The following is a 51,294-nucleotide window of genomic DNA, read 5'->3' on the forward strand; positions in this document are numbered from 1 at the left end:
ATTTGTGCCATAGACCTGTTTGGTGATCTGGTGAAGCCTTATGGACCTTTCCTCAGAAAATAATATCTTTTAAATATATAAAATGAAATACCTAGAGTTACAAAAGAAACTGATTATATTGAAATATAATTATTAAAATATGGAAAAATCAGATATGTGCTTATGGTAATATATTTTCTCCTCACTAATCCCTTACATCATAAGACATAGTGGAGGGTCTAATGACTATCATGATATTAAAATAAGGATGAGATTCCATGATATTTCAACAGATTCATAACATCTATAATGTGATATGAAAATCTTTGTGATTTTTATTGGTGACAGAATCACAGGTACTACTACTATGTTACATTCTTTACTGGAAAAAAAAAGTTAAATTTCAATTAGAGTGAATAAAGATGTATATTTTTTCCCATCCAAATTCATTGGCCCCTCCAAACCCTGTCCATGGACTGGACTGGATGTCCATCAACCCAAATTTAGAACCCCTGATTATAGAAATGTCCTTCCTGTCTCTCCTTCCTTCTTAAATAGCTTTCCTTTGGAGCACGGAACTTGGGTTTTATTCAGGGTTTTATTGTTGTGTAACCTCAAGCCAGTTTGCCTCTCTGGGCCACGGTTTCCTCAGTCTGAAACAATGGGAAAGGTAAGAATCAAAAGGGCAGACCTTAACTATATATGCTCCAGGCAATTAATTTGTGTACTCTTAATCCTCACAACAGCACTGTTAGGAAAGATTTTAAAATTATCTTCCCATTTCAAAGATGGTTGAACTGAGGCTCCTAGCGAAGCTAGCACTTGACCAATGTCTTAGCGGCAGGGGCTGGTGGGTGACTGGCCAGACCCCAATAACCACATACTCCATGGATGAAATTAGGAACTACACTCTTTTGGATCAAGAGAAACCTGGCTCAGAAATCCCTGCAGGTGGGGGGTAGAGTCGTGTCTCTGAGAGCGTTGGCTTCCACAAAGTGGCTTACGGAGAGTAAGACGTCAAGAAGCCGGGGATCTATGATTGTGCGGTGACTGGCATCCAGCCTACTTTGGGCTTCGCGCCTGCGTGTTCCCAACTAATTCCCGAAGTCCTGTCAAACAGCCTGGCAAAAGGGAACGACAAGTCCTCCTCTCCTGGCCAATCCTGTGAAAGGGTGGGCTTGGCTCAGAAGCCAATCAAAGACCCCCCAGGGGGCGGAGTTTTCTTCGGCCTGGATCCGGGCCTGGGGGGTAAAACTAAAGTGTTTCCATCTCCAGCCAATCCCAGGGAAGGCAGGAGGGCACTCCTCCAATGGGAGCCGAAGAGCGGTCAGTAGCTGTGGAGGCCTGCTAACCCGCTAGCTCTCAAGCCGGCTGGAGGGACGCGTCCAGTGCGTTCACTAGATCCAGCCGCCGGCCCCTCGAATCTGCTAGCGCTCGGCATCGGCGGCGCGGAGGGCAGGAGGTGTCTGGTGAGACGCTGTAAAGACGGGGGTGTGGGGTGTGAGGGAAAGAGGCCGGGCTGGAGCGCCTGAGAGGTGGGGCCTGGGCGAGCTTTTACCTGGGCGGCCTCTTAACCCTAGGTCAGCGGGTTGCGGAGGATCGTGCGGGTAGCAAAGGGAGGGCGAGTGCCCCTGCAGCCCCAGACAACAACCAGGTGAGTACCCTGCGGAGCCCATCACCCGTGCCCATCCCCGTCTCTTGGGAAACGGTTCCGTGCAGGTCTGCAGCTCACGTGATCGTCTGCGTGCCTGTAAATCTCCATCTCTCTGCTGCTCTTCTCCCTTCTTTCTCCATCTTTCTGTCTGTGTGTCTCTGTATTTCTGCCTGTCTCCTTCTCTGAGACATACTAGACGTCCCAGACCTAGAAGGATGAACCCTGACGCTACCAAACTAGCTATGAGACCTTGAGCCATCTACATCACCCATATAGACCTCAGTTTCTTGATCTGTCAAATGGGAGTCTAATAATCTCCATCTGAGACAATACGTGTGCATCACTTTGCCCGGTGCCTGGCCCCTAGAAAATTTTCAATAAATGATGACTGTCGTGACTGAAGAAAATATATGATCTCTCTTGGTCTTTGGCTTTGTTTTCTCCCTGCCTCTCTCTGACCCTACCCCTATTGATTCTTCTTTCTCAATGGTTCTTTTTTTTTTTTTTTCTCAATGGTTCTTTTAATGTTACTGTTTTTCATCTTTCTCTCTGTCTCTTTCCCATCTCTAAGCAGGTTAGAGGTGCATTGTTTATAGCAATGAGTCTGGCCTGAGAGCATCTATGAGCTTAGCCTGGGGCTCTGGACTGTTCTATGGGTTAAAAAAAAAAAAAAATGGAGTTTGGCCTTGGTCTGGTTCTGGCCTCACTGAGGAGAGAGCCCTCCTTGTTCCCCACCCTACTATCTTAAACACGGAGAGACCTCCAGAGTGGGGGGCAACTCAGATGAAAAAGTGAACCAGGCCCTTTATCCTTTATTATGTTGGTCACCACAAGAAGACCAGGATTCTCCGAGTTACATCACCAGACAGCCCCCTTTTCTGTCCCCATCCTGAAATCCTTTAACCTGACCTTCTGGAACTCACTGTCAATCAGCAGCAGAATCTCCATTCTCACCTTGGCTTCTGAATAGTTCCTTCATTTTCTTGCCATGCCTTAGTGGTTCTTATACCTATCGGACCCAACACTCTATTTTTATAATTTCTATTTTGAAATGTCCCTTTCACTATCCTGAAATGAAGTGCATAGATAACAGAATCTGTTTACACACATAATTCCTCCCAACCAATGTAATGTCCTAATTGTAATATAAGGGAGAAGTAAACAAAGAGTAATTTCTAATAAAACAATATGTATTTCAATATGTAAAGGCTGGGATATAATTTCACTAGAAGACATAATGAATGGTCTTGCATGTAATGATCCTCGTGTCTGGGAATATGACACTTACATCTGTATTGATTGCTGACTCAGAAACCATGGGTAGGGTGATGTGATTTTCTGAGTCATGAATAATTCTTCATAAAGTTTTATACAAAACCAAGGGTAGTCCTCCCTCAATTTATATGGTTCATTTGAATTTCTAGAATAGTCAGTATATACTAAAATCCATGATCTGGCCCCCATAACCCCTCTGAACTTCTCTCCTACCATTCTCCCCACTTGTTCCCTCTATTCCACCCACACTGGCCTCCTTTATGCTACTTGAACATATTAGGCACACTCCCACCTCAGGGGTTTGTACTAGGCCATCCCCTGGACCTGGAAGGCTTTTCCCCCAAATATATACTAGGCTCATGCCCTCACTTCCTTCAGGCCTCTACCTAGATGTCACTGACCATCCTGTTTAAAATTGCAGCTCTCCCCTAACATAGACCCCAATCTATTTTTTCCATAGTGCTCCTCACCCTCTTCTATAATATATAATCTACACCTTTATTGTGTTTGTTATTTATTGTTTGACTCTTCTACTGGATTGTAAGCTCCATAAGGGCAGAGGTTTTTCTTTTTTGTGCCTTGGTATATGCCTATTACCTAAAACAGTGCTTAGCATAGAATAGGCTCTCTCAATAAATGTTTGTTGAATGAATAAATGAATGAAATGAACAGGATTTTCACTTACATTGTTGTTTGGAGGGATGTTCTAAAGTTGTATGGTATGCAGTATAATTATTTGCGGTGTGGAGCTGTCTTGTGCACTGTAGGATGCTGAGCGCCCCTGGTCCATGGCCACCAAATGTCACTAGTGATCTCCAGTTATTGCGAAAATTAAAAATGCCCCAAAACATCCCTTGACTGTCTACCCCCCTGCTGAGAACCACTGCTTGAATAGAAATTGGCTTTCTCCAGAGCTCCCTCACACCCCTCTTCCCAGCAGGCCAAGAGGTGAAGGTAGGTGTTATTACTCTAATTGGCCTACCCAGACACTTTCTCTCTCTCCTCCTCAAACCACCTTTTTTTTAAGAATTTAAAAATGTTTTATTTTTAAATAATTTCAGATATAAAAACCTATAAAAATAGTATGAAGAATTCTCATATATCCTTCACTCAGATTCCTTAAGTATTAATAAATTATGCAACTATTGTTCAATTATCAAAATTAGGGAGTTAACATTGGTAAAATACTATTAATGAAAGTATAGAACTTATTCAGATTTCATCATTTTTTCCACTAATATAAATTTTCTCTTCTGGGATCTAATTCAGGATCCCATATTGCCTTCAGTTGTCATATCTCCTTAGACTCTTCCAATCTAGGACAGTTCTTTAGTCTTTCTTCGTCTTTCATGACTTTGATACTTTTGAAGAGTCCTGGCCTGCTATTTTATAGAATTTGGGTTTGTCTGATGTTTCCTTGTGATTATAGTTAAGTTATGTAATTTTGGCAAGAAGACCGCAGAAGAGATACGTCTTCGGTGCTTTATATCAGAAGGCACATGATGTCAGTTTGTCCCAATACTGGTTTTGTTCCCTTTGACTATTTGTTTAAGGTGATGTCAGCCAGGTTTCTCCAGTATAGTTCCTCTTTTTTCCTTTGTAACTAGTAAGTAATTTGTGGGAAGATACTCTAAGATTATGTACATATCAACCGCCTTGGGTTTTTTGTTTTGTTCTGTTTGTTTTGGTGGTTTGTTTGTTTGTTTGTTTTTTTAGAGAGGTTGTTGGGAAGGGGCAGAGAGAGGGAGAGAGAGAACTCTAAGCTGGTTCCATGCCCAGTGTGGAGCCCAACACGGGGCTTGGTCTCACAACCCTAAATGCATGACCTGAGCCAAAATCAAGAGTCAGGCACTCAGCCACCTGAGCCACCCAGGGGCCCCACAACCACCTTGCTTAAACTTCAGACCATCAGACTAGACCATTACCCACCCATCTGTGTTATAGTCAGGTACAGACATACACACATACCTGTCCCCATCGTACTTCATTCCTAGAATTTAGCTACTAGCTCACCGTCACTGTTTAGCACTACCCCAGTCTCACTTCTTGGTGATTTTAATATCCTCATAGATGATCCTTCCAATGTTCCTGTCACTTAGTTCTGTGATCCGCTTTCCTGTAATGCTCTGGCCTTTCAGCCCCACCTCAGCCACACTCTCCAACAGTCTTACCCTTCTTGTCAGCATGTATGACTGCACCACTTTTATACTCTGTTTCAGGCATCCTGCCGCCCAGCCAGTGCTTCTCATCCTTCTAGTTTACTCCCTCCAGCTCCCCAACTCCCAACAATCCCTCAGCACCACCAAGACTGAACATTTTCACTACGCTTTACTTCCTCCATGTTCCCATGTCCTTCCTTTAATCAGCTTAGATTCCATGGTCCATCATGATAATCATCCCTTTGCATACATCCTCGCTCCTTGGCGCTGTGTACTTCAGCATGTTGATAGGACAAAACCCCAGCCCTGCTTAAACCCAACGCTCTGCCTGCCCCACTGCACTTTCCTAGGCCGTTCACTCCCCGGTCTTCCTAGCTTACGGTTTTGTGTCTTTTCTCTCCTCAAATCTCCTGATACCACTTCTTCCATCTTATGTTCAAGCTTCTGGCTTAACTGAAAGATCAAAACCATCAGAAGAAAATCTGTACGGATTCCCATCACCACACCTAACCACCAAACAGCATCTGTATTCACACACTCTGCCTTCTTCTCTGTTATTATGAATAAACTAGCCCTGCTGTCATCAAAATCCAGTCCCTCTACTGGCACTAGAACCCATCCTCTTTTACCTACTTGAAGACAATGCTTCAGCAATTTCCCCCTCTCTACAAGATCATTTCCATTAGCACACAGAGATTCTGTTATTGCTCTCATCTTTTTGTTACGGCTTTATTGAGGTATATTTAATATCATAAAATTTCAGTGTTTTTTGTATATTCACACAGTTGGCAACCATCACTGCAATCAATTTTAGAACATTTTTATCGCCCCCCCCAAAGAAGCTTCATACTCATTAGCAGTCCCTCCCCAGACCTCCCCTCCTCTCAGTCATAGATAACCACTAATCTGCTTTCTGTCTCTATTTATTGATTTCTCTAGTCTAGACATTTTATGTAAATGAGATCATATAATATATTTTTTTTATGACTGACTTCTTTCATTTAGCATAATGGTTTTGAGGTTCATCCATGTTGTTGATGTAGCATTCCTTTTTACTGTCAAATAATATTCCATTATATGGATATTTCATATATCCTATCTATTTGTTAGTTGATGGACATTTCAGTTGTTTTCACGTTTGGTATTATGAATAATACTGCTCTGAACATTTGTGCACAAGTTTTTGCACAGATGTGTGTTTTCTTTTCCCTTTGGTAGATACCTGGGAAGTGGAATTGCTTGGTCATATGGCAAATATATGTTTAACTTTTTGAGGAACTGTTCACAGAAGTGGCTGTACCATTTTGAATTCCCAACAGCAATGTATGAGGGTTTCAATTTCTCCATATCCTCACTGACACTTTTTACTGCCTGTCTTTTTTATTATAGCCATCCTAGTGAGTATGAAGGGGTACCTCATTGTGGTTTTGATTTACATTTCCCTAATCACTAATAATGTTGAGCATCTTTTAATGTGTTCATTGCCTATTTGTGCTGCTTCTTTGGAGAAATGTCTCTTCAAATCCTTAGTCATTTTAAAAATTAGATTGTCTTACTGTTGAGTTGTAAATGTTCTTTTTATGTTTGGGACAGAAGTCTCTTGTCAGATATGTGAGTTGCATATATTTTCTCCCACTCTGTGGGTTATCTTTTTACTTACTTGATGGTGTCCTTTGATGCACCAAAGTTTTTAATTTGGGGAAAATCCAATTAATCAATTTTTTCTCACTTGAGCATTTTGTGTCAGATCCAAGAAAACATTCCCCAACCCAAAGTCTCAAAGGTTTCTTCCTGCTTTTTCTTCTAGGAATTGTATGGTTTTAGCTATTACATTTAGGTTGATGATCCATTTTGAGTTCATTTTTGTGTATGGTGTGAGGCAAAGGTCCAAATTTCATTCTTCTGCATGTGGATGGCTAGTTGTCCCAGTACCTTTCGTTGAAAAGAGTATTTTTACCCCTTTGAATTGTCTTGGCAACCCTTGTCAGAGGTCAAATGACCATAAATCCTAAATGTAGAAGTTAATTTTCTGGATTCTCAATTCTACCTCATTGATCTGTAGGTCTGTCACTATGCCAGACCACACTGTCCTGATTACTATAGCTATGTTGTAAGTTTTGACATCAGGAAATGGGAGTCCTCCAACTTTGTTCTTCTTTTGCAAGACTGTTCGGACTATTCTAAGTCCCTTGCATTTCCATATGAATTTTAGGATCAGCTTGTCAATTTCTGCAGAAAAACAGCTGGGATTTTTATAAGGATTATATTGAATCTATATATCAATTTAGGAAGTATTGTTTTTAACAATATTAAGATTCCCGATCCATGAACATGAGATGTCTTTCCATTTAGATCTTCTTTATCTTCTTTCAGAAGTATTTTGTAGTTTTCAACATATAAATCTTACACTTCTTTTGTTAAATTTATTCCTAGGTATTTTATTCTTTTTGTTACTATTATAAATGGAATTATTTTTCCTAATTTCACTTCCAGAGTATTCATTGCTAGTGCATAGAAATACAATTGATTTTTGTTTCTTGATCTTCTGTCCTGGCACACATTGTTGAACTGATTAGTTCAAATAGTTTTTTATTGGATTCCTTAGAGTTTTCTATATACAAGAACATGTCATCTGCAAATATAGTTTTACTCATCCTTTTTAATCTGGATCCCTTTTCTTTCTTTTTTTGACTAATTGCCCGGACTGATCTTCTAGTACAGTGTTGCCTAGAAGTGATGAGAACAGACATTCTTGTCTTATTCCTGATTTTAGGGGGAAGGTGTTGAGTCTATTCATACAGTATATTGGTCTTGAGTTTTCTTGTGATGTCTTTGGTTTTGGTATCAGAGTAATACTGGCTGCATAGAATGAGCTGGAAAGTGTTTCTTCCTCTATTTTTGGCAGAGTTTGTGAAGGATTGATATATGCTTTTTTAAATGTCATTTGTCTTTTCTGTTCCTTTGTTCTTCAGTTCCTCTCTTGTGTTCAGTAGATATTTTCTATTTTAACTTTTTAATTTCCTTGTTAACTGTATATATTTTTAGTTAGATTTTTAATGGTTGCTCTGGGGATTACAATTAACATCTTAACTGGAAAAAATCTACTTCAAATTAATTCGAATTTCAATAGTAACTTTGTTCCAATATGCCTCTGTTCCCTCTTTCCTTCTTTGTAGTGTTATCATATGAATTACTTCTTACATTATAAGCCCATCAACACAGTTCTATTATTATTACTTTATACAGTTGTCTTTTAAACCAGGAGAATAAGAGTTACAAATAAAAATACTTTCTTTCAGGGGCACCTGGGTGGCTCAGTGGATTAAGCCTCTGCCATCAGCTCAGGTCATGATCCCAGGGTCCTGGGATCGAGCCCCGAATCTGGCTCTCTGATCAGCAGGGAGTCTGCTTCCCCTGCCCTCCCCTCTGCGGCCCCCCCCCCCGCCTCTCTGCCTACTTGTGATCTCTGTCAAATAAATAAATAAAATCTTAAAAAAAAATACTTTCTTTCATAATACCTCTTTCAAGTTACCATTTACTGTCCTTTAATTTAAGCCTGAAAGTAGTGTTTCTTGTAGGATAAGTCTTCCGGTAACAAATTTTTTTCAGTTTTTGTTTATCTTAACTTCTCTTTCATGTTTGAAGAACCAGTTTATCTAGATACAGAATTCTGAGTTGACAGTCTTTTTCTGTAAATATTTTGAAGATGGCATCACATTATCTTCCGGCCTCCATGGTTTCTGATGAGAAGTCAGCTGTTAACTTCATTGAGGGTCCCATATATGTGATAAGTCGGTTTTCTCTTGCTTCAGTCAAGATTTTCTTCTCATCTTTGCTTTCATCGGTTGCATTATCATGTGTCTAGGTGTGGATTTCTTTGAGCTTACTCTGCTTGCATTTACTTCTTAAGTGTACAGGTTAATATTTTTCAGCAAGTTTGCAGTGTTTTGGCCCCTTCTCTTCCCCTTGCCCTTTTGGTACTCCTGTTATGCATATGTTGGCACTTCTGGTGGTGTCCTATAGATTTGTGAAGCTCCGTTTTCTTTTTCTTGGTTCTTTTTTCTTTCTGTTCTTCAGAATGTGTAATTTCTATTGCCCTATCATCAACATTACCCTTTCTCCTTTCTGCCAGCTCAAATCTCTTATTGAGCTCCACTAGGTGAATTTTTCATTTCAGCTATTATACTTCTCAACTCCAGATTTTCTATTTGATTCTTTTTATGATTTCTATGTCCTCACTGATATTTTCCATTTAGAGAGACATTGTTCTCAAACTTTTCCTTAATTCTAAAGATATACTTTCTCTTATTTCTTTGAAAATATTTGTAATAATAGTTTAAAGTCTTTGTTAAGTTCCAAACATGGACTCCCTTAGGGACATGTTCTTTTGGCTCCTTTTTTTTTTTTTTGTACATGTAACATACTTTGTTATTTCTTTTCATATCTCATAACTTTTTGTCAAAAACAGCATTTTTTAATGTTCTTATTTATTTAAGTAATCTCCATACCCAACATGGGGCCTGAACTCACAGCCCCAAGATCAAGAGTCCCATGCTCTTCTGACTGAGCCAGCTAGGCACCCCCAAACCTGGGCATTTTAGATACTCTAGTCTAACTCTGGTATTAATCTCTTCTACCTTAAGGTTTTTCTGGGATATGTGTGTGTATGTGTGGTATTTGTGTGTATGGTTGTTTTTATTTTTCTCATTGCTGTTTATTTGCTCAGTTACTTTTCTCAACTAATTCTGTGGATTCTGTATTCCTTGCACTATGTGGCCCCCAAGTTCTCTGCTAACATTTTTTTTAAACTTCTTGTTTCTGTTTTTAAGCCTGGATTCCTAAGAGGTCACACCTGTGTAAGTATATGTTGGTGGTCAGCCAGTGATTGGCTGGATTTCCTTAAATGCCTTGTCCCTATGTCTCCCACCCTTTGCCAAGAGGATCTGTGTGAGAAGGCATGTCTTCAAACTTTAGCCAGTTTACAAGGCAGCCTTAGCTTTCACATTCTGCTTATAGTCAGCCAGAGGTGAGTGACTTGGGGCCTCTCCTTTTCCACCTCTTTTTTGGGCACGTGCATAGCCTTGAAGCCCTTTAAATACCTGGGAATATATCAGGGATTTTCAAAGTTTCCTATGATTGTCTCATTCTCTAGGATTTCCTTTTAAATTCCTGGTCAAAGGAGTCAGTCCTCTCTGTTGTCTTCAATTTAGTCAGCCTTTGCCTACTATACTACTGAGCTAGAGAAGGAAAGAGGATGGGAATTAGCTACAAGTTCAAATGTCACAGAACCCGTTGTCTTACCAAGATTCAGTTGTTTCTCTTAGATGATTTTTCACTTCATTCTGTGTCTTTGGTTAACTGCAAGTTTTGAAATGGTTGTTTTTAGTTGGTTTGCCCTTATTTTAATTGTTTTAAAGAGAAAGCCAGTTCACCAAAGTCCTTATTCTGTCATTCCATTTATCTCCTCTGGCTCCCATCTTTAAAAAACTTTTAAAACCCGATTCATCACACATCCCCGTGCAACTATGACTTTCTCTATTCCCCTAACAGCAAAACTCTCCAAAAGCACTGTCATTTCTCACTTTCTCCTACTCTTCTATTCTGTTTGTTCATACAAAATATATTAGATATGTAATAAAAATTATATACATGAGTTATCAAGAACTAATGCAATGAAAACTGAAGAAGTCACAGTTCCACCCAAGAGTAACATTAATGATAGCATCTATGCCTATGTCCTTTACTGTCCTATTCCCCATATTCTCCGCTGCCAGAAATTACCATTCTCTTGAGTTTTATGTTTAACATTTCTCTTGCCTTTTTTGATATTTTTTTTCATATTTGTGGAAATGTTTAACCAATACATTATTTATTTGGCTTGGTCTTGAGCTTTGTAAAAAATAGCATCATACTCTATGTGGCCTTCTGTGACTTACTTTTTTTCACTCATTATTATGTTTCAAAGATTCACCTGGGTTCTTGTATGTAACTGCAGCTTGTTCATTCTCAGTGCTGTCTATTTCATTGGGTGACCATAAAACAAATTGTTCATCCACTTATCTGTTGGTAGACATTTGGATTGTTTCCAGCTTTTTGCTCTTAAGAACAGTGCTACTATGAATATTCTTTTTTTAAATATTTTTTTAAGATTCTATTTATTTACTTGACAGACAGAGATCACAAGTAGGCAGAGAGGCAGGCAGAGACAGAGGAAGGGAAGCAGGCTCCCTGCCGAACAGAGAGCCAAATCCGGGCCTCGATCCCAGGACCCCGGAATCACGACCCAAGCCTAAGGCAGAGGCTCTAACCCACTGAGCCACCCAGGCGGCCCCTACTATGAATATTCTTTTATTTTTTTTTCTAAAGATTTTATTTATTTATTTGACAGACAGAGATCACAAGTAGGCAGAGAGGCAGACAGAGAGAGAGGAAAGGAAGCAGGCCTCTGCTGGGCAGAGAGCCCGATGCAGGGCTCGATCCCAGGACCCTGGGATCATGACCTGAGCTGAAGGCAGAGGCTTTAACCCACTGAGCCACCCAGGTGCCCCCCTACTATGAATATTCTTGTGCGTGTCCCCTAGTACACATACATACACATCTTTTAAAGGTATATACTGAGAAATAGACTTGCTAGTTAATAGGATGTATAAACATTCAGCTTGACAGTATCATGCCAAAATGTATTCCTATTTGAAGGTTACCAGTTTATATACCTTTCAGCAATTTGTAAGAGAGCCCATTGATACACACCCTAATCAGTACTTGATACTGTCCCACTTTATTATAATGGGTATGAATGATATCTCATTGTGAACCTAATTAGCATTTTTCCTATCACTAATATGGTTGAGCATTTTTTTCATGTTTATTGGCCATTCATGTTTCTTCTTCAGTGAAATGACTGTTAATGTCTTTTGCCTATTTTTAAAATTGGGATTTTTCTCATTTTTATTGATTTATAGGAGTTATTTAATTATTTGTATACTCATCAGTTGCCATTTATACATGTTGAATATCTTTTCTCAGTCTGTGGCTTTTTTTTCTTTAAGATATCTTTGCATGAGCAGGAATTCCTAATTTTTGTTGAGTTGAACAATTCAATCTTTTCTGTATAGTCAACACACTTTTCTTTATCATAAAGACATTCTTTATTTTCTTCGAATATGAGTTTAAAATTTCTATTTTTCCTATTTATGTCCTTAATCCAAATGGAATTGATTTTTGTGTGATATAAAGGTATGAGGGAGGGAACCAGTTTCTTTATTTTCCACACAGATAGCCTCATGACCTGAAATGCCACTCCAGTCATACACCAAAGTTCCAGATCTGTATTGGTTCATTGCTGGGATCTCTGCTATTGGCCATCTTTCTGTCCTTGAGCCAGTATCACATGGTCTTAATTACTTTACTACCTTACTACTTCAATTACTTTGGTTTCACGAAGAATCTTGACATTTGGTATAGCAACGTCTTCCCATCTTATTCTTCTTCAGGAATATTGTATGTTCCTGGCGCTTTGTTATTTCAAACACATTTCAGAATCATCTTGTCATGTCCTATAGGAATATTGGAGTTGCAATGCATTTATAGGTGAGTTTGAAGAGAATTGATATGTTGGTGATGCTGAGTCTTCCTAGCTACGAACATGACACACCTTTTCATTTTAAATTAATTCTTGGATGTCTCTTGGTATGGTTACTTAATTTCCTGCATAGGGTCTTGCATATCTTGTGTTAGACTTATTCCCTGGTATTTATGGTTTTGCTGCTATTATAAGGTAGATCTTGTCATTTAACAGGTTTCATCTCATTTGCAGGTGTAGAGAAATGAAGTTTATTTTTATGTTACTATTACAGCCATTCACCTTGCTAAACTTTTATTTTTTTAAGCAAACTTTTAATTTTAGACCAATTTTACAGTTACAGAAAAATAAGTAAAGAGATAGTATGGAGCGTTCCTGTGTACTCCTCACCATATATTTGTCAAAACTAAGAAAGCCGTATTGGTATAGTCCTACTAACCAAACTTCAGACTTTATATGGATTTTTCAGTTTTCCCACTAATGTCTTTTTTCCTGTTCTAGGATCCAGTTCAAAATACCACATTGCGTTTCGTTGTCATATCTATTGCCCTCTGCTCTATGACAGTTTCTTAGTCTTCCCATGCTTTTCATGCTCCATAACAGTTTTGAGGCATACTGTATAATGTCCCTCACTTTGGATTTGTCTGAAGTTTTCCTCATAATTAGACTGGGGTTGTTTTTGGAAAGAATGCCATAGAGTTGAAGTGCCCTTTTCATCACATTATATCAGAGGTATGTGATATCCCCATGACATCACTGATGTTGACCTTAATCACTGGTTAAGGTAGTGTCTGCCAAGTGTGTCCACTATAAAGTTGTTATTTTTCCCTTTTTATTTTCTGTTCTTTTGAAGAACCTAGCCCCCCCCCCCAACCCAGGAGAGGGAGAGGATTAAACTCCACCTCTGGAAGGGGCCGTATTTACATGTAGTATTTGGAATTCTGTAAGAACTATATCTTTCTTCTTGTTTATTTACCTGCCCATTTACTTATTTATTCAGTCGCCTGTTCGTATCAGTGTGCACTGGTGCATATTTATTTAATAATTTGAATTATAAATCCAATACTTTGTCCCTTGTCTTGTTGCTCAAATTGTTCCAGCTTTGGCCACTGGGAGCTCTTTCAAGTTCGATCCTTTGTCCCTTTTCAGATGCCTCCATCTTTCGTTTTTTTTAGCACTGCCTTACCTGCTTTGGCACTGCACGACGCTCCCTACTCATCGTGTTATTTTCCTGCTCCATCCCTAGAACTGACCATTTCTCAAGGAGCCCTTGTTTCTTCTAAGTTGTCCATATATTCTTTCTTTTCTTTTTTTAAAAAAGATTTTATTTATTTATTTGACAGAGAGAGAGAGAGAGAGAGATCCCAAGTAGGCAGAGAGGCAGGCAGAGAGGGGGTGGGAAGCAGGCTCCGTACAGAGCAGAGAGCCTGATGTGAGGCTCGATCCCAGGACCCTGAGATCATGACCTGAGCTGAAGGCAGAGGCTTAACCCACTGAGCCACCCAGGCACCCCACTTTTCTTTTTTTTTTTTTAATTTAAATTCAATTAGCCAAGGTACAGTACATCATTACTGTCTGTATATTCTTTTGTGTTTTCTATGTTGACAACAGTATCAGCTATAAATAATGACAGTTTGGTTTTTTCCTTTCCAATCTTTATGCCTTTCGTTTATTCTTCTTGTGTTACTGAGATGGACAGGCCCTTCAGTACAGTGTTCAAGAGAAAAGACAGTAGTGGGCATCCTTGTCTTGTTGGGTATTTTAAAGGAAAAACCACTAACTTTTTTCCCTATTAAGAATGATATTTGCTGAAGATTCTTCCAGGTGTTAGCAGATTAAAGCAAGTGCCAACCTGTCACTATGCTAAGAAGTTTTTATTATTGTTTTTAAATCACCAAAAGGTGTTGAATTTTTTAATATCAAATACCTTTTTTTATTTCTTAGGATCATTATGGGTTTTTTTCTCAATAATGTGATAATGTGGTAAATGCTGTGTACGGATTTTCCTCATGGTAGACTACCTTTGCATTTCTGGTATAAACACTACTTGGTCATGATCTTTTCCTTTTTATATGGTACTAGATTTAGTTTGTTAATATTTGTTTAGGATTTTTGTATCTGTGTCCATGAAATTGGTCTTTAATTTTCCTTTCTCGTGCCATCATAATTTGCTTTTGGCCTCAAGTTCTGCTGGTATCCTAGAATGAGTTGGTATTCCCTTTTTTACAATATTCTGGAAGATGCTATATGACTTTGGAACGATCTGTTTGGTAGGATTCTCCTGTAAAACCATCTTGCCCTGGTGTTTTGCTTTTTTAACATTGAATTGATATGTAACTTCTAAATAAAATCTTTTCAAAAATTTAAATGAGAAACTTGAAGTCTGCTCCCATAACATGTTTATTTTATATCAAGTTTTATGCTTGAGGTGGCTACACACAGTCCTGATCGAGACTTTTTAGTGATGTTCTTCAAATTCTTAACAGTCACCACCACCAAGAATCGCTCTGTACGATGGAAGTGATAAAGTATTTAGAACCAATTTTTAACATGTTCAGAAATGTTTAACAATTGAGATGATAGCAGCCTTTTTTGTTTTACTGACAAATATGTTGTGAGAATTTCTTGACAGTGTGATTAGATTTCAAATCCGACTGAACTCTTTCATATTAATTATTTTGAAATAATGATGAAGCTCTTATTTGCAGAACATGCATCCCTGTTAGAACCATCACCCTGCAGCTAGCTTGGACACCATTAAAAGGGCTCATCAGCTGCAAACGGATAGAAGTGTCTGGTATTCGTGAAGACAGAGTTTTGGGGCTGCAGCCTGGAGCTACGCCCTCCAGAAGCCCCTGCTTGGCCTCCCTGCACCCAGCTCCGCACCAGCCAGTCACAACTCCGGCTGTGTGTGGCATTTCTTGGCAACTGGAACGCAGACTCCTCCAGCAGCTGCACCGCCCCCTTGTCCTCAGTGAACAGAACACCACAGAAGCTGGCTACTGAAGAGGCTGTCCGAGTGATAGAGCTCCACCTTGGCTCTGCTTAGCACATTTCCCACAAAGCAGTAACTGAGTGCTGGATGTTCTGCATTCGTGCTCACTACCCACGGGGACTGTAGAGGGATTTGTCCGGCCCCATTTCACTAAGGACCACCCTGTAAGGATCTCCACAGGAGGCTGCCCATAGAGAGAAGGGGCCTGCCTGGCTTCTCCATTGCCTTAAGGCCTACAGGGACACCTCCAGGGCTGAGGGATCAATACTTTTTCACCTACCCCTGATTCACGTTATCAGCTGGAAAGTTCTGCCTCCTAGTTTTTGTTCTTTTATTTATTTATTTGTTTGTTTGTTTGTTTGTTTTTGGTAGGAAGAGTTTTAACTGCTTCTTCTATTCCTATAGTAATTAGAGGGCTATTCGGGATTTCTTTTTGCTTCTTGAGTCAATTTTCGTAAGTTACCCGTTTCTAGGAATTGGTCCCTTTTATCTACATTCTCGAATTTATTGGCATAAAGTTCCCTTTTTAAAAAATCCTCCGCTGTACATAATCTTAACCATGTCTCCTTTTTCATTGCTAATATTGGTTATTTGTGCCTTCTCACTTTTTTTCTTGATCAATCTCACCAGAGGTTTGTCTATTTTATTAGTCTTTTCTAAGAACCAACTTTTGGCTCTGTTGCTCCTCTCTATCGTGTCTTTGTTTTCTATTTCTTTAATTTCCGCTCTTATCTTTTTTGATCTCCTTCCTTCCACATTTTTTGGATTTATTCTGTTGTTCTTTTTCTGATTTCTTATGTTGGACATGGAGCTCACTAATTTTCAGTCTTTCTTGTTTTATAATGTGTGCATTTAAGGATATACATTTCCTTCCAAACACAACTTTTCTACACATTCAAACATGTCATACTTCATTATTGTTCGGTTCCAAGTACTTCAACATTTCCATTGTGGTCACTTCTTTGGTGAGTGTTATAGAAGTCTGTTTATAAATTTCTAAATATGTGGGGAACTTTTAATGTATCTCTTTGTTATTGAAATCTATCTTAAAATTGCATTATGGTCTGAGTATGTGGTCCGTGTGATAACAACTCTGAAATTTATTAAGACTTGTTTTATGGCTTAATACATGATCAATATTTTTAAATGTTTCCTATGTGCTTTATAAGATGTATGTTCTCTAATTGTTGAATACGGAGTTCTACACATGTCTATTATCAAGTTTGTTAATTGTATTGTTCAGATTTTCTATATCTACACTGATTTTTTGGTCGTGCTATGCCAGTAATTGTAAGAGGTGTGTTCATTTTCAGCTATGATGGTGGATTTGTCTGTTTCTCCTTATAGTTCTTTTTAAAAATTTTATATACTTTGAGGATATTTTATTAGGAATATTCAAATGAAGAATTGTTATACATTCCTGGTAAATATGTAATGACCTTCTCTATTCTCAATAATGCATTTTTTGAAGTCTATCTCATCTTACCTTAATACAAGCTTTTCTTCTTGTTTGGATTTGTGTGGTATACAATTTTCCATCCTTCCATTGTTCAACATTTTCATACCCTTATGCTTTAGTATATGTGCTGCCGAAGCGAGCACCATACCCTTATGCTTTAATTATATCTCTTAAGAACGGCATACAGCTGGACCCTTAAAAAATCTAATCTGATGATCTCTTTTAATGGGCAAGTTTAGTCTGTTTCCATTTTCTATGATATATTTGGACTTGTTTCTACCATTGTACTTCTTTATTTCTATTTCCTACCACCACCTTTTCTATGCTTTGTTTTTCCCTTTTCTGGCCTGTTTTTCAGTTTTGAGATTTGTTTATTTGCTTTCTTATTCAATTTTTTCCTCTGTACTATTTGAAATTTACACATTCTTTTTTTTTTTATTCTTTCTGTGTTTATCCTTGAACTTTTACCATCCATGTGTAACTTATGAGGTCTAAAGTTAAATAGCATTTTAACCTCCCTCTTGAAGAATGCAGGAACCTTCAACTCTGGTCATTCCTCTCTTTACCTCATGCTATTGTCTTGAATATGTTAGTTTGTTTCTCCTTTTTTCCTAACCTCACAAATTCTATATCATCATTAGTATTATTTCATACCTGTTTGAATTTACATGCATACATTCTTGCATCTCAGACCATCATTCTGGGATCATTTTCTTTTATCATAAATACAATGTTTAGATGTTCTTTTAGTACAGGTCTCTTGGTGTTCAATTCTCCCAGTTGTTGTTGTTGTATGCAAATGTCTTTATTCTATCCTCATTCTTAAAAATAATTTGTTATAAGTATTTAGAAGTCTGCTGTCAGTCTAATTGCTATTTTTGGTAGGTGTTTTTGTTTTCTTCTACTTGGGCTACTTTTAAGAAATTCCCTTTGTCTGTCTGTCTGTCTCTCTATCTCTCTCTTGAGAGGGGGATCTGCAAGGGGCTATGCAGTTTCATTCTAACATGTTTAGGCATGTATTTCTTTTTTATTCTGCTTTGGAAATTGCTTCATGCATTTGCATTCATGTTTTTCATAACTTCTAGAAAATTCTCAGCCATTATCTTTTCAAATATTGTCTTTCTTCCACCCTTTCCATATTTTCTTTCTCAGAATCCAGTCAATCATGTTTTGGGCCTCATTGTATCTTCCATATCTCATAATGTCTTGTTGATATTTTCTATTTCCTTGTCTTCCTGCATTTCATTCTGGTCAATTTCTTCAGATATGTCTTTTAGTTTACTGATTCTCTCTTCCGCTCTCTCTGTTGGTTAGCTCTATTTAATCTGTCTACTGAGTTTTTTATTTCAATAAGTATATTTTTCATGTGTACAAGCTGTGTATTTTTTGCTTTCTAATTTGCCTAGTCATCCCTAATAGTCTCTTGTTGCTTGCTCACCTTTGTGGTTGCATCTTTTATTTAAAAAGAACATTTTATACCCTTTTTGTTCAACCAATAATCACTGTTTGCATAAGTATGACATTGTCATTATTGTTCACATCTATACCACATAGTACACTCTGATTATATATCCTCTATTGTATGCCTTTTTGTTTTCCTAGTAATCATCTTTGTTTCTTTTGCCCAGTATTATCATGCCTATTACTAATTCTTTGAAATTCCTTTTAAAATCCATATCATATCATGTCTCTCTTCTGCTCAAAATTCTCCCATGGCTCCCAGCTCCCTCAGAAGAGAAGCCAAAGCCCTCACCATGGCCCAGCGGTTCACACAATGTGGTCCTTGTGCCCTTGCTGACCTCATATCCTGTTAATTTTCCCATTACTCACTCTTTGCTAACCACCCTGGCCTCTTTGCTGTTCCTCAAACATGTCAGGTACCCTCCCCCTTCAGAGCTGTTGTGCCTGCTGTTCTCACTGCCGGAACACTCTTCTTTGCGTACAGTCTCATGAGTTTCCCACCCACTTCTAGTATGCTCAAACGTCACCTCCCTAAAGAAGCATTCCCTGACCAAACTAGTCCCATTCACCAGTGTTTTCTAACCCCTTATCCTACTTGATGTCTTATGTTTTTGTACAGAACACTGATCACCACCTGATATATTTTCTATTTATTTATTGTGATTCGTGTTTGTCTTTTCCCAGTAGACTGTAAGCTCCACAAAGCAGGGATTTTGTTTTGTTCACTATTGTATCCCCAGTGCCAAGAAAAACAGTGCATAGTAATATTTAGTAGACACTAAATAAATATTTATGGAATAAACAGTATTAATTAATTGTTAATTGATGAATGTGCATGATAGAGAAATGCTTTGAGAACTAGGCTAGTCACGAAGGTCTTTCGTGCCATGGTAAGGAGCATGGATGTCATTGTTCAGAAGGGTGAGTGTTGTGAAGAAGTGGTAAGGATAGCTCCTGGGTTCTTTCGAGAAGTAAATTCCTGGTTGGTAGGCTGGTGACAAAGACCTGTGTTCTCTGTGACTGGCTGTATGCCCTGAGGCTCCTGAAGGTGGACCTGCCTCTTTCTCAAACACCCCTCACACTGCTGTATTGTCAGCCTGCCTGTCACCTGGTGAAAACCAAAGCCCCAGCTCTCACTGGGCCCTCTGATCCCAGACAGGATCCCCCTTTCTCCTGCTTTGTGAGGAACTGTTTCTTGGTCCTGGGTCAAGCAAATCACTGTCATTAGACTTTTTCTGTTACTGGATTGGGAAGTATTTGGGGTACAGAAGCTGATACAGATCCTGGCACATAGTAAGTACTGTTATAATGGTGGACAACACGAGGAGCTAAGTTTCAGCTCAAAAAAAAAAAAAAACCTGCCCTTTTCTCCCCCATTGTCAAGATTGCAATAGGTTGTGAGGTTTTAGTCCTGACTTTCCCCCCTAAACTCATTGGGGACCAACATGGCTCCAGTGTATCTGCTTGCCCATGACTGTTGAGATACTAATTCTGTTGTCTAAGGTGTAACCTACTGCCCTAGTTTTTTGTCACCCACTGACTTCATCAGAATGCCATCAATATACACGGGGCCCTATAGCATGCCTCTAGAGAGTTCTCTCTCCAGGCCAACATGAATTCACTCATCATTACCAGTATAACCATCGAACTAGTTCTAACTTTAATTGAGCAAAATTGACTGACCACCTGCTGTGTGTCAGGCCTCCTGCTCTGCACTGAGGACCCAGAGATGAACAAGGTGTGTCCCCTGACACAGAACTGTAATTCAGCGTGGCCAGTGCAGTAGCCATGGGTACGATAAACTTTGAGAGCCTCTGAGGAACATAGAAGTCAAGTCAGGGGACCAGGGAAGATTTCTTAGAAGAGATGGCATATCAACTGAGCTTTAAAAATATAAGTAAGAAGCTTCTGGATGACTAACAAGGGCCTTCTGATCCCAGACAGAAGGGAGGAGGATAGTCCAGGCAAAGGGTACAGCCTGGGCAAAGGCCCAAAGATAGGAAGCAACATGATGTGCACTAACCTGCCTAACTATGATTACTGTACACCTGTCTTTCTATGAGATCATCCTGAGATACTCTTAACACCAAAACCCAGATATGAGGAGTTTGTGGGCCTCCAACATGTCAAGGTGTTCAAACTCCTCAGAAAAGTCATGAAAAGTTGGTCAGACGTGAGTGCCCATGAGCTTGTCCACACTAGCTTCCAGTGTCCCTGGCTTCCTTACCCAGACCACGATGTTTTTGTGACCTGCTTCCTTTAGGCTTCCCTGGGGTTGCAGTCATTCTCACTCTCCTGGAGATTGGATTCTCCCTCAGCCCTATAGGATGGGATAGGATTCTTCAGTGGGAATACGGGAAGTAATGTTTAAGGGCGGACCGCTCTTGAGAGGTGGCCTGTTTTGGCTATTTCCTTAGTGCACAGCAACACCCAATGGGGGAACAGTGACAGTGAGGGATTAATTCGGGGCAAGGGATTTCCTAAGCATTTAATAATGCTTTTCTCTTCAGAACACACCTGTCAGGTACTAAGAGGCTTTAAAGGGTGTGACAGCTCTTCAGGCCGGGAACCTGCGTCTGTTGCGGGGCAAGGCTGCTGCCAGGATTCATGCTCTCAGAGGTAGGACTCACCACATCAGAAATGCTTTCAATCTCTGTTTTAAAGTTTCTTGGGCCCTCTTGGAGTGTGGCAAAAGTCTCAGTCTTAGTAACCATCCCAGACACAATCTGGAGGATATGGACAGGAGGAGGGGATCAGACTGGTGGTGAGGCAAATTTGAGGAAACCATGTTAAAAGCGAAAGTTCAAGAGATACAAAAAAAAATTTGTTTTTGAGAGAGAGCAGGGGGAGGGACAGAGGGAGAGAGAGAGAATCTCGGAGGCTCCATGCCTAGTGCGGAGTCTGATATGGCGCCCAATCCCACGACCCCAAGATCATGACCGGGAGCCTGCTTCTCCCTCTCCCTCTGCCGGCAGCTCCCCCCTGCTTGTGCTTTCTCTCTCTCTCTCTCTCTCAAATAAATAAATAAATAAAGTCTTCTAAAAAATCTACAAAGATAAGGGGCACTTGGGTGGCTCGGTGGGTTAAGCCTCAGCCTTCAGCTCAGGTCATGATCTCAGGGTCCTGGGATCAAGCCCCACATCGGGCTCTCTGCTCAGTGGGGAGCCTACTTCCCCCTCTCTCTCTGCCTGCCTCTCTGCCTACTTGTCATCTCTCTCTGTCAAATAAATAAATAAAATCTTTTTAAAAAATCTGCAAAGATGAATACCCACTATTTGCTTTGACATGGATGGAACTCAATAGGATTATGCTAAGTGAAGTAAGTCAAGCAGAGAAAGACACTTACTATATGGTTTCACTTATATGTGGAACATAAGGAATAGCATGGAGGACATTAGGAGAAGGAAGGGAAAAAATGAAGGTGAGGAAATCAGAGGGGAAGATGAACCATGAGAGCCTATGGACTCTGAGAAACAAACTGAGGGTTTTAGAGGGGTGGGCAGGTGGGTTAGCCCGGTGATGGGTGTTAAGGAGGGCACATACTACATGGAGCACTGGGTGTTATACGCAAACAATGAATCATGGAACACTACATCAAAAACTAATAAATGGTTTTGGTGACTAAACGGTTTTGGTGGTTAATGGTGGCTAACATAACATAATAAAAAAATTTACAACAAAGGAGGCAAGAACATAGAATATACAACAGAGAAAAGACAGTCTTTTCAATAAATGGTGCTGGGTAAACTGGACAGCTACGTGCAAAAGAATAAAATTGGACCACTTTCTTATACCATACACAAAAATAAACTCAAAATGGATTAAAGACCTAACTATGAGCCCCCAAATCATAAAACTTCTAGAAGAAAACCTAGGCAATTATCTGTTTGACAATAGCCATTTAAACATTTTTCTAGATATGTCTTCTCAGGCAAAGAAAACAAAAGCAAAAGTAACCTACTGGGACTAAACCAGAATAAAATACTTTTGCCCAGCAAGGAAAGCATCAACACAATGACAAGGCAACCTACTAAATGGGAAAAGATATTTGCAATGATATATCTGATAAGGGATTGTATCCAACATACATAAAGAACTTACACAACTCAGCCACAAAAGCAACAACAAAAAAACCCAATCTGTGCAGAGGACTTGAATAGATGTTTTTCCAAAGAAGACATCCAGATGGCCAACAGACACATGAAAGGATGCTCAACATCACTGATCATTAGGGAAATGCAAATCAAAACCATAGTGAGATATCACCTCAAACCTGTCAGAATGGCTAGAATCTTTTGATTCTCTCTTTTTAGATAAGAAATAAGAAGTGTTGATGAGGTTTTGGGAAAAAAGGAACTGTCCTGCACTGTTGATAGGAATGCAAATTGCTGCAGCCACTGTAGAAAAGAGTATGGAGGTTCCTCAAAAAAATTAAAACTTGGGGTGCTTGGGTGGCTCATTTGGTTGAGCATCCAACTCTTGATTCGACTTGGGTCATCATCTCAAAGTCATGAGATCAAGCCCCACGTCAAGCTCCACGCTCAGTGCAGAGTCTGCTTGAGGTTCTTTCTCTCCCTCTGCCCCTCCCCCTGCTTGCATGCTCTCTCTCTCTCTCTCTCTAATAAATAAAAAAATCTTTAAAAAGAGTTAAAGGGGCACCTGGGTGGTGCTATCACTTGAGTGTCCTACTCTAGGTTTTGGCTCAGGTCATGATCTTGGGGTCATGGGATCAAGCCCTGTGTCAGGCTCCATGCTCAGCTTGGTGTCTGCTTGAGATTCTCTCTCCTCCCCCTCCCACTTGCACTCTCTCTCTCTCCAAAATAAATAAATAAGTCTTTTTAAAAACAAATTAAAAATGCTATATGATCCAGTAATTCCACTACTGGATATTTACCTAAGGAAAATGAAAACAGTAATTCAAAAAGAAATATACATCTCTATATTTATTGTAGCATTATTTACAATAGTCAAGATATGGAAGAGACCAAAGTGTCCATTAATAGATGAGTGGATAAAGAAGTGGTATATGTATGTGTGTGTGTGTGTGTGTGTGTGTGTGTGTGTGTATATATATATATATATATATAATGGAATATTACTCAATCATATAAAAGAATAAGATCTTGCCATTTGTAATAACATAGATGGACCTAGAGGGTATAATACTAAGTGAAATAAGTTGGACAGAAATACAAATACCATATGATTTCACTCATATAAGGAATTTAAGAAACAAACAACAAAGAAAAAAGAAACAATGAAACAGGCTTAAATTCTGAGAACAGGTGGTTATCAGAGGGGAGGTGTGTAGGGGGATGAGTGAAATGGGTGAAGGGGATTAAGAAGTACAGACTTCTACTTACTAAAGAAATAAGTTACAGAGATGATCAAAGTACAGCATAGGGAATAGAGTCAATAAGATTGTGAAAATGTTGTTTGGTGACAGATGATGACTACACTTATCATGGTGAGCACTGAGCAATGTATAGAATCATTGAATCATTATGTTGTACATCTGAAACTAACATAAACCTGTATGTTAATTTTATGTTAATTGAAAAAGTAGAGAATTCAGGGGAGCCTGGGTGGGTCAGTCAGTTAAGCATCTGACTCTTGGTTTCAGCTCCAGTCATGATCTCAGGGTCCGGAGACAGAGCCCCACGACCCACCCACATTGGGCTCTGCACTCAGCAGGGCAAGGGAGGGGTCTGCTTCCCCTCTCCCTGTGCCTATCCCCCTAGTAGCATACTCTCTCCCCTCTTTCTAACATAAGTAAATAGATCTTTGAAAAAAAAAAGCAGAGAATTCAGAGGGGCCCCTCCCCAACAAACCATATTTTTACCAGACTACTAATTTCTGCTTCACACAACAGCCCCCTGGTGCCCTAACTGGTGAGCTATGGGTCTGTTTCCCAGACTCACTCATAATCTTACCCACTGACTTCCCCAGAAGTGTCTTTTGTAAATTCTTGTAAAGCTGAGGCCAGACTATGGCCAGGTTATGCCTGCCTGGGCATCTTCACCTAATAATAACCTCAGTGACCAGCTAGCTGTGTGCTGGCCACTCACGTTTTCAAAACAAAAGGTGCATTGCTTAGCGACACATACATGGGAGGTAAAATTTTCAAGAAAAGCAAGAGAATGATCATGTAAAGCTCAGGATAATGGTTTCGTCTGGGACAGAGGAACGGGATACATGAAGGAATACACAGGAGGCTTCTAAAATACTCTAATATTCTAGCTCTTAACCTTGTTGGTGGATATGTAAGTGGTTTATTATTTTTCCTTAAACTGTAAAAATAAGTTTCAGAAACTTTTCCATATGTCGAATGCAATTAAAATTTTAAAAGAAACACAGTTTTCAAACTTAGTAACATTTACCCCTGAAGGAACACATAGAATCAAAGAGGATCACAATAAATGCATTAGAATGTCTTCCTATGGAGAGAGGGGTTGGAAATGGGAGTGGAGAAGGAAGAGAAAATGGAATGCTTAAATCAAGAAAAAAAGATACGCATTCTATTGATCAAAGATACCAATGTGATACGACCAGCGGAGTACAGTTTTCTCTACCTTCTGCACCTCAATATTGAATGTGATCAAAGCTGGGCCTTATTAAATCTGGTCCAGGGGCACCTGGGTGGTTCAGTTGGTTAAGCGTCTGCCTTCCACTCAGGTCCTGATCCCAGGGTCCTGGGATCGAGTTCTGCATCAGGCTCCCTTCTCAGCTGGCAGTCCGCTTCTCCCTCTGCCTCTCCCCCTACTCATGCTCTCTCTCTCTCTCTCTCAGATAAATAAAATCTTTTTTTAAAAAAATCTGGTCCAAGACCAATAGGTACAAAGTCAAACCACGTGAATATCCAAAAGATTATTATAACTAAGCAGGTGGTGGCTACAGAAAGGTTTTCAAGATGGAGGATTTTGAAGTCCCCTCTGAGTGGTCATTTCTCCAAAGTTTCATCTGGGAACTACTGCCCAGTGTTCCTGAAGAAATCCAAATGCAGCCCTTGGCTCATCAGCCCGTTTTACAGTAAAACTCAAAAACCAGCAGAGAAAGCTTGTCTTCCCTACAAGAGGAAAAGACCATATACCCTCATACGTTAGAAGTACAGTCCCATGTCGGACCATGTCTTGGAAATTGCCTCTGTAGTTTATTTTTTTTAGGCATGTTTGTTTGTTTGTTTGTTTGTTTATAGAGTGCATGCAAGCAGGAGTAGGGGCAGAGGGAGACAGAAAGAGAAATCTCAAGAAGACTCCATGGTGGGGCGCCTGGGTGGCTCAGTGGGTTAAAGCCTCTGCCTTCGGCTCGGGTCATGATCCCAGCCTGGGATGGAGCCCCGCATCGGGCTCTCTGCTCGAGAGGGAGCCTGCTTCCCCCTCTCTCTCTCTCTGCCTGCCTCTCTGCCTACTTGTGATCGTCTCTCCCTCTGTCAAATAAATAAAATCTTTAAAAAAAAAAAAAAAGAAGACTCCATGGTGAGTGCAGAGCCCCACATGGGGCTTGATCTCACGACCCTGAGATCTCGACTTGAGCCGAAATCAGGAGTCAGTCACTCAACCGAATAAGCCACCCAGAGGCCCCGGAAATTGCCTCTGTAGTTAAAAGACAAGAAACTAAAACCTGGCTTTTGGACAAATGAGTCCTGGAGTAAACCTCAGCCATCCTCAGCCTGGAAAAAAATCACGGGGGTTACCATGAGTCTACTCAGATCACCTGTAACCACACTATGCCTCCTTTTGTGTCCCAGTCTTAGTATCCCTGTCTCCTTTGATAGACAAATGAACATTTTCCCCTCTGTATTAAAGTCACATATTCTGTGTTGTCACTCTGTGTTCAGTTTGCCTTGTCAGATCTATTTGCTGCAGTTGAAATCAAGATCAAGGCAAGTATTCCTTATGTGATGAAATGACTCCCTCTTACCATGGGATGCCTCATTGAGGTATGTGCCTTCCTGGCTAACCCCCGCGTGCATGTCTACTAACATATCTGGTAGAACTATTTCTTGCAAATTAAACAGAGTAATGAGCTGGAGGCAAGTCGGATGGTAACCGGACCTCCCCCTGCCATCTGTAACAATTTGATCTGACCCACAATAGCTGACTTTCTGGGTTGGGCATTTGCAGAAGTCTGAGTCAGCTGGAGGACAGCTGGCCTTAACAAGGGATGGCAGCTGCTTAGGACACACCCATTTAAGTCAAAATTACACAGCACCTGTTGCCACCTCTCTGTCCCAGGGCCCACTTTCAAAACTGGCAGAAGAGGGAAGAGATCCTGTTATCAATGTCCTCCTCAAACGGGGCATCTTAATGCCAACTCAGAATCTATGCAATAGCCCTATTCTGGTAAGAAAATCAGGTGGATGTGTTTTTTTTTTAATTTTTTAAAAACTTTACTTATTTATTCATGAGAGAGAGAGGTAGAGGCAGAGGGAGAAGCAGGTTCCCTGCAGAGCAGGGAGCCCAATAGGGGACTCCATCCCAGGACTCTGGGATCATGACCTGAGCCAAAGGCAGACGCTTAGCTGACTGAGCCAACCAGGAGCCCCTGGGCAGATGTATTCCTTTTTTTTTTTTTAAAGATTTTATTTATTCATTTGACAGAGAGAGATACAGTGAGAGAGGGAACACAAACAGGGGCAGAGGGAGAAGGAGAAGCAGGTTCCCCATTGAACAGGGAGCCTGATGCAGGGCTCGATCCCAGAACCCTGGGATCATGACCTGAGCTGAAGGCAGATGCCCAATGACTGAGCCACCCAGGAGCCTTAGCAGATGTGTTTCTAAGAGCAGACAGATCTGCTACCATGATCAGGACTCATACCATATCAGTGAGTATGTCACCCCTTTATGCTAGAGTTCTAAAGCCGCTGTCATCCTCTCCATGAATCCAGTTAAGGCTTCTTTGAGGTTGATCTGACCAATACTTTGTTTTTCTGTCTAGGACACTCCAATTCCCCCAAATTCTGCCTTCACCCACTATCAGCAAGACAGCTTGGACTGTCCCTTTCCAGGCCCTACTAACTTGACAGTGTTATGTTGGTCCTCAGTATGCCTCAGCATCACCAGAGAGCAGTAAGTCTCCACACATAAGACTCCAGGTACATTTTACTATCCTGAAATGGAATTCAGTAGTAATGAAACCCATCTCCACACCTACTTCTTAAAAATAAAGCTAAGGCACTCACTTCAACATAAAAAAGGAATATCTCAAAGGCTTGCTCTGCATCAGCTGAGCTAATCTTATGACTTTTATCCTTTAGACCATTTATATGGTGACTTTTAATGTTAATCTTTATATTTCTGAGGTAAACTCTATCTGGTCATCAGCTTTTGAATATACTGTTAATATCTGTTAGCTAACATTTTATTTGGGATTTTTGTTTTATAAATGTAATGACCCTAGGATTTTCTTTTCTTGGGTTCTCCTTATCTGGTTTTACAATCTAGGTTACAGTAGGCTCAAAAAGTGAAATGGATAGGTTTCACTCTTTTGTCATGCATAAAATCAGAAACCCACAAGTCTGCTACAACTCACCTACAAAAACAACTAGGGTTTTGAAGAAGGAGAGTTCTTTGACTACCATTTTTACTTCTCGAATACTCATTGGACTGCTAAAGACCTCTCTTTTTTGGTGCCAATTTTAACATGTTCTGGTCTTCTAAGAATGTATCCGTTTCATCTAGGTTTTCAAATTCATTGGCATATCATTCATGCTTCTTTTTGGAAAAATCTATTTTGTCATAGTTACTGCCCCCTTTTTATTCTGCATCTGAGTTTTTACATTTTCTCGTTTTTTTCTTGATCACTCTTGTCAGAGATGTGTTCTCCTTTTTTTTAGAGACTTTTAAAAATTTATTTGACAGAGAGAGAAAGAGAAACACAAGCAGGGGGAGCGGGAGAAGGAGAAGCAGGCTACCTGCTGAGCAGGGAGCCAGACCCGAGGACCCCAGGATCATGACCTGAGCCAAAGGCAGACACTTAACCCACCAAGCCACCCAGGTGTCCCTGTTCTCCTTTGTTAGTCTTTTCAGAGACCAGATTTGGCTGGGCCAATTTTTACTATTGTCTTTTGTTCTCAATTTCATTTATTTCTACCTTATCATAATGATTTCTTTCTTGTTTCTTTGAATTTAATAATATACACTGTGTAGCTTTGGCACAAAAACAGAAAAGTAGACCAGTAGAACAACATAGATGGAGACCTGTGTGTATAAAGGAACCTAGCGTATGAGAAATCAATGGAGAAAGGACAGTTATTTAGTTGATGGTTTTGAAAACTCTGGCTCGCGAGTGACATGGAGAAAAATAAAACCATATCCCCACCTCCAACCACATATGAAACTGCACTCTGGATAGAGGACCTAAATGTGGAAGATAAACTCTAATGTTAATAGAAGAAATTGTAGGAGGATATCTTTGTGACCAAAAGGCTTGGAATAACTTCTGAGATGAAACTTCAAGACTGTAACCTATATAGTAAAGAGTTGATTAATTTGATTGCATCAAAGTTAAGGATTCATGCTTAATGAGAGACATTATGGACAATGGCAAGACATCTACAGATTGGAAGAGGATATTTGCAATGTCAAAACCAACAAAGGGGGACACCTAGGTGGCTCAGCCTGCTGAGCATCTGCCTTCGGCTCGGGTCATGATCCCAGGGTTCTTGGGATCGAGCCCCACATCAGGCTCCCTGCTCCTCGGGGAGCCTGCTTCTCCCTCTCCTTCTGCCCTGCTAGTGCTCTCTCTATCTCTCTCAAATAAATAAATAAAATCTGTAAGAAAATAAGTAAAATAAATAAATAAATAAATAAATAAAATCTTTAAGAAAATAAGTAAAATAGTTTGAAACCATGTTTGAACAGTACAGTATTCGGTGGTTCCCTCTGTGAACTTCTTTAGATCCAGTGGTTATTACTCTGATATGAAAGACTTAAATTTCGGAGAGAAGCTCTGTGCAGGCTGCACCATGTAGGACTCCTCTGACCTCTGGGAATTGTTTCACTTGATCTGATTTTCACTTTACTCCTGTTTTGTGTGCACATGTATGGCATTTAAAATTGTGGGGCGCCTGGGTGGCTCAGTCGTTAAGTGTCTGCCCTTGGCTCAGGTCATGATCCCACCTGGGATCGAGCCCCATGTAGGGTTCCCTGCTTGATAGGAAGCCTGCGTCTCCCTCTCCCACGCCCCCTGCTTGTTCCCCCCACCGTCAAATAAATAAATAAAATCTTAAAAAAAATTTTTTAATATTGTATTAGACTCACTCTGTTCTTTTTACCATTTTTTTTTCAAGTAACACAGAAGTTATGTAAGTTACATCTTTGTTATCAGTCATGGGCATCTACTGTTCGGTGCTGCTAAAAGGAGCACAGTTGATTTTGCTTATTTTCTCGGTTGTTATTTCCCCCATTTTCTTTCTGCGTCCTCCCTCCCTCCCTCCATTTCTCCTCTCCCTCCCTTCTTGCCTGCCAGCCTCCCTGCCTTCCTTCCTTCATCCTTTTTTTCTTCTCTCTCTACTTTCTCTTTGTAATTCTCTCTCCCCAATTTCTCTTTCTCCCCCGTCTTTCTGTATTATTGGATTTTGATGTTAGCAACTAGCCGCATGCTGATTTTTGATAGAAATTCATTCTGAATTATTTCCTCTAAAAATATGAAAACGTAATATTGGAATTATTTAATTAGGTCAATTCATTAGAGTGGGCTGGTTATAACCCCTTGCAGCTTCAGAAAAAATCTGTTACTGAAAACATATTCATACATGAGTATAAGTAACCTTTATTTTGAATATTTAGAATTTTTAGAGTTTTCAATTAGGAAATTAATCAACAATTAATATTTCATTTACCACATGTGGATTTTTTAAATTTTCAATGAAATTTATTTTAAAGCATTCTAAATGCATCCTGATATTAAAAACCATTTTTGAGAACCTAACATATAAATAGATGTAATTTATACAAATATTTATTTCTAAATCCGTATTAGAGTTCTCCAGAGAAACAGAACCTATATCCATGTATATGGAGAGGGAGGGAGAGAAAGAGAAAGGGAGAGAAAAAAAGGAGGGATAGATTTATTATAAGGAATTGGCGCAGGCAAATTGGGTAGGCTGAGAACCCCCAGATCTGTGGAGTAAGTCAGCAAGAAGAACCAGGAGAATTGATGGTGTATTTCCAGCCCAAAGGCTGGCAGCCTCAAGACCCACAAAGAGCTGCTACTTCATTTTGAATCCGGAGAGGATTCAAAAGGCAGGAACAAGGTGATGTCCCAGTTCGAAGGCAGTCAGGCAGAAAGAATCCTCCCTTACCCTGGGGAAGGTCTGTCTTTTTGTTCTATACAGGCCTTCAGTGGATTTGGATGAGTCCAACACATATTAGGGAGAACAACCAGCTTTACTCAGACTACTAATATAAATGTCAATACTATCCCAAAGCACCCTAATGGAAATACTCAGAATAATGTTTGGCCAAACAACCGACAGTCTGTGGCCCAGTAAAGTTGACACATTGAATTAACCATTACAAGTTTACCCCCATCAACTTGACACTTATACACATCTCCTTAAACCAGACTTAATCGCCAAATGAAGAAAATAATGAGGTCAAGCTTCCACCTAAGATGATACAGTTATCTGGCATACAACCAAAAATGCACTATGCACTTCCCCAGAATAGAAGATAAAATCCTTGAGAGATGTTAACTTTCCTCTTTGATATTTCATAACTTAAAATCCTCTAGCGTAAAATTAACCATACTGAAATACCTTGATTTAAAGCCAATGCATCTTATGTTACATGATAAGGGGATAAAAGAGGGTAAAAACAAAGATATAGATAGATGATAGATAGATAGATAGATAGAGGCTATGGGATAAACAGTACACTCCCACATATATTCATATCAAAATAAGGAGAAAATAGTCACGACAATTATAGTCCTCCTTTCTGTAAATAGTAACATGGTCATAGTTATATTTATAGCCCCCTTCTTCCACTACCCACTCTATATTTCCTTTGCCTTTAACAAGCATCTCAGCTGGTTGTGCTCCTTTACTGGTGGGGTAACTCAAACCTTCATTCCTGAAGGGTCTGGGCCATTAATAGTCCTGCCTGGATCAAATTGCTGTTTTCCACTGACCTTAATCCCAGGGCACAGTAACGCTAAGAGATGCCAGAAAGGGTCATCCATACGCCGACAGACTATTCCCTACTACCAATGTGGGGGAGCAGTCCAATTTCCCCTGGGCAGTCAGGATCAATCACAGAGCCAGCACAGTAACTGTCTTCTTTGCCTGTTGAATCAGAGGCCTGGGCAGCCCAGAGTGTCGGAGTGGCAGACTCAGCTTCGATGGACTCATTGTTGTGTCTCCTGGTGGAAGCCTTCCTGCCTTTGGAACTAAGGCCTCTAGGCCAGCGGAGAATAAGGTTGTTGGAATAGGAAGCAAACACTTTTGTGAGTGGGTCACTGGGTGTAATAGTGAGAGGTGCCACTTTATTTCCAGCCCTTGATTCCTGGACCCATGAATTTTGGCAATGGGAGAAATAGCACCACGGGCTGATGCTGATTCAGAGCACATATAGCCTTCTGGAGAACCTTGCTCCAGCCCTGCAAGCTAGTGCCACTTAACTGGCCCCATAATTGAGCCTTCAAAAGGCCATTCCATTGTTCCATGAAGCCAGCTGCTTTCTGATGATAGGGAATTCCGTGAGCATGGGCCCATTACTGCATTTTTTGTTAGTTCTTTGACGGAACCAATGCTGTGTAAAATAGTGTGATAGTGGGTAAGGCATGCTGTAAGTCCACAGATGGTGGTTTTGGCAGAAGCATTAACTACAGGGAAGGCAACCCTGTATCCAGAGTAAGTGTCTTTTCCAGTAACAACAGAATCTTGCCCCTTTCATAATGTAAGGGAACAAATGTAATCAACCCTCCGCCAGGTTGCTGGCTGATCATGCTGGGGAATGGTGCCACATTGGGGACTCAGTGTTGGTCTCTGCTGCTTGCAGGTTGGGCACTCAGCAGTGGCCAGAGCCAGGCTGGCCTTGATGAGGAGAAATCCATGCTGTGCACAACCTCCATCCTTGCTACGATGGCCATTTTGTTCCTGAGCCCATTGGGTGACAAGGGTGAAGGAGTCGGAGAGCCATGGAACAGGTCATCTTATCCACTTGACTATTAAAACTCTCCTCTGTCGAGGTCACCCTTTAGTGACCATTCACATGAAACACAAATATCTTCTACATGGTTTGCCCATTCAGAGAGGTCTGTTCACATATGTCTTCCCAAAATGTCCTTGTCACCAGTTCTCCAATCATGTTTCTTCTAAGTCTCTTGACCATCCAGCCAAATGATTGGCCACAGTCTATGAACTGACAGATAAGCACACAGCTGGACGTTTCTCCTTCCCATCGAAGTGAATGATGAGTTGCACTACCTTAACTTCTCCCCACGGGGAAGATGTCTTTTCACCACTGCCTTCGGGGATGTCCCAAGCTCTCGTGCATGCTGCTGCCTGTTGTGGAGAATCATCTGTAAACCAGGACTGAGTCTTCTCTCCCTCTGTCAGCTGATTGTAAGGAACCCTGCATGAGGCTCTAAGGGTGGGCTGGGAGAGTGAAGGCAACAGCGTAGCAGGAGTGAGGAGCACGGACACTGGGGCTACTTCTTCTTGTAACTTACTTGTGCCCTCAGGGCTTGTCCGGGCCCCATCACATATACGTAAACACTGTTTCCATGGAACGTCGGAATGATGCTGTGTGCTGCCAACTTTATGGCATAGTGGGTCAGATAACACTTGGTTCATGATGGGCAGCTCACATCACATGGTGACTTGGTGGCCCATGTTTAAGCTTTCAGTCTCTGCTGAGGTCCAGTAGCAGGCCAAGAGCTGTTTCTCCAAAGGAGAGTAGTTGCCCCCAGAGGATGGCAGGACTTTGTTCCAAAGTCCTAAGGGCTCACACCGCACTTCATCTCTGGGAGCCTGCTGAAAGCTCCAGACGGCATCCCCGTCTGCCTCTGACACCCCAAGTCCCATTGGATCTGTAGGGTCATTTGGCTCAAGCGGCAGAGCAGATCGCATGGAAGCCTACATCAGTTGCAGAACCTTCTCTTGTTCCGAGCCCCACTCCAAAACTAGCAGCTTTTTTAAGGGCGCTAGGGGAAGGAGGCAGGGTAACACACAGAAATAAGGAATATGTTGCCTCCAAAAGCCAAAGAGGCCCACGAAGCATTGTGCCCATTTTTAGTTCTCTAAGAGGGGCCAGCTGCAACAACTTATCCTTCCCCTCGGAAAGGATATATCAAGACACCCCCATACCACCAGATCCCCCCAAATTTCACTGAGGTAGAAAGTGCCTGAATTTTTGTTGAATTTATTACCCGCTTTCTGATGCCAGATGTCTTACCAATACGTCTAGAGGGCTTGCTACTTCTCGCTCACTAGATCCAGTCAGCAAAACGTCATCAATGTAATGAAGCAGTGGGAGATCTCATGGAAGGGAAAGGTGATAAAGATACATGTGAACTAAATTAGGACATTGGGTTGGAGAGGTGATATACCCCTAAGGTTGGACAGTGAAGATGTGTTGCTGGCTATGTGAGCTGAAAGCAAACCACTTTGGGTGGCCCTTATTATCAGGTATGGGAGGGGGAAGAATTTTGCTGATCAACAGTTGCATACCAGGTACCAGGGGAATGTGTTAATTTGCTCAAGCAATGAGTCTGCATCTGGTACAGCAGCTGCAACTGGAGTCACCATCTGGTTAAGCTTACTAGAATCCACAGTCATTCTCCAAGACCCATCTGTCTTCTATATAAGCCAAATAAGAGAATTGAGTGGGGATGTGGTGGGAATCACCACCCTTGCATCTTTCCAGTCCTTGATGGTGGCGTTGATCTCTGCCATCCTCCTAGGGAGGCAGTACGGCTTTAGATTTACTATTTACTATATTCTTCAGTAGGTGCAGCTCTAGTGGCTTCCATTTGGCCTTTCCCACCATAACAGCCCTCACTGCACAGGTTAGGGAAACAATATGAGTATGTGCATTCCGATTATGTACTTAGCGGCTGAGTATATAGATTGCAATTATGAATTCCAGACTAAGGAAATAACCACAAGATGGATTTGGGGACCCACCAGGGACATTGTGAGATGGAACTGAGCTAGAACTCCATGGATCACCTGACTTCCAGAAGCCCCTGCTCAGACTGGAGGTCCACAGTGAGGTTCAGGTGATCGTGGTATGTCATCTGCCAGGTAAATATCACAGTGACATTTTGGATCTCCTGGAGTCAGGCTCAGTTCAGAGCTAGAGTCCAGGAGTTCCCCCAAAGATCTGATCATTTCCTTTTACCCAATGCAGTTATCCTGGGAAAGGCTGGAGGTCCCTTTGGGGGAAGGTTAAGAGAAAGATTAGCATTGTAAATCGGTGTGTTCCTCAGTGTTCCTCAAGGAGACCTGGCCTCACCATTCCAACTCTCAGGATCATATTCCTTCCCCCAACAATGCTTTCACTTTAATGGTAGGCACCCTGTGAGCAGCGAGTTCAACTTGTGTTATAATTCAGCCAGCTGTAGAATGAGGTTCTGTGTTTGATTTTCAGCCATCTCGGCCATGTGGCTACAGAAGATAAGCATTTCCAGGGCAGACATAGAAGCTTTCAAGTCATTTATATGGCTCTTGCACTGGGAATTCAAATCCTTGAGCTCATCTTCCGGTCCCCGCCCCCAGCCCCATCCCTGGCTAACTTTGTCCAGTAACATTAAGAGCAATCAGCCAATCTCATTACGTTTGTTAATTTGTTCAAAAGTAAATATAAGATCACCCAGATCCTTTCTTCTTATAAGTGGTTGATTAGGAGTATTACATGGTGGTATTTTTTGTATCTCCTTAAGTCCCTGCCATGGACCATCAGTTCTCTCTTTATTCCAGGAATAGAGTTATTAGTGTTTTTAAATGTAATCAGATTAGAGATCCAGTTCCAGAAATCCCGGAACCAATTCAGAAAACTCATCCTTAAAATTCTGTTCCTCTACAACCACTTTCAGTACCCAAATCTGTATTGGTCAGGGTTCTCCAGGGAAAGACAATCGATAGGATGCAAATATAGAGATAATGAGATTTATTATAAGGAATTTGTTTATACGATTATAGAGGTGGACAAGCCCAAAGACCTGCAGGATGACTTGGAAAGTGGGAGACCCAGGAGAATTGATGGTGTAGTTCTAGTCCAAAGGCCAACACAACCAGGAAGAGTCATTGTTTCATTTGAGTCTGAAGCCAGGAAAACGTTGATATCTCAGTTCAAAGAGAGTCAGGCAGAAAGAATTCTACTTTATTCTGGGGAAAGTCAGCTTTTTTCTTCTATTCAGGCCTTCAACTGACTGGCTGAGGCCCACACACGTTCGGATCAATCTGCTTTCCCTGTTTAAATGTTAATTTCAGCAAAATGACCCCAAGAATAATATTTGACCAAATATCTGGGCAACCCATGGTCCGGCAAAGTTGACACATAAAATTAACCATCACAGTATCATAATGGACAACTTTTGGAGTAAAGCTGCAATGTCATCATATTTTTAAGACCAACTCCAGGTCCTTGAATGATGAGTCATGGGGATCATCACACGTTTGGATTTGGGTGCCTAACAAGCCCTTATTTCTCAGCTTAAATGTCTGATTTTCATGGAGAATTATTGAGAGAAGCAACAATGCCAAGCAGATGATTCCAAGTTAAAATATCCAAGCAAATATTTCATGAATTATCTTTTTTTAAGATTTTATTTATTTATTTGACAGAGACAGAGACAGCAAGAGAGGGAACACAAGCAGGGGAAATGGGAGAGGGAGAAGCAGGCTTCATGCTTCTGATCAGGCAGCCCAACACGGGACTCGATCCACCTGAGCCAAAAGCAAACACTTAATGACTGAGCCACCCAGGCGCCCCGTGAATTATCTTTTATTTTGGAACAGTCACAAAGTTAAAGAGAAGTTGCAAGAACAGTATAGAGAACTTCTTTTCCTGAAACACTTGAAAGCAAGTTGCAGACCCATCTCTTCTGAATATTTTAGCGGGCTTTTCTACAAATAAGGACATTCTCTTACATAATCATGATACAACCATCAATGTTAATATATCACTACAAGATAATTCTCATATTTCATTCAAATTTCACCAGTTTTCCTGATAATGTCCTATAATTTATAGCCAATGGACCCAATCCAGGATCATGCATTGCATTTTTATGAATATTTTGAAACAGAGAAATTTGCATAGTGAGACACGGTGGTAAGAAGATATAAAGGCTTTGCATCTAGAGTTTGTTACGAAAATCCTGAGATTCTAGTAATACATTGTTTTATTTATTGTTTTATACAGACAAACCCTTATCTGTTGTAAGAGTTTGCCTTTTGATCTGATTTCCATGGGAAATTTTGTACTGTTGGTATGATGACTCTAATTAAAATATAAGGCACTAACGTCCCACCTGTTTTCATCTTTGTTTTAAGACAAAAGATCAGAACATCCCTCTTTGCTGTTTCATAAGTGTGTAAGCTGATCCAAAGGACGAATATTTTCCGGTTTGTAAGCAAAAAACCAAATTGAGTTTTTTGCCATGAACCATTCTCACCTGGTAGATTTGTTGAAAAAAGATTAGCTGACTTCTTTGGGTCCTTGAATATACTTCATAGAAATTTGGAAGGACCATGTGAAAACAGATTAATGTGCACTGACAAAGATTAGAGGGTTCAAAGCAAAAATTCAACTTTGGAAAAATGAGCTTAAAAAAAATCATACCCTAGTAGTGTTGCTATTATAATTCAAATCATAAAGAAAAAAATTTAAAGAAGTATTGTAACATTTGTGGATATCTTAAAGAAAAGAACCATTATTTAAAAACTATTAAAAGGTTCAACTGGATTGAAATGATTTCAAGAATGAAATAGATGGGTGCCTGGGTGGCTCAGTGGACTAAGCCTCTGCCTTCGGCTCAGGTCATGATCCTGGGGTCCTGGGATTGAGTCCCGCATCGGGCTCTCTGCTCAGCAGGGGGCCTGCTTCCCCACCCCGCCCCCGTCTGCCTCTCTGCCTACTTGTGATCTCTCTCTGTCAAATAAATAAATAAATAAAATCTTCAAAAAATAAAAATAAAAACAGGCATCAATGTCTTAAAAAAAAAAGAATGAAATAGAAATTCTGGCTAATAGAGAAAGTCTGCTTTTCCATTTCCAAGTACCTGCACCTACCTGAGGAAAAAAAAAAAGTTTTTCTCATTAATAGCAACAATCAAGATTTTGAAAAGGTCATTAGCAAAAAGTCCTGATCAGGAATTGTGTACATATTAGAGCATAAAACCTTATGTAAAATGCATATTCACAGAAGAGGCTAGATTATATCATTAAGAATCTGAAAATACGGGGCACCTGGGTGGCTCAGTGGGTTAAGCCTCTGCCTTCAGCTCAGGTCATGGTCTCAGGGTCCTGGGATCCAGCCGAGTCTGGCTTTCTGCTCAGTGGGGAGCCTGCTTCCCTCTCTCTCTCTGCCTGCCTCTCTGCCTACTCGTGATCTCTTTCTCTCTGTCAAATAAATAGATATTTTTTTTTAAAAAGAATGAAAATACTTAGATATTTGTATAAATTAAAGATTTACTATCTTCTCTAATACTGTGTATTTTCTTTTTTGTCATAACAATATATATGTTTATTTAAAGATTTATTTGTTCCTCTCTTTTGAAACTTACTTTATTTTAATTCAGTTAGTTAATATATAATGTATGATCGGTTTCAGAGGTAGAGTTCAGGGCCACCTGGGTGGCTTAGTCGGTTAAACATCTGCCATCAGCTCAGGTCATGATCTCAGGCTCCTGGGATCGAGTCCCGAATCGGGCTCCCTGCTCAGCCGGGAGCTTGCTTCCCCCTCTGCCTGCTCCTCCCTCTGCCTGCCGCTCCCCCACTTATGTTCTATCTCTCTGACAAATAAATAAATAAATAAATATTTTTAAAAAGAGGTAGAGTTCAGTTATTCATGGTTGCATATAACACCCAGTGCTCATTCCATCAAGTGTCCTTCTTAATGCCCAGCACCCAGTTACCCCATTCCCCACCAGTTACTCCATCCTCCCACCTTCCCTCCAGCAACCCTTAGTTTGTTTCCTATATTTAAGAGTCTCTTACTCTTTGTCTCCCTCTCTAATTTAATCGTTTAATTTTTCCGTTTTCTCCCCTATGATCCTGTTTTGTTTCTTAAATTCTACATGTGAGCAAAACCATATGATAATTGTCTTTCTCTGACTGACTTATTTTGCTCAGCATAATACCCTCCAGTTTCATTCACATTGATGATGTAAATGGTAAGATTTTATCCTTTTTGCTGACTGAGTAATATTCCATTTTGTATACATATATAAAAATTCTTCTTTATCCATTCATCCGTCAATGAACATCCAGGCTCTTTCCATAGTTTGGCTATGGTGAACATTGCTGCTATGAACACTGGGGTGCAGGTGCCCCTTTGAATCACTACATTTTATCTTTGGGGTAAATACCTAGTAGTATAATTGCTAGGTCATAGGCTAGCTCTATTTTTAACTTCTTGAGGAACCTCCATACTGTTTTCCAGAGTTGCAGCACCAGCTTGCCTTCTCACCAACAATGTAAAAGGGTTCCTCTTTCTCCACATCTCACCAACACCTGTCATTTCCTGAGTGGTTAATTTTAGCCATTCTGACTGGTATGAGGTGGTATCTCACTGTGGTTTTGATTTGTATTTCCCTGATGCGGAGTGATGTTGAGCATTTTTTCATGTGTTTATTGGCCATTTGGATGTCTTCTTTGGAGAAATATCTGTTCATGTTTTCTACCCAATTTTTTTTGTTTTTTGGGGGGTGTTGAGTTTGATAAGTCCTTTATAGATTTTGGATACTAGCCCTATATCTGGTAAGACATTTGCAAATATCTTCTCCCATTCTGTAGGTTGCCTTTTGGTTTTGTTGACTGTTTCCTTTGCTGTGCAAAAGCTTTTTATCTTGATGAAGTCCCAATAGCTCATTGTTGCTTTTCCTTCCCTTTCCTTTGGAGACGTGTCTAGCAAGAAGTTGCTGTGGCTGTGGTCGAAGAGGTTGCTGCCTGTGTTCTCCTCTAGGATTCTGATGGATTCCTGTCTCACATTTAGGTCTTTCATCCATTTTGAGTTTATCTTTGTGTATGGTGTAAGAAAATGGTCCAGTTTCATAATTCTGCATGTGGCTGTCCAATTTTCCCAAGACCGTTTGTTGAAGAGACTATCTTTTTTCCATTGGATATTCTTTACTGCTTTGTTGAAGATTAGTTGACTATAAAGTTGAGGGTCCATTTCCAGGTTCTCTATTCTATTCCATTGATCTGTGTGTCTATTTTTGTGCTAGTACCATACAGTCTTGAGACAGAAGAAAGAAATTAAGGAATCAATCCCACTTACAATTGCACCAAAACCCATAATAATAAACCTAACCAAAGAGGGAAACTTTGAAACTCTGAAAACTACAGAACACTTATGAAAGAAATTAAGGAAGACACACAAAAAAAAATGGAAAAACATTCCATGCTCATAGATTCAAAGAACAAATACCATTAAAATGTCTGTACTACCCAAAGCAATCTACACGTTGAAGGCAATCCCTATCAAAACACTAATAACTTTTTTTTACAGAAATGGAACAAATAATCCTAAAATTTATATGGAACAAGAAAAGACCCTGAAAGGCCAGAGGAATGTTGAAAAAGAAAACCAAAGCTGGTGGCATCACAATCCCTGACTTCAAGCTGTATTACAAAGCTGGAGTCATTTATTTATTTATTTCAGAGAAAGAGAGCATGCGGCAGGGAGGGATAGAAGGAGAGGAGAGAGAAACTTTAGCAGACTCAGAGCTGAACGACCCTGAGATCATGAACTGAGCCAATACCAAGAATCAGATGCTTAACCGACTGCGCCACCCAGGTGCCCCTTGTCAAAACTATATAAAATAAATACAAAGGAGTACATGTTTTCATCAAGCCCACTTCCCATCCTTTTCTCAGTACTCCCTACCTCCTCTGAAATAGAGCCATAGCCACAGCCAGGGTGATGTCTTGCTCCAGCTATGAGAGCCCAAGGACCAGGACTGAGGAAGAACATCAGATAATAATAAGGACAGCTAACATTTACTGGGGACTTGATTTATGCCAGACACTAAATACATAGTCTCATTTCCTTCTCACAATAACCTTCTGTGATAGGTACTATTATTCTACTATTCCCCTTCAATATAAATGTGGGAACTGAGACCATACGAGATTAAGCCATTTGCCAAGAAAATCACGTAGCCAGTAATCGATGGAGGCAAGATTTGCAGTCAGACAGTTCAGCAGCTCCTGGGGTGGGGTGGGAGAAGTGGTGTGTGTGTGGCTCCTCCTCTGAGTACCCCCTTTATATGCCTGCTCTTCTGGGCCCCTTTATGCCCCCTTTGAGCCTCAGCTTTTCATCTGCACTGCTTGGTGGTGAGTGGAGCCTATATTGGGGCTGTCCCAGGCCAAGCTACGGGTTGAACAGATGACCACATAAGCCACACAGCAGGACAGGCTGAGCTGGGCACACTGAGGTCTATAATTAGGGAAAGAAAGGAGTAATGAGGCACCAGCCCCTAGTCCAACTGACCCTAATCCCTGGTCTAGAGGAAAGATCTGGCCTTTTACCTATTCCCCTGTCTGGACCTGATCAAAGGACAGCAAAATGGATAACATTACCAGGGCAGGGCAGGGGGGAAGCACAGGCAGGAAGGTGCTAGAAGGGAGGTCCTTGGATGAGAATGAGCCCTGAATACCAGGTAAAAGACAGGAAAGGCTTCAGTCCCAGCAGCACCTCAGGGCACTAGCTGAGGAGTTGACAGCACCAAAGAGGACACTGGCCTTGAAGTCATCTCCGGAGCTTGAGCCCCTCTAGCCAGCCTCAGCTTCCAATCCCTCTGCACCTGGTCCTTTCTCTCAGAACAATGCAGACTCTTGGCCCCACCTCCAAGCCCCATCTGGCTCCTTTTCCCACATGTTGCCACTACTGTGACCTCAGACCACCCCTTAACTCTCCCAAGTCCCTACATAATTCCTGCGAGGTCTGGATCTAATTCCACACCCTCTAGGAAACCTTCTAGTGTCTAAATTAAATTTCATCTCTTGATATACTGAATGACTGATTCCCCCTTTTCCCATTCACCATTCTCAGGGAATCAAGCTAATATTTCAGTGTAAAACCTTTTGTTTGTGTGTGTCCTGGTAAAGTATACTGTTGTGTTCACATGTATTTGTAATGTATTGTGAAAATTAATAAAGGGAAGCCTCACTAAAGTGGAATTGGAAAGCCAGAAGGGGGAGCCATTCTATTCAACATCATTCATAGGAAGAACTGTCAATTATGGACCCCAACAGAAGAATTGTCAACAGAAAAGAAACATCAGTTATAGGCCCCAGTGGAAAAGATGCACATTGCATGTCCTGCAAGAAACTGACTACCCCTACAACTCAGCCAATGACAAACCGTCAGCACGTTAAACTCTTGCTTTTCTCCAGTGGCCTTTCATTGAAAATGGCCCCTTCCACTGGAATTAAAAAAACAAGAACAAACATACAAACAAAAACAACGCCTTCCGACTTCTTCCTTCTTCTCCATAAAATAACTCCTCTATTTATTGGACTTGCCTATGGTTTTCTGTAGCTTGCATGTCCCAAACAGCAATTCTGTTAGTCCTGAATAAACCCATCTTGCTGGTAAAATAACTGGTTGTTTTCAGTAAACGGTCTCTAAGGGTCTTATGTCATATATTTTATTCTGTTTCCTACTTGTTTACATAGTGATACGTGCCTTTTAATTTTTTAGCTTTTTCTTTTGTAATAATTTCTGACATAAAAAGTTACAAAACTGGGGGCGCCTGGGTGGCTCACTCGGTTTAGAGTCTAACTCGACTGCGGCTCAGGTCATGCATGATCTCCGGGTTGTAAGATTGAGCCCCGTGTTGGGTTCCGTACTGGGCGTGGAGACTGCTTAAGTTTCTTTCTCTCCCTTGTCCTCTGACCCCACTTTTTCTCTAAAAAAAAAAAAATTATTAAACTAGTGCAAAGAATTCTCATGTGTCTCTTACCCAGCTTCCACAAATGTTACCATTTTACAGGACCACAGTAGAATTATTGAAACCAGGAAATTAACATTGGTACAATATGATTAAATTAATCTCTTCAAATTTCATTTTTGGAGTTTACCAGTTTTCCCTCAATTGTCTTTTTTTCTATTCTAGGATTCCTCCCTTACAATTAGTTATCATGTCTCCTTAGTATCCTCCTGTCTGTGACAGTTCCTCAGTCTTTCCTTGTCTTTCATGACCTTAACACTTTTGAAGAGTATTGGTCAGTTGTTTTGTAGCTATCCCTCAATTGGGTTTTTCTGATGTTCTGTCATGATTAGATACAGGTTATGATTTTTTTTTTCTTGAGAACACTTTTGGTAGGAATGCATACTGGTGCAGCCACTCTGGAAAACAGTACGGAGGTTCCTCAAAAATTAAAAGTAGAACTATCCTATAAGCCAGCAACTGCACTACTAGGTATTTACCCAAAGGATACAAAAATACTAATTTGAAGGGGTACATGCACCCCGACGTTTATAGCAGCATTGTCGACAATAGCCAAACTATGGAGAGAGCCCAAGTGTCCATCGACTGATGAATGGACAAAAAAGACATGGTGCATGGTGTGGTGTGTGTGTGTGTATTACTCTGTCATCAAAAAGAATGAAATCTTGCCATTTGCAACAACATGGATGGAGTTAGAGAGTATTATGCTAAGCAAAATAAGTCAAAGAAAGACACATACTGTATGATTTCACTCATTTGTGGAATTCATGAAACAAAACAAATGAACATGGGGGGAAAAAGAAAAGAAAACCAAGAAACAGACTGTTAACTATAGAGAACAAACTGATGGTTCCCAGACGGGAGTGGGACGGGCAAAATGGGTCATAGGGATTGAGGAATACACTTGTTGTGATGAGCACCGGGTATTGTATGTAGTGTTGAATCACTAAATTCTACACCTGAAACTAACATTACACTGTATCTTAACTAACTGGAATTTAAATAAAAACTTGGGGGGAAAAAATAAATACCACAAAAAGGATTTACCCTTCTTAGTCCATCAGAACAGGAGGTATATGACATCCGTCTGTCTTATTTTTGGTGATGTTAAACTTTATCACTTGGTTAAGGTGGTGTTCACCACTGTGAAGTAGTAATTAGTAATTAGTAGACACTCCATTTATGTAAATATCCTGTTTTTCATCAAGCTTTTACCCACTAATTTTAGCATCCACTGATGATTTGTGCCGGACACAATTGTTACTGTGGCGTTTACCAGATAGGGAGTTTCTATTTGAATCATTCCTTCTACATTTATTAAGACTTTATGAGACTTCTACTATGGTGAAGATGCTGCCTTCTCCCCTCTTTATTTATTCATTCACTCATTTATTTGGTCATTTGTTTGTTTCTTCCATTTTTAGAGAGGGAAAGGGGGGAGGGGCAGAGGGAGAGAATCATAAGCACACTCAGCCCCCAGCATGGACAGAGCCTGACATGGAGCTCGATCTCACAACCCTGAGATTATGGCAAGAGTCAGATGCTCAACCAACTGAGCCACCCAGGCTCCCCTATGTGTTTATTTTTATACAGACTCATGACGTTTTATTTTATGGATTATAATTCATTCTTCCGTTATTTATTTTGTTGCTCTAATTGTCCCAGATTTGGACATTAGGAGATCCTTTAAGTTGGCTTCTTCGTGCTTCTGATGTTTCTTTCATTTTTTAAACCCTTCTTTGTTCTCTAGTCCCAGCCCTGGAATCAACCATTTCTCCCAAGGGGCAGTAATATGTTTAGATAGATAGATAGATAGACAGATAGATGATATAGATATTTTATGTATTAGAAATATGTTTATATATGTATCACCTTTATTGGGATATAATTACCTCTAAAATGTACATGATACATATAAAACCTTTATTGAAGTGTAATGCATACATCATTCAATTCGCCCACTTAAAGTGTACGATTCAGTGTCTTTTAGCATATTCACAGAGTTGTTTGACCATCCTCACAAATATAAAATATTCTCATCACCTCAAGAAGAAAACCTGTACTCATTAGTAGTCATTCCCTATTTCCCTCCAGCCTCCACCCACTGCCTCCAGAGGCAAACACTAATCTCTTTTATGTTTCTATAGATTTTCCTATTCTGGACATTTCATAAAGATGCAATCACACAACATGGATCTTTTGTGTCTGGCTTCTCTCATTTAGCAAAATGTCTTCCAGGCTCATCCCTTTATAGAGCATGGGTCAGTACTTCACACATTTTTATTGCCAAATAATATTCTATTGTATGGATAGACCCCATTTTATTTGTATATTCATCAGTTACGGACATTTGGGTTTTTTCCATTTTTTTTGCCTCTGATGAAAAATGTCGACAATATATTGGAAGATTTATTCAAGAGGCTGTGTGTAGATTTTCTATCAACCTCAACTACCTCATATGCCTGATTTTTCCTGTCTACTTGCCAGGGATGGACACCCAGATTGCTTCTAATTCTTTGCCATTCTACAAGTTTTGTTGGGATCTGCATTAATTTAGAGAATTGTTGAATCATTATATTGTATGCCAAAAGCTAATATAACACTATATGTTAATTATGTTTCAATTTAAAAAAAGAGAACAACTCAGCCACTTGACTTTGCTCTTCTTTTTCAAGATTGTTTTGGCTATTCAGGACCCCTTGAATTCCATATGAATTTTATTAAAATTTTATTTAAAAATTTTATTAAATTTTTATTAAAATTTTATTAAAATTATTAAAATTTGGGGGCACCTGGGTGGCTCAGTATGTTAAAACCTCTGCCTTTGGCTCAGGTCATGATCCCAGGGTCCTGGGATGGAGCCCCACATCGGGCTCCCTGCTTGGCGGGGAGCCTGCTTCCCCCTCTCCTCTTTCTGCCTGCCTCTCTGCCTACTTGTGATCTCTGTCTGTCAAATAAATAAATAAAATCTTTTAAAAATTATTAAAATTTTATTTTATTTTATTTTTTATTAATTTATTAAAGTAATAAAATTTATTAAAATTGTATTAAAATTCCATATGAATTTTAAGATTGGCATTTCCATGTTTCTGCAAAAAGCTTGTTGGACTTTTGATAGCGATTGTGTTGAATCTGCACATTACTTTGGGTAGTACTGACATCTTAACAATATACAGCCTTCCAATTCATGAACATAGAATGTCTCCCTTAAGTTCTTTCAACAATGTTTTCCAGTATACAAGTCTTTGTATACAAGTCTTATACAAGTCTTCCATATACAAGTCTTTGGCCTCCTTGGTCACATTTATTTTTAGGTATTTCTTTTAGATGCTGTTGTAAATGGAATTGCTTTCTTAATTTCATTTTTGTATTGTTCATTGCTAATGTATAAAAGCACAACTGATTTTTATGTGTTGATCTTGTGCAGTGCAACTTTGCTGAATTTATTAGCCTTTTCTGCATCAGTTGAGATGATCATGTAGGCTTTCCCCTTTGTTCTATTATTGTAATGTATAACCTTAATCAGTTTTCTGATGTTGAATCAGTCTTGCATTCCTGGGATAAATCCCACTGATCATAGTGTATAATCTTTTTAATACACTGTTGGGTTGGTTTTGCTAGTATTTTGTCGAGGATTTTTGTGTCTATATTCATAAGGGAAATTGGCCTATAATTTTCTTTTCTCGTGATGTCTTTTTTTTTTTTAAAGATTTTATTTATTTGACAGACAGAGATCACAAGTAGTCAGAGAAGCAGACTGGGGTGGGGGGGAGCAGGCTCCTCGCTGAGCAGAGAGCCCGATGTGAGCCTTGATCCCAGGACCCTGAGATCATGACCTGAGCCGAAGGCAGAGGCTTTAACCCACTGAGCCACCCAGGCGCCCCTCTCATGATGTCTTTATCTAATTTTGGTAGGGTCAAACTTTTCTTTTTTTTCCATTCCCCCACACACTTCCCCTCTGGTAACCATCAGTTTGTTTCTATAGTTAAGAGTCTGTTTCATGGTTTGCCTCTCTCTCTTTCTCCCCTTTATTCCCCTTTGCTTGTTTGTTTTGTTTCTTTCCACGTATGAGTGAAACCATATGGTATTTGTCTTTTTCTGACTGACTTATTTCAGTTAGCATTATACTCCCTAGCTCTATCCATGTTGTTAAAAATGGCGAGATTTCATTCCTTTTTATGGCTGAATAATGTTCCTGTGTGTGTGTGTGTGTGTGTGTGTGTGTGTGTTTCTCACTTCTTCATCTATTCGTATGTTGGTGGACACCACTTGGGCTGCTTCCATATCTTGGCTATTGTAAATAATGCTGCTATAAACATAGGTGTGCCCCTTTGAATTAGTGTTTTTGTATTTTGGGGGTAAATATCCAGTACTGCGATTACTGGATTGTAGGGTAGTTCTACTTTTAACTTTTTGAGGAACCTCCATACTGTTTTCCACAGCAGCTGCATCAGTTTGCATCCCCACTGACAGTGCAAGAGGGTTTCTTTTTCTTGACATCCTTGCCAACACTTCTTTCTTGTGTGTTTTTTTTTTTTAATTTTAGCCATTTCAGTAGGTATGAGGCAGTATCTCATTGTGGTTTTGAGTCGCATTTTCCTGATGATAAGTGATGATGAACATCTTTTCATGTGTCTGTTGGCCACCTATATGTCTTCTTCGGAGAAATGTTTGCTCATGTCTTCAGCCCATTTTTTTTAAAGATTTTTATTTATTTATTTGAAGACAGAGATCACAAGTAGGCAGAGAGGCGGGTAGAGAGAGAGGGGGAGAAGCAGGCTCCCTGCTAAGCAGAGAGCCTGATGCGGGGCTTGATCCCATGACCCTGGGATCATGACCTGAGCCAAAGGCAGAGGCTTTAACCCACTGAGCCACCCAGGCGCTCCCAGCCTATTTTTTAATTGAAATATTCCGGAGCAGGGGTTTGGTATTGAATTGTGAAAGTTCTTTATCTATTTTTGGATACTAACCCTTTATCCAATATGTCATTTGCAAATATCATCTCCCATTCAGCACATTGACTTTCAGTTTTGTCAATTGTTTCCTTTGTTGTGCAGAAGCATTTTATTTCGATATAGTCTCAATAGCTTGGTTTTGCTTTTATTTCCCTTACCCTAGAAGACGTATCTAGAAAAATGGTGCTCCTACTCATGTTACAAATTACTCCCTGTGCTGTCTTCTAGGATTTTATGGTTTCCTTTCTCACATTTAGGTCTTTAATCCATTTTGAGTTTATTATTGTGTATGGTTTAAGAAAGTGATTTCATTTTTTTATATATAACCGTCTAATTTTCCCAACACCATTTGTTGAAGACAATTTTCCCCACTGGATAGCCATTCCTCCTTTGTCACAGATGAATTATCCATATAATCATGGGTTTATTTGCGGGTTTCCTCTCCTATTCCATTGATCTATGTGTCTATTTTTATGCCAGTATCATACTGTTTTAGTTACTACTGCTTTGTAATATAACTTGAACTCTGAAATTGTGATGCTTCCAGTTTGGTTTTTCTTTTTCAAGATTGTTTTGCCTATTTGAGGTCTTTTGTGGTTGCATACAAATTTTAAGATTGTTCTAGTTCTGTGAAAAATGCTGTAGGTATTTTGATAGGGATCACATTAAGTCTGCAAGATTGCTTTAGGTAGTGTAGACATTTTAACAATATTAGTTTTTCCAACCCATGAACACAGAATGTCTTTCCATTTCTTTGCATTGTCCTGAATTTCTTTCATCACTGTTTTATACTTTTCAGAGCACAGGTCTTTCACCTCTTTGGTTAAGTTTATTCCTCGGTATTTTATTGTTTTGGTGCAATTATAAATGGGATTTTCTTAATTTCAATTTCTGCTGCTTCATTATTAGTGCATGTAAATGCAACAGATTTCTGGACATCGATTTTGCATTCCACAACTTTAGTGAATTCACTTATCAGTTCTAGTAGTTATTTGGTGGAGTCTTTTAGGGTTTTCTCTATATAGTATCATGTCATCTGCAAATAGTGAAAGTTTTACTTATTCCTTAGCAATTTGGCTGCCTTTTATTTTTTTATGTTGTTTAATGGCTGTGGCTAGGACTTCCAGTACTATGTTGAATAAAGGTGGTGAGAGTGGACATCCTTGTCTTGTTTCTGATCTTAGGGGAAAAACGCTTAGGTTTTCATCACTGAGTATGACGTTGGCTATGGATTTTTCATATAAAGCCTTTATTATGTTGAGATATGTTCCCTCTAGACCACCTTTGCAGAGGGTTTTCTTCATGAGTGGCTGCTGTACTTTGTCAAATGCTTTTTCTGCATCTATTGAAATGATCATATGATTCTTATCCTTTCTTTTATTAATGTGGTTGTATCATGTTGATTGATTTGTGAATATTGAAACACCTTTGCCTTCTGGGAATAAATCCCATTTGATCTTGGTGAATGATTTTTTTAATGTATATTTGGATTGGGTTTACTAATATTTTGTTGAGGATTTTTGCAACTGTACTCACGAGAGATATTGGCCTGTGGTTCTCTTCTTTTGTGGTGTCCTTATCTGGTTTTGGTAACAGGGTGATTCTGGCCTCAAGAGAATGAATTTGGAAGCTTTCTTTCCTCTTCTATTTTTGGGAACAATTTGAGAAGAATAGGTATTAATTCTTCTTTTGTAGAATTTGCCTGTGAAGCCCTCTGGCCCTGGACTTTTACTTTTGGGGAGCTTTTTTGATTGGTAGTGTCAAACTTTTCAATATGGTTGCACTTTTCAGCAATCCTGGATGTACCGTGTTAGTCGAAGCAGCTAGGAGCATTTGTGAGATTTGTTCTATTGATCGACTGAAACCTGTACTCAATAGCAGTCTGTGTTAAATGAGGTTAAGATGCCAGATATACAATGTAGAGGGAAGAATCACTAAATGCCAGGTGTAATCCATTTAACTCACCCTCTGGCCACGTGGACAGTCCTTTCACAAGGGCTTTGAGAAATACATTATGAGGTGTGGCAGAGATTAGCTAGGTGGTCATTAAGCCTGTTTCCTCTTCCTTTTCAGGACAAATTCAGACTACATTTTCCAATGTCCCTTGCAGTTGTGTATGACCTAATCAAGGAACTTCCATTTGCCCAGCTGGATTTCAGACTTGCTATAGACCAGCGACTCCTTTGTGTCTCCCACTTTCCCCCTTTTTGAACTGAAATGTCTGTAGTAGTTATCCTATGCCTGTTCGACCTTTGCATGGTGGGTGTGCTGGGGACAGATGACTTGTAAGTTTGACAGATCTACAGGTGGAGAAAAATAGTACTTAAGGAGCCATACTTCAGGAATACACCCAATACACCCAGGAATACACACCAGGGCCACGTTCACACCTGGTCCTGATTTAGATGAGATTGTGGACTTTGAGGTAATGCTGAAATGGAGTGGGAATGGGTAAATGTATTCTGCAAGTGGAAGGGATGTAAATCATTAATTAACTAGTCAGTTGCCAAGATGGCACCAATGATCTTCACCTCCTGGTATTGACACCCTTTTGTCATCCCCTTCCCTCGAGTGTGACCTGAACCTAGTGACTTACTCCTACTGAGGAGAATATTGTGAAAGTGGTGGGATGTCACTTCAGAGACTGGGTCAAGAAGACTGACTTCCATCTTGCACTCATGCAATTCTTGCTCACTCTCTCTCTCTCTCGGTTTCATCTCACTTGACTGGTCTGATGAAGCAAGTGGCCATGTTATGAGCTGCCCCATGGAGAGGCCCACATGACAAGGAACTCAGGACAACCAACAGCCAGTGAGGAACTGAGGCCCTAGGCCAACAACCCTCAAGGAATTGAATTCTGCCCACACTCATGTGAGCCTGGAAGCAGATCCTTCCCCAGTTATGTGTTAAGATGACTGTAGCCTTACCTAACACCTTGACTGCAGCCTGTGAGACCCCAAAGTTGAAACCCAGCTAAGTCGTGCCCAGATTCCTGACCTACAGGAATTATGAGGTAAATATGTTTTTAAGCCCCTAAGTTTTTGGAGTAATTAGTTACTCAACAATAATGAATACAGGCATGAAGGTTATGCACAAGTTCTGCAATATAGACTTCTACCTACCAAGGCCAATCTGGTTGTAGCATTGCTGATTTCCCACCTGCCAGTGGCAGAGATCAATAATGAGCCCCTGCTATGAAATATTCTCTGGGTGCAGGCTGATTACTTCGGTCCCCTTCCATCATGCCTCACAGAGCTGTAGGTTCAGACTTGGTGCAAATCCCAGCTCTGCCAAGCTGATATGCCTAGACCAGGCCTGTTTTTTGAGGGGTCTGCTTCCCACGTGTCCAACAGGAACTTTGTGAAATGTCTCGCATAGAACTGCTCCTTTCCCTTTCCTAAGAGTGCCCCAGGGGCAGAGGACCTATCTGCCTTGATACCCCTCTTCTCCCATCACCACAATTTCAGGACTTCTGAGAAGCATGATCAGTGTCTGCTTCTTCAGGCCCCCAGTGACCGTGGACCTGGGCCCCAGACCTCACTCTCATAGGTTAACACCTTTACCAATGAGATTTATGTAATGCAAAGGGAATAGAGTTCATATGCAGTGGGGCTCCAAATGCTGCTCCTGTCCTCCCTCCTTCTGC

At 40.3% G+C, this 51,294-nt stretch overlaps 1 protein-coding gene across 1 annotated transcript; it reads left to right on the forward strand.

Annotated features, from left to right (window-relative positions):
• Positions 1–16,203: 16,203 nt before the first annotated feature.
• Positions 16,204–16,434, forward strand: KANTR (KANTR integral membrane protein; the record flags this gene model as incomplete). Its single annotated transcript, XM_080831263.1, has 1 exon — positions 16,204–16,434. One exon carries the CDS (start codon positions 16,204–16,206, stop codon positions 16,432–16,434), a length of 231 nt encoding a protein of 76 aa, XP_080687389.1.
• Between the last annotated feature and the right edge of the window lie 34,860 nt (positions 16,435–51,294).

This window comes from Martes martes (genome assembly GCF_963455335.1).
Source record: "Martes martes genome assembly, chromosome: X".
Taxonomy (NCBI): domain Eukaryota; kingdom Metazoa; phylum Chordata; class Mammalia; order Carnivora; family Mustelidae; genus Martes; species Martes martes.